General features: G+C 44.4%; 1 protein-coding gene across 2 annotated transcripts; it reads left to right on the forward strand.

The window, feature by feature from the left end:
- The first annotated feature begins 16,496 nt into the window (after nucleotides 1-16,496).
- On the forward strand, nucleotides 16,497-59,536 carry LOC144783827 (zinc finger BED domain-containing protein 6-like). Of its 2 annotated transcripts, none has more exons than XM_078662576.1 (2): nucleotides 16,497-16,597; nucleotides 54,165-59,536. In XM_078662576.1, exon 2 carries the CDS (start codon nucleotides 55,135-55,137, stop codon nucleotides 58,588-58,590), a length of 3,456 nt encoding a protein of 1,151 aa, XP_078518702.1. In that variant the 5' UTR covers nucleotides 16,497-16,597; nucleotides 54,165-55,134; the 3' UTR covers nucleotides 58,591-59,536. The 2 variants fall into 2 exon arrangements, with proteins under 2 accessions (XP_078518702.1, XP_078518703.1); XM_078662577.1 differs by having other exon boundaries at nucleotides 16,566-16,647.
- Nucleotides 59,537-72,089: the final 12,553 nt, after the last annotated feature.

The following is a 72,089-nucleotide window of genomic DNA, read 5'->3' on the forward strand; positions in this document are numbered from 1 at the left end:
GGTCGACGGTGCCACCGAGGCGGGCCACAGCGGGCCGATGGCGCTCGGGAGTGCTGGGCAGTGCGCAGCGTGCAGGCAAGCACGGCGATGTGCAGTGGAGCACGCCCGGGTCGCGGTGGTGTAGCAGGGCACGCGATGGGGTGGGCGGTTGACCACCCTCGTCGCCAGTGTAGTGTCCTCGAGTTAGGGCCTAGTAAACAGGCGAGAGGACACACGTGTACTGTTTGTGGTCAGTACTCAACTTGAAACCACGCCCAGAGCCCCGGGCTTTTTATTCAATTCCTTTACGTCACCAACGCACACGTTGGACTTAACCAAACCCTCTACGCTGGAGGGGCATAACAGAATAACAGTGGGAGGGGGCGTGTGCTACAATGGTACGCCCCACTGTCTGCAACACTACAGGCCCATCCTGCATAAGTAACGTGACATCACCAGCCTCCCTCAGGGTCCTAGGACTTCACTGTCGCTGTCCAGTATATGGAGCATTAAATATTAATATATGTTGACAGTTTCACTTCAGGTCCCCTTTATCATAGTTGGTTTTCAATGGAAGTTGGCTGACGAATTCAAACTATGTGTGTGTGTACTATCAAAACGAGTTAAATGCACGTATAAAGGTTACCTTAAATACATACATAAATGCTACCCTTTGTGTCTTGTGTACTGGTGTGGTTGTTGAAATGAAACTTATTTGTATACTGCCACAACCCACATTAAAAAAATAGTACAGTACTACTTGTTGATATTAGACATGTGACACCCTGCGTTGTTCAGTATCCGACATGTGATACAGTTGTTATACAGAAAGGCCTTGTGCCTTGGAGCTGCTTACCTCTGAAAGCTAAAACGTCTTTATGAAAGTTCCATCCACCTAGGCTATCTTATATCAGACACTTGACACCTTTCTATAAAGGCGGGATGCTCATGTGCTCTTTAATATCAGACAGACAACTATTAGAGATAGAAATGTGCTCCTCTGATGCTATTCACAGTCTGAAAGTTACTGAACATTATGGGATGGAGCCCAAATTCTGTTGACAGCCAGAAATGTAATATATCTATAGGCACAAATGCTGCTCCTAAGCTATTCAGCATGAAAAAAAACACTGGTTTTCAAATGCTCCTATATTTTATATTTAGAAGTGTAACAGATGCACATAAAAGCATTGTGCACCAGTGTTTTATTTTATTAGGTGTGGGTTTTTACAGTTCAGTATCAATCAGACCTGTTACTTACAATATACATAGAGTGGGCTGTGGTTCTACCCTTTTCGACCATTGACTTTATTAAACCAATCTCTTTCAGCTGTTGCCTTGAAACCTTATCAATCAAAGTCTGGCTTAAGCCAGTGAAATATTCAGGGTCAGTCTTTGCTCAGACAGCACCCTGTGTAAAGCTAAAGTGAGTGCCCTTTCTAACACCCTTACCCCCTCAAAGCTACCCGCCTTTACACTTTTGCCTTTTCTAAGCACTGTATATAATAGCTGTTACTATGACACCACTTAACATTGTTGTTTCTGTGCTATTCTTTTAGTGAGAATGAAAAAAGCCTGCTCTGCAGTCTGACACTATTGTTTATTGTCCTTATCACCAAGAGAGAACAAGCATTGGCATAGCCATTAGGTCTGGCTTTTGGGCCCTTATAAATATTTAGTTATGCAGAACATTATCCACACACAAGCGCACACATACCACCACACACACAGCCACACACACAACCACACACACACACACACACAACCCCACACACACACATACCCACACACAACCACATACACACAACCCCACACATAAACACACACAACCACACACATAAACACACACAACCACACACACAACCCCCAAAACAACACACACACAACCACACACACACACACACACACACACAAAACCACACACACACAACCACAGGCACACACACAACCACACATACAACCACACACACAACCACACAAACATACAACCACACACACAACCACACACGCACAACCATACACACACAACCACACACACACAAACACAACACACACAACCACACACCACACACACAACCAAACACACACAACCACACACAACCAAACACACACAGCCACACACACAACCGCACACAGAACCACACACTCACAACCACACACAACCACACACACACACAACCACACACACACACAACCACACAAAGCCACTACCACACACAAACACACACACAAGCACAACCACACATACAACCACACACACAAGCACAACCACATATACAACCACACACACAACCACACTGTCAGTGCACACTTTCACCAGGCACAGACACCATCAGTCGTCAGTGCACGCTTTCACCGGGCACAAACACCACCAGCTGTCAGTGCACACTTTCGCCGGGCACAAACACCACCAGCCGTCAGTGCACGCTTCCACCAGGCACACACCACCAGACGTCAGTGCACGCTTTCACCAGGCACACACACACCACCAGCCGTCAGTGCACGCTTTCACCAGCCACACACACACCACCAGCCGTCAGTGCACGCTTTCACAAGGCACACACCACCAGCCGTCTGTGCACGCTTCCATCAGGCACACACACCGGCAGTGCACACTTCCACCAGGCACACACACCACCAGCCATCAGTGCACAAATTCTAAGGGCACACACACCACCAGCCATCAGTGCACACATCAATTGTTAACGCATCCACAATTAACTATTGTAGCAATCGCAGTATGCCACACATTACTTTTAATAACAAAAATACAATGTCTCAACAGGAGTATCTTATAAACTGACAAATCAAGAATGAATTAATCACATAGCACCGGGAAAAAAAGAACAAGGGAAACCAAGGGAGAGTACAGAGTTATTATTTTGCATATAGAGAGCACACAAGCAAAATGAATTTCAGTAACCAAAAACAACCAAAAGTGTACTAGCTAGGTGAAAGTGAATAAACGGCGCAGTGACACAAGTGATTATATAACAACGTGGAGCGGCGCAGGATAGACAATTAGTGGTAAAAATACAGTATTTACATTTATATACAAAGATTATATTTATTATTTACAGGTTGACCAAAAAGAAAAATCTGCGACCCTGCAACGCCATTCGCGTTTTTTTCTTTTTGGTCAACCTGTAAATAATAAATATAATCTTCGTACATAAATGTAAATACTGTATTTTGACCACTAATTGTCTATCCTGCGCCGCTCCACGTTGTTATATAATCACTTGTGTCACTGCGCCGTTTATTCACTTTCACCTAGCCAGTACACTTTTGGTTGTTTTTGGTTACTGCAATTCATTTTGCTCGTGTGCTCTCTATATGCAAAATAATAACTCTGTACTATCCCTTGGTCTCCCTTGTTCGTTTTTTCCCGGTGCTATGTGATTAATTCATTCTTGATTTGTCCGTTTATAAGATACTCTTGTTGAGACATTGTATTATTGTTATTATTATTACCCGGTCTCAACTGGGTTAACGGGTTCACTCCTGTTGTATGTTTTTTTACACTTTACTTTTAAACATATTCATCTAAAGCGCAGCATGCCACCATTGCTACAAAAATAAAGAGTCTTTTTTTAGCCTACAATTTATAGACTTTTGTTGCAATTGGTGTTGCAAGATTTAGCAATGCCAATAGCTCAAACTTAATTAATGCGAGACCTATTGCATTGCAAATGTGTGTTGCGATGGTAAGTATGTGGTGTGATGAGAGAAGTGTGGTGTAAGTGTTGAGTAGGGTGTGGGGAATGTGCTATGTAAAGATAACTATAAGAGCCCAATAAACCTAACTTAATTGCTGGGTTCCTAAGTTATGATTAAAAAAGCTTCAATATCGCAAGAAATGGATATAATGGTCCTGTCTGGTGTTTGCTTTGTAAGGATGCGAGTCAATTATTGCCTTGCTGCAGAGAGTAACAGAAAGTGTTCTTGTGTTTCGAGGCAGCGTCAAAACCAAAGGAGAATCCTCTGGTAGAATTTTCATTATCATTCTGCACCTTTCACAAAGGAAATTCCACTGGTGTATTGTGCTCCACCTTTCACTCTACCTCATTGAATGCCAACAACCTCTAAACTAAGCCGTAGTCTGAGGGAAAGAGCTGGAATAGTGCATGTGAGGTGGTATCCATCATTTGTTGTCTTAGAACAGGATACCTATGATGCCCTCTTTTGCCTTGATAACCTCTCCATCATTTCTTTTGTGAATCCCTTTCCTGTCTCTATCCTCTCCACTTTCGTTTTCCAGCTTTTGTTCTCTCTATTTTTACCAGTTTCTTCCCTTCTCTCCGCTTTCTTTCCTCACTTCTTCTCTCTAATCTCTTCCCCCTCTCTCCCACTGTCTGCATTTATAGCATTATTATCATCCCTGTTCTACCTTTACTTTGTTTTCTCCTTTCATTTCCTTTTCCTCTTCCTCTCTTTTTGTCATTCTCCTCCACTATTTCTCACTTTTCATTTTGTCTCTCCACATTGCGCCCTTCACTCAGTCCATTTTGTTAGTCTCCCCTACATTTCTATTCTCCCCTCCCTTAGTCATTGTGTCCTTGGATTAATATATTTCACAGTAACGTTTTCAAAAACCAATTGAGTTATCAAAAAAAGTTTTCTTTTTGCAATCGGTTGTAATGAGTCATTTATTTTTGTTCAACAGAGAATGGGAGCCCCCTCGCAATGTTTAAGTTGACAGGGTGCTAAAAGGCACCCGGGCTCATCTGGCAGTTGTTGGAGGCCAAGGCAGAGCCTCTTAAAAGGCCACCACTGTTAATGATGCTCACTGCACAGCCCCTTCCCTCCTGACCCCTGTAATGTTAGTGCTGACTGTGAAACGATAGTGCTGGCTGTGATTCTCAAAAAAAACAGCACTACCGCTCCCCAAGGCCTCACTGTTGGGCTAAGCCACTCAGGATAGGAGGTGGCCCACTACATGCTGTGCCTCCTCAGTTTGGCCCATTGTCCGACTGCACATGACAAGGAGCCAGGTAGGCTTTGTACTTGGTATTACCTACCTCTGCTCTAAGGCTGCAGAAGCCTTTCGAGTTGAGCTTCAGTGGCCAGGCAAATGTGAGGTTATTTACAGCCGAAAAAAACTGCCCACTTGCTGGCCTTTGGCCCCTCGGTCGATTGCCCACCCTACCTTCGTGACACTGTCAATAGATAGATCACAGAGTGCATAAGAAGGCCTAACCTTATCACTGTTACCCTCGAGAAAAATGGGCTACTTGCCCTTGGTGTGTACTGCTATAAGATCACATCACTTCCCACATACCTGCCAACCACCCTGATTCAGGCTGGAGACTACCGATTTCCAGTTTAGTCTCCTGCCTCCCGATTCCTGAATGCAAAAACCTGATTCTTCTGCAGGCTTCAGATGGCAGGAGCTGGTCTTGCATGACCAGGATTATGCACTGCCAATAACCTGCTCTTGCAGGCAAGTGCACAACATTTTTGTCATGCTTTCTTTGCCTGCCATAGTGATTGCTCTGCAATCCTGAAGGGTATAGAATAAAACTGTTATTTGAATGTCTGATATCCGATTCTGCAACAGCTCACTTGCAGGTCCCATACATGCCAATAGACACGACGCAGGCCGTAAAAGAAGTCAATGGGAGAAATAGATTCTCCCCATTATTTTTAGGTCTTGCATAGCGTTGCAGTGCAAAGCACTGCACGCTTTGCGAGACATGCAGTATACACTATAGATAGGGGAAGCTCCGCCCACTTTCCGGCCATAATTTTGATGGGCTTCAATGATAAATTCTGCATTTTTATTGTTTTTTGGCTTGTTAATCCCACCTCCTGACGGCCATATTATCATTTTTGTTCTTCTGAGGCTATCAGCCCCTTTACTTGAAACCCGCTTTGTTTCCCTGTCTCTCAACATTCCTTCTCGCAGTCCGTAACTTCTTTGACCACAACCATCCCCACCCTCTCCCGTTCGTGCCTTCTTTCATGCCCACGCTTCCGTTTAAAATGCAATAGGTTTCGGATAAATACGAGTCCGATTGCATTTTCAGTGCTTGTTTGTCATGTGATTGGAGGGTAAATTCGCACTCTTTGTATCGGATGCGCGCAATGCCTTACATCATACACATGCGCGACAAAACAGTGGCATTTTCCCAATTCACGGCGGGAGGCAGAGACAGCACAAGCAGCGAAGCAGGATGAGGTGAAGCGCGGCCGGTTCCACTCCCTCCTCACCCGCAGATCAACCGCCTGACTACTCTTCTTCAGTCTGCAGGTAGGTGGCTTGGGTGCGGTCTGCAATCGCGCCCTGTGAGCCCCGTTTGTACAGAGTTGATACTTGTTTAGACTGTGGCGTGAAGCCCTGCGACTGGCAGTCAGACAACTAGCGTCTTCCAGTACGTGGTTGAGTTTCCCTTACTTTGCTACCAAGTTGATTGCGACTTTTGTTTTGGTTTAAAACTACCAACGCAAAAGTACACAGTGACCCAAAGCCGTAAAATCCTCACGCGTCCTGGTTTCCCTGAGTTCAATCCTCCCTACCTGGGCCGCCTGCCCGGACTGTTTTACCTGCAATCCTGCCTGCAGGATGTTAACTTTTGAGAGGAATGCTTCTGGCATAGACTCCTTTATAAAAAAAATCTCCTGAAAAAATGTAATTCAAAACATTTATCTGAAGACATGAAACTCCAGAAGAACGCTCATCTTATGAGTGCACATAAAACAAAATCCTTTTTATGTATACGCTAAGCAGTCAGATTAATCATTTCCTGAATGCAACTTACTTAACACGTATACGTTTCAGCTGCTCATCCTTGGACGAACTATTGGTTATAGGTTGGTAAATTTAGGCATGTTATTTTGCTTCTTTACACATGTAGCACTTTTTTGTAAGATGCCCTAAAGTCGCCGAAAATTTCTAAATCAGCAGTGTTGGATGGAAGGGCAAGTGGGAGTAAAGTACCTTGGGGTCAGTGTTTTCCCCTCTCGCCCGTTACACACGGAGATAGAGTAGGAGGAGCAGGCGCTCTCTCTTGTGCTCTGGTTCCGGCAGTTCTGATGAACTTGAAGCTCACTTACCAGCCGTGGCAGTTCACGCCCAGTCGTAGAGCAGAAACCACAGTGACAGCAGCATGTGGAAGGGGGGGGGGGGGCGACGCAGGCACCGAACAGTAGCAGAAACAGCAGTGCCAGCCGGGCTGTACTCGGTCAGAGCGGGCTGTCTGAGGCCTCTGTATGGGGTTCAGATCCCTTCCGTCCAACCTCAGTAGCAGTGAGTTCAACTTGACACCTGCTGAGAGGGTGCAGTGAGAACACGCACCAGAAAGTGTTCGAAGCTATTTAAGAATAGTACCTTCACCTCAGCTCCGAGTTCAGCTCGTCCCTGCTCAGCTCAGTCGGGACGTCTTTCGTTGATACTTGCAGACTGTGGCACTAGCAAAAGAAACATACGCCAGATGTATAGTAATTGTATTGTAATTGCATTTATATAGCGCTTACTACCCCTGACGAGGCGTCAAAGCGCTTTTTCGGCGGGTAGCACACTACTCCGGGACCCATAGAGGATTAGTGTTGAATTAGTAGAGTGAAACATGCAAGTACATTTTAAGTGGTGGATAGGTTAGTCAGTTATTTGGATTTGGAATGATAGCAGAAGGATAGAGGAGGACAAAGGTTTGTATGTATTTATCGCTTGTTGACGCACGCTATTCAGGAAGCCTATAAAGGATTAGTGGTGAATTAATATGGTGAAATATGAGGTAATTTCAGTGGTGGATATTAGTCTGTTACTTGGAGTAAGAAGGATAGCAGAGGGATAAAAGGGGAAGAAAGATTTGCATTCATATAGCACTTGTTACCCCTGATGGGTGTTGAAGCGCTTTTCTGGCGAGTAGCACGCCACTCCGGAACCCATAAAGGATTACTGTTGAAAATTAGTATAGTAAAAAATATGAAGTAATTTGAGTAGTGGATATGTTATTCAATTATTTGGGTAGTATATTAGTATAGTTTATTATGGAATTTGAGAAGTGAACATTTTAGTCTGTTAATTTCGATTGAAAAGGATAGTGGAGGGATAAAAGAGTGAAAGATTTTTATTTTTTATAGGTCTTAAAAATAGGAGGAGGCTTTTGGATGAGTAAAAAGGAGTTTTGGAGGGGAGGACTCAGAGGAAAGTGTGTAGAAAGGTTTGTTTTAGGGGATCGCTATATTAAAAGAGGTGTCAGATGTTGCAAGGAGGGGTAGAGTAGGAGATAAAAGGTGGTCTTTTAGGTGTAATTACAGCAGGGAGAGTGTGTCTGAATGGGATGTAGTTATGTATGGTGTTGATTGGCGTTGTGTTAGTGATGAGTGTATTGGTTAGTGGTATAGGATAGAGTTGTGTCTGTTTGTGGGTGATGGTGGATATGTGTGGTAGTTGGGATAGTAGGGTGTGTAGATGTGGGTTGGTGGTGCATGCTGGTACATTAATCTGTGCATAGTGGTGTGCCTGGTGTACAGTTGGTGTGAGTGTGTTGCTCAGTTTGTGGATGTGGATGGTGTGGGCTGGGTATTGCTAAATGAGAAAAAGGGCAGCCTTTCTGGCCCTGGTCAGTCTCGATCAGGCTCAAACAGGCAACTTTCCTTGTCCTCTCTGCCCTTAACAGACTCAAACAGGCAACTGCCCTTGTCCTCTCTGCCCTTAACAGGCTCAAACATGCAACTGCTCTTGTCCTCTCTGCCCTTAACAGACTCAAACAGGCAACTGCCCTTGTCCTCTCTGCCCTTAACAGGCTCAAACAGGCAACTACCCTTGTCCTCTCCACCCTTAGCCTCGACGCCTGGGCTGAGACGCCCTAAGCCTGGCCTTTTATAGCCCTAGTAATCAGGTGACCCCTTCAGCCAATTGGAACCCTAGCCCTAACACTATCCAATCACAACACTAGCCCTCAAATCTAGAACCAATAGGAGACCAGGACATTACAGCCAATCTTAGCCCTAGTCCAAGCACCCAATCAGTTAAAAAACCCTGATCTCAAGGGCCAATAAAGGCCTTAGCCCCGCCAGTAGTCCCAACCCAAGTCCAAGCAGCCAATGGTACAGGTGGCCCTAGTCCCTACTTCTAATAGAAAGCCTAACCCTACTCTTAGTCCCACAACTAGTCCAACAACCAATCACACCAGAATCCCTAAATAGCTACTTCCAATTAAAGGTCTAACCCTAGCCCTAGTCCCACCCTACTCCCAACAACCAATAACATAGGAAGTCCTAGTCCCTACTTCCAATATAAATCCTAACCCTAGCCCTAGTCCCAACCCTACAATGATTGAATCACAAACTCAGAAACCAATAATAACCCTCAAATACCCAACCAATGAGGACATTAACCCTAACCCAATAGAAACACCAGATACAACCACCATTCAGTGTACACATGTGCCAACCACTAGCAGACCATATAAGGTCCCAGCGACCTCAGACAAGGTTTGCTGGCCAGGGTGTTGGAAGCTGCTTCTCCTGTTCAGAATCTCCTAGGAGACAGACAGGCTCAATCCACACTTTGGACTTCTGCAGGTAAAGGCTTCACTAACTCGAAATCTAACAATACTATTTGAATAAAACTTTACTCCCACTGCTGGCCAAAAAACAAAGTGCACAGGCCCCAGTAAATACAGTTTAACCCCTTGGCCGCGGCAGTAATTCCGCCGCTGCACTAGGGGGGAGGGTGGGCCGCGTGGCGCCACCCTGCTTGTGACGGAACCACTCAACCACGAGCCGCGGCGGCGCCGCGCCTGCGACGGAATGGCTCCGTCATGGCCCGTCCGCTCAATAGAACGCGCCGCGAAGGCGCGGCGGCCGGGCTGCGACGGTCCCTATCAGTACTAGAGAAGCGTAAGCCTGTGCCCCTGCCCTTTGCTGCTGGAAAACATGGATGGCTGGTTGGGTCCCTCCTAGCTCAGCCTTGTCCCGGTCTATGGATGCCGTTGAACTCTCTGCCTGCTCCACACCCCCTCCCTCGGGAAGCCACAGTACACCATACTCCATACCTATATACCTAGAAAATGCACGTACCTGGCACCTCCATGGCTGACTCCCAGCGCCACCACTCCCTCAGCAAAGGGTCCTGCTGCCCTGTCTGGAAGCTTTGTCACAGCCCAAGAAACAGCATATGCAAGAACAGCGTGACCAAAGAACTAAAGTTAAGAGTGTCTACCAGCTAGAGTACCGGTGAGGTTATTTAGTATGCTAAGGGGCTGTCTACTGGCGGAGCAAGACAGGCACAGGGTCCCACACAGGTAGGTGACGGTGAGGGGAGTGGTGTGCTTGCCTGACCTCTTCTAACTTTTGCACATTATGAAGCACTTTGTTAAAATCATTGTGTTAATTTGCATGTTTAATGTATGTTGTCCAAATGATTATGTTTTATTTTCAGTTTCGTTTTACAGAAATTTGCTAAATGCTTTTTGCGTTGGAACATCATCATATGTATTTTTGTTGCTAACCTGTGTAAGTCCACCTACCTATCTCCTCCATGTCCTTCTGCCCAACAGATTGGTCAATAGAAATTGTCTTCCACGGGCACCCGTAAACAATATTTTTTTCAAATCTTGTATTTTGAGTGATATAACCACAAAGGCCCTGATTCTATATTAAAAACACAGGTTTGGACTATACCATTTCCCGCTAAACGGCAATATTTCTCTCTGTGTTCCCACACCTGGAGTGTCACACAGTTTGGTACTCACTTTCTGTTATGTTGTGTTTTATTCTTTAGTATAGCTTTAAGGCTCGTGCTGTTATATGCTTCTAGAATGTTTAAATGTACATGCATCGACTGTATTCTCTTTGGTGGTCAGTTACGTCCTGCATTACTTGGCTGTGAGATGTGTTACTGGCTCCACCTGTGCTCCTATATTCTGACTTCAATAAACTACTTGAAGAATCTCCACTTGGACTCCTTACTTAACAACTGGCGACGAGGGTGGGATCTGAACTTTAATCTCCTTATTATTTTTTTTTACGTAATTTTTTTTTTTTTCTCAAAAAAAAAAAAGAAGGAAAACATCTTGGCACACTTCAACCCATACCGAAGGATTCATCAACCTTTTCTACTCTCCCCGCGCCTATGGACCGCTACTTCGCTCTCTCTAGCACAACCACAGATGGACTTTGTAAGGCTGCTTAAGGTAGGCCAAGAAAAATCGTTACCACTTACGATCTTAGACGGCACCCGCTGGCGTCTTTTAATTGCCGAACAAAGTTCCACTCGCGCTCCATGCTGCGCGACCACTGCTACCTACGCGACTCTCCTACGTCATAACACTTGCAATAACGGAGTGACGGAGGCGCGTAAGGTCACGCTGCGTGAACCTGCGTAGCGGCCATTTTGGGGAATTATTTCAGCGATCGGCGTTTATCTATTTCACACGCTACTTCACGCTGCCTTTCCTTCACAGCGCCGACACGAAACAGGCATATTCATTATTACAAGCGGAGTTATTTATTGTCTATTCTTCACGAGGAGCACAGGTGAGACTGTCGGAACACTTATTTTTACATTTACGTGCAGTATCTTATTGTACTTGTACTACCTTTCTTTCATTTAATTTGTTTATGGATACTGGTGATCAAACCAAAGATACTGCAATGGCCCAACAAAATTTTGTTATTAGTCCCCCACAACCTTTTTGGGCTACAGGTTCTCAACCTGACATGAAGTGGGTGGAATGGAAGGAGTATTTTAATAACTATATTTGTGCCATTGATGAAAACGAAAAAATGAAGCCTGAGCAAAAAAAAAGGATACTATTACATTCCTTGGGACCTAAAGGTTTAAAGACTTTCTCACGAATGCAAAAAGTGGTGGATACTGACTTAAGTGAGTTTGATAATGCAATTGCTGATATGGACAGGTATTTTGCCCCCAAAGTATGCATAGGTGTTGTAAGACACAAATTTTTCCAAAGGAAACAGAAGAAAGAAGAATTGGTTGATGAGTGGTTAGATGATTTAAAAAAACTAGCTATTGACTGTAAGTTCGGCAACCTTCATGATGACCTCATTAGAGACCAATTGGTTATGCATAATAACAATTCACCAATTCAAGATCGACTTTGGGTCAATGGCGATGCACCTCTTGATGATGTACTTGCAATTATGAGGAAGTCGGAAATGTCAGGGAGGTGTGCTACTATTGTCAAAGACACAGTGAGAGAATTAGACAAAACGTCATCTGCAGTTTTCAAGATTCAAGATACAACAAAGAATCAGACCAAACAACTTCACAACAAGAACTTTAATCAACCATTCAGAAATCAAGCAAGAGACAACAAGCCAGAGGACAGGAAATGTTACCGTTGTGGTAGCAAGGATCATATGGCTTATTTCAAGTCGTGCCCTGCCTTACGGAAGAAGTGTAGTGTCTGTGGTCTAATAGGACATTTTAGCAAAATGTGCCGCAAACGCAGCAATGTCAAATGTATTTGGAATGATGATGGCAGTGCAAATGAGAGTGGTGAGGATGAGGATGTTTGCGTCAAAAATGTAAGTGGTAATTACATGTTAAATATCACTGATGAAGCAATGGAAGGTAAACCAATTTGCGAGGTGTCCTTGGGTGGCATTAAGGTAAATGTATATGCTGACTCCGGATCCCCATACACGATTATGAATGAGGAGGTATGGAGGAAAAAATTTATTCACAAATTAGGAGATAAGTTAAATCCTTCAGATGTCAATCCTGTGAGTTACACAGGTGATAGAATAGGTTTATTGGGTTTTAGGTGGCTCACTTTCCTATTTAAAGGTAGACTTTCTAGAGGTAAAGTGTACATAGCAAAAACGGGACCATCTGTCCTTGGTTGGTTCGACCAGAAAAACCTCCACATCATCCTAGACCCTAATAGTAAGGAGAAAGTTTTAGTTGTAGATGAGGGCAGTAAGATTGAAGACGCTTTGAAACGTAAGTTCACCAAAGTGGTGAGCGGTCAATTAGGCAAATTGAAGGGTTTTGAGCACAGGATCATGCTCAAGAGTGACGCTCTACCGAAAGTACATAAGGTCAGACCTATTCCCTTGTTGATAAGGGATGAAGTAAAAAAGGAAATTCAAGGTCTTCTTACCAAGGGTATTATAGAAGAGGTAGATTCCTCAGAATGGATTAGTCCAGTAGTTGTAGCTAGAAAATCCAATGGCAAGATTCGTTTGTGTATCGATTTACGCCACCTTAACAAGAACATAGTAATCGAACGTTTCCCTTTACCAAAAATTAACGAGATGGTTTCTTCCTTAAGAGGGGCAACATGGTTCTCCACAGTAGACCTTTCAGCTGCCTACCACCAGGTAGTTTTAAGTCCAGAATCTAGACACTTGACGGCTTTCATCACGCCGTTTGGCTGTTTTCAATTTATAAGGATGCCATTCGGCCTGGCATCAGCCGCAGCTGTTTTTCAGCGTCTAATGCACAAATTATTTGGCAATATGGAGGGCATTTGTTTCTTTCAAGATGACATTTTGATTGCAGGTAATGACAAGGAGGACCATGATACTAAACTCTGGAGAGTTTTTGAGACACTTAATTCTGCAGGGTTAACTGTTGAATTGTCCAAATGCAAGTTCGGTGAGAGAAGCGTTTCTTACCTGGGCCACATAATCAGTGAGGAGGGTGTCAGGCCGAAGGCATCTCTTATTGAAAGCATAGTTGCTTCGCCTGCACCTGAATCTAAGGAAGAAATCAAATCCTTTTTGGGAATAGCAGAATACTGCGCTAAGTTTGTTAAAAACTTCGCTTCTAAAGTATACCATATCAGGTCCTTGCTTAAAAAAAAAATGTGAAATTTGAATGGACCAGAGAGTGTGAACGTGAATTTGCTGAGATTAAGTGGGAACTACAGAAAGTGAATGCCTTATCTAGTTTCGATCCCAATTTAGATTGTTGTTTGACAACCGATGCTAGCGACAAAGGTTTGGGCGCTGTCTTATCACAAATTGGGGAAAATGGAAAGGAGAGAATCATTTTGTTTGCTTCCAGAGCCTTGTCACCAGCAGAGAGCAGATACCCTATCATAGAAAGGGAGGCTTTAGCTTGTGCATGGGCTTTAGAACACTTTCGTGCCTTTGTGTGGGGTAGGATGGTCAGTATCAGGACTGACCATAGACCGTTAGTCCACATTTTGTCCTCTGAGGGCACGGCAACTGCTTCGGCTAGATTAGCCAGAATCTCCATGCGCATGAAGGAATATATATATAACATCACTTATGTACCTGGGAAAGACAATGTGGTAGCCGATAGTTTATCAAGACTACCTTCCCCTCTAGAGGAGTGCGTAGATGAACCGTGGGGGAAATTCACTGTAGCGTTTGTACACGATTCTGGAGCTCCAGCCATCAGCAGGGAGGATTGGTCTAAAGAGCATGGGCTGGACAAGGATTTGGTACAAGTTTCTAAGTTTATCTGTCAAGGGTGGCCTAAGGAAAGGTATTTATCAGGCAGTTTGAAGGCTTTTTGGGAGATCCGTTCTGAATTATCATCAGAAGGAGACATGTTGTTGAGGGGCGATAGAATCGTCCCACCTGTAGGTTTGAAGAAAAGGGTTTTACAAATGTGCCATGAGGGGCATTTCGGCATAGTAAGAACTAAATTAGCGGTCAAAAAATTGTTTTGGTGGCCGAAAATTGACAAAGAAGTTGAGGCTTTTGTTAAAGCGTGTCCTGTTTGTAGTTCAGCCGACAAGTCTTTGAGGACTTTGAGACCAACAATGAGTGAAGGACTTATTCCCAGTCTTCCGTGGGAGACTATTGCGGTGGACATTTTTGGTCCAGTTGGGGATGAAAAAGTATACGGATTAGTTGCTATAGATCTTTTTACCAAATGGCCTATAGTTAAGTTCGTAGGGAATGTGGACACTAAAACTGTGTTAAAATTTTTAGACAAAATTTTTGTGGTGGAAGGACTACCAGTTAATATCCTAACGGATAATGGAGTTCAATTTTTATCAAAGGATGCTAAAGAATACTTTATTAAATGTGGCATCACACATAAAACCACCTCTTTGTATAATCCCAGCGGGAACGGGACAGTAGAACGCTTTAATAGAGTTATTAAAGGTATTTTACAAGCTGCTAACAACAAAAACTTGGATTGGAAGTTGGAGGTACAGAAGGCGGTGTGGTCCTACAAAGTCACTTTGAATAATTGCACGGGTGTCTCCCCCTTTGTTATGATGAGAGGTAGATTGCCCAGATGCAAGTTTAATCCAGGTTGGGTTTTCAAAGACAGTGTTCAAGAATGGTCCCCTGAGGAAGTTAAGAGAAGCCTGGTTTTGGCTCACGATAAAAGCAAGATTTACTATGATAAACGTCATGGTGCTAAGGAGGCGGTTATAAACACTGGCGACTGGGTAAGAGTTAGGAAACCTTATAGAGTAGCGAAGGGTGAGAATAAATTTGATTCACCTAAGATGGTTGTTGAGGTTCTCAGGAATTCTGTCAGACTTAACGATGGCAAGGTGTGGAATTTAAAGGATATTGCTTTTGATGGTTGCCAAGACCACGGGGTAAAGAACGTGGAGCTAGAGAAGACATCTTCTGGTAATTTTGGTTGGATTGAGGATTATTTTGAGAATACTGATTTACAGTCTCAGCTAGCCCCGGAATTGTCACTTCCTCATTTAGGAGAGGGGGAGGTGGTGATCAGTGATCCTAATGTATTGGATAAAAATGCATCTTCTTACCCTGCTCTCACTCATGCTGATCCTGTTCCAGCCTTACCTGTCTCTGACAACACTCTCACTCATGCTAACTCTGTTCCTGCTTTACCAGTCGCAGATAACTCTAAGAGGTTAAGAGTTTCGCCTGGTTGGCTTAAGGATTATGTTAGGTAGACCTTATTGGTAAACTCCTGTTTTTTTTATTGTCCTTGTATCCTCTCCCTTTTCCCGTCTACCTCTTTTCCCGGTTTTCCTTTTGTTCCTTGTAAAGGGGGGGGGTGTGTTATGTTGTGTTTTATTCTTTAGTATAGCTTTAAGGCTCGTGCTGTTATATGCTTCTAGAATGTTTAAATGTACATGCATCGACTGTATTCTCTTTGGTGGTCAGTTACGTCCTGCATTGCTTGGCTGTGAGATGTGTTACTGGCTCCGCCTGTGCTCCTATATTCTGACTTCAATAAACTACTTGAAGAATCTCCACTTGGACTCCTTACTTAACACTTTCCTTCCATAATAAAGAACAGTAGATGTTTCAGCACCCAGGTTAATATGCTGCATTGCTAAATACATATAAGGTCCCAAATGCGAAACCGATACATTGCAAATGCTTCTTTTTAGATCTCCCACTTTCGTTTTCCAAAATGTTGGCAAGTATGTTCCCCTCCGCTGCATGAAAAGGAGAACCTAACTCAAGTGCAGTGGGAGAGGAAGCAGGGGGATCGAGCTGCGCTGATTTTGACTTTCTTTAGGATGCAAAAAAAGCGAGTCTCCCTGTCGCGTGCTAGATAGAGATTGCGTCTCCAGGGTAATTTGCCCTGCGTGTATACAATGACTCGTGGAGAGTATCAACCAGCAGCGCCAGCCGGCTCACGTGCGGCTGTACCACGTTTTCCGGAGTAGCCGGACTATCTCTTCCGGTTTACAATTCAAGAGGCTTCTTCCGGGCATGGAAGGTTTGTTTGGGGATGCGTGGACTTTCTTATTCTGGAGCCGCTCTTTTTATGTTAAGTTTGATTCGAAATCAAATTACAGCAATAATATGTGGGATGTCTGTCGCCGCAAAGTGCGAGTTAAAGTTCACATTTGAGACAATGAACAGGGAGGTTTGTCATGATGGTGTTGGAGGGCTCGGTTTATTGTCTGTGTGCTTGGTGCAGAGTGCTGAAAATAAAAGTAAGTAGGATAGCCGCCCTTGTGTCGCTGCAGCAGGGTTGATGGTGGACAATGGTGCCTTTGCGGGCTTTGTGGTGATGAGGCGGCTGGGGTGTCATCATGTACCAATTAGTTTATGAACCTATTATAGACGAAGTACCGCTATGCACTATTTACATTGAATTGGTAACTATCTATGTGTAGAGTCATATTGTCGGTTGACCCCACGCCGCGAGGGTTCTTTGCAACCTGGTGTGATTTTTCAACCATTATCAGCAATGCTGGGAATTGTAGCCTCAATTGGTTTAGTATCGTCAGCAGGAACTAAACCTCTGAGTGATCACTTTCCCGTTTGCTCAGTAATGTGAGGTTGTTTCCTGTGTACGTTGCCACGTAATCTATGCAATATAGAGGTTGTTGGGGCAGGCACCCTAATCCGAATCCCAACACATTCCCTTACTCCAACCGTAACTTTATTCAAAGCCCCTCCCGTTGTTGTAAGTAATTTGACTTTTAACATTTTTTTTTTATAGTGATCCTATTCTTGAACCTGATTTTTACCTTATCCTTCCTGCAATACTGGCCCTACTCAATGCTTTATAACCCTAATGTTTTCTGGACTCTTTTCCAATGGAACTTTTAAAATCTTTTCATTGAAATGGTTTTATGTGAAATGTATGGATATAATCTAATAGGATCGTGTTTGACAAATAGTTCTTACCGAATGTTTAGACTGCACATACCAAGTACTTTCCACGCTTCATGACCAATTCTTAGTCCTTAAAAATATTCATTTTGGGAATAGAATACATGGTTGTTAAAGAGCCTGTGGGTGCTTTGATCATTAGGGTGGAGGAGAAAGATTGCGCAGGCATAGTTAATGTAAGCAATTGTAGAGTACAGACAGAGCTAGGCAAGAGACATACGTGTTCTTTGTAGTATCGTGGAAGCTGTGATCAGTAAGTTAATTGGATGCTGTTGCCCCATGCAACATTGTGAATAGTTGACTAGGAACATAGTTGTGTGCAGCAGAGGCGAGAACTGGACAAAGTAAAATGTTTCCCAGTGGGCAGCGTTGATCTAGATAGCAGAGTGAAGTTCTCGGTATCAGCAAAGTGTAGGACTGAACAAAGCTCATATGTTTTTCTTTAATTATATCTTACTTTTTTAGTATCCTGAAGTTGAGGGGTTAAAAACCAGATGAGAGAGAAGGAGAAGCATAACACATCCTGCAGCCATAAACGCACATTTCTGGGTTCCTTTAACTACCCCTACCTATTAGCACACATTACTCCAGTATCGACACCCTCTCCAGATCTGGTGCTTCTAAGTTAGGTCAAAGCCCTTTTACTGAAAGATGCCCTTGTACTACATCTACTAATAATTGCTACACTTATATCACACAATCCATCATTTGTCTGATCTCTAGGCACTGATAACGGGTGTTAAATATCATGCTCATTGGTATTCATCTTATCAATCTCAGAAGGATGAAAGGTTGTGTGACCCACCAGATTTCAAACATCTGTCCATCAGAATGCACCTACATCTCTATGATGTGTGTATTAGTTGAATTAGCTAGCATACTAGCTTGTAGATTTGCCTACACTGAAGACAGTTAAGGCTACTGGTTCCACCTGACCTATATTGATAGGAACCTCTGATGTGATCGCCTTTTATTATTTGGGTTGCCCATGCATGCCTTTTCTTGAGAGGTTCCACATTTAGAAACCTTGCTATATTTGTACCTTAACATAAGAAGGAGAGAGTATCGAACATGTTGCACTCCTTCCAATTTTCCGTTTTAGGATGTCTTGGGGAAGGAAAATATTTGGCCAGCTCTTCTGGACTAAACTGGTATATTGGTTGTCAATTAATTAGATGTTCGGTCATGCTTTCTAAGCCCATAGAACAAACTTTTAGGCTCCAAACGCTGATCATGTAGCATGTGCACCTGAAGAAGGGACCTTGTGTGTAGCTTTTCTCAATTAAGAGTGAAGTGGGTAGAGGCAAACTCCTTTCAGCAGTGCTCAGTTTTTAGCATTTATCTCTCTGTGGTCTGAATAGTTGCTACCTGTCCATACCAAAATTTGAAGTTTGATATGGACTGGACAGTGCAATGACAGGGGATATCCGCAGAATCATAGGTGCAAGGAGGAGCTGTCCTCGCGTACCGTCCGGTTTAATATATTTTTTGACAAATTGAGACCCAAACTGAAAGTACTTTGAAGGTACCTCTTTATTGGGCGGTTCCTTGAACCCTTCACTTTTCTATTCCAATGCTGCCTTTCTCTGTCTGTAACAAACACAGCTTATCATGTTTTTTTAATGGATTCAGTTATTGAGGAGTGTTTGTGATCAGTGGAGAGAAAGGTAATATTTTGATACAAGGGAATAGCGAACATCTAAGCAATAAACAATTTAGCTTGGACCTAAAACAATTAGATCAAGTTCTTTTTTTCTTCTTTAATTATTTTGTTGTTTTGTTTCTGCACTTGGCAATGATGAAGTGCTCTTAAAATCGAAAAATACTGTGGCCTTCTCCTCCATGAGTCTTGGCAGCTTCAGAAAGAACTTTGAGGACTGTGCACTCTAAGCTGGAATGTCTGTATATTGTCCCACACCTTATGACTGGGCCCTTTATAATGCTGATTTGGGGCGTTTGAGTAGCTTACAGCCCTAAATACCATAAAAAATGAGTACATTAATGTATTGCTGTTCCTTCCCAATTCAGCCCACAGTATACAACTTATTTAGGGTACGTACATAGAGCCAAGAGGAACCATTACTATATTGCATTAAATAATGGACAGGTCGTATGTGTACAGTGATGTGATAAGGGTTTTCATAGGAAGGAACAGAGCTGCTATTTTTCCCTTAGATGAGTTGTATCAAGAGTATTCCATTGTTAGGTAGATCCATTTTTTGACACTCTCCAGACAGTGCGGCAGAGTTGGATCAGAGGTTTGCTTTCCAATAGGTTTTGCAAGTTAGTTATGCTTGAGAATGTCATTACGTCCTTAGGATATATTATAAGCTAGTTGTACTACATATTTAAATATCCCTTGGGTGTGACCTATACTTGTTATATAACAACATGAAAAGGCAGTTCCTAATGATGCGCTGCTCCTCGGTGATGATGTCAGGGCCCTGGGTTCCCATTACATCACCCTCTGCAGCGTGAGAACCGATTGCTCAATTTAAACCCTCCCTGGAACTGGCGTCCCTCGGCACGCACGGTGTGCTCTGAGAACCACACGAGAACTGCATGGCAGCCGTGACGTGCACGGTCAGATGTGTGCGTCATGCTGAGCCCTGGGCCGCCGAAGGGCATGACTGAGGCGCTCTCAGAGCTACGCGAGTCCCCAGTGCTGGAGTAAGGGGCTGGTGAATGGCAGTCTCGTGGTGAAACAGCAGGAGGAGCTCCAGGGGAGGGTGGAGGTCCACTGGCAGAGCTGGGGGTCTGGAAGTGCGAATGGTAGGTGTGAGACCCATTGCCAGTCTCGGTGTATTTGTAGTGGGGACTGGTGAAGAGCAGAATGGGGTGCACCGACAGAGCTGTGCGAAAGAACTAGACTAGCGGCAGGACACCGAGGGCGATCTATGTTCCAGTGCGTGTGAGATTGGGGCACATCCTATATCCGAGGTGTCTCAGCTCAGGGCAGCTCAATAGAGCTCTCTTATGAGATACTCCGAGATAAACAGCTCTGGGCAACAGAAAACACCCCAGCCCACTTGAGCACAAGATGTCCCCGCAGGCTGCTCTCCCAGGCAGCACGCGTCCAGCTCAAGAGACCCTCACTGCAGGGGGACCTCTTCCTCTACGAGATGCCCACAGTGGGCGAGCTCCCTCCCCTGAGAAGATGCCCACAGCGGAGTCCTATTTCCTCCCTAAATTGTCACAGCGGGGTCCTGTTCCTCCCCTGAGATGCCCTCTGCGGGGAAGCACTTCCCTCATAAGATGCTCACACTGGGGGAGCTCTTCCTCCCCAAGATGCCCTAACTGGGGGACCTCTTACTCCCTGAGATGGCCAAAGTGTGTGTGTGGTGGGAGCGGGGGTGGTGTGTGTTTGTGTGGGGGGGGGGGGGTGTCTATTCCAGTCAGATATGGCCCCAGAGGAGCGTTCCGGCTGCTGAAAACATCTCTTCCCCCCGAAGAGTGCGCCTGCGACCTCAAGTACCACCTCTGGAGCCCTCTTCCTGCCCCAGATGTTCCCAGCGAGCGCTCTCTTTAAAACTAACCCCCCTCCAGATGCTGTACGCATCTCACCCAGATGCACCCACCGGGGCAGTATTCCAGCCTGAGGTACTCTGAAAGAGCGCTTTTCCTGCCCAAGCTTCCAGTGTAGGGGCTTCTCCGGTCCAAAGTCCTGCCAGTGTTGCGCTCTCCTAGCCTGCGATGGTCCGGTGGGGCTCCCTCTTTGAATGCCCCACAGCGGAATACTCCAGTCCGTGTAAACCTGCGACAACTTTGGTAGAGTGCTCTTCCAGTCCGAGTTCCCTCTGTGTGGGGCGCCTTTCAGTTCACCTACCCCAAGAAGACCCTGCTTCTAGTCCGGATACCCCGACCCCAGATGCTGCTGCTGGAGCGCTCTATCCCCCCGTTGGCTTGTCTTGCCTCTGCTCCCCCGATTGTGCCATTTTTCTTGCCTCTGCCCCCCTGATGGTGCTCGTTTTCTTGCCTTCTGCCCCCTAATTGCACTAGTTTTTCTTGCCTCTGCTCCCCTAATTGTGCCATTTTTCTTGCCTCTGCCCCCCTGATTGTGCTATTGGCAATGTAAATGACAATGCCATTTTTTTTTTGTAGGTGGCTCTATGTGTGGGTGGCTCTGTCTGTGTGAGGGTGGCTCTGTGTAGGGTGTAGCTATTGGCATTGTAAATGACAATGCCATTTATTTAACGATTAAGCTATTGGCAATGTAAATGACAATGCCATTTATTGATGATTTTAAAAAAAAGAAATTTCATGAGCAATGCCAATAGCTCTACCTTTAATGATGCCGAGACCTTTGCATTGTAAATGCTTGTTTACTCTTGAAATTGAAACCTTTGGTGTTTTTACCAGGGGATTGAACAGGCAATGGCAAATCCCGTAACTGGTTTTGGCTGATGAGCTATTGCCTTTGGGTGGGTTAAATATTTTACCCAGATTTGTGGACAGTGAATTGAAAGGAGAACCTGATTAAAAAAAACTAAAATGCAAATACAGTTTGGCAGTTGCTGTGTTGTAAGGAGTTGGTATACGGACTGATACGCACAAGTGTGACATTTTAGCAATGTTACGTTTGTGTCCTATTTGTACCATACCTTGGTTGCTGTGTGCTCGTGTGCCTTCTTCATTTGCTGCCACTTTGTAATGATATAGACACAAGTGTGACATGTGTGACATGTAGTGTGTTACGATAATGCGTGTTTTCGTATAATGATGTTCTATATATATATATATATATATATATATTCTATGTGATCAAGGCTACTGTGACGTAGCCGAAACGCGTCATGCTGGCGACAAGGGGTCAATAAACCACCTCTGAATACAATCTATGCGCTGTGGAGTGGTCTGTACCTGTCCTTCTTTGCTGAAAGTGTTGTCGGAGAGAGAAGTGAAGCAGGAGTGAGAATCGGATATATATATATATATATATATATATATATATTACAGCAAGGCGGCTCCCTTTTCCTCCGTTAGGCGCTACTTGATTCTGGTCGCGTTACTCCTGCGGTCGAGCCTGACCGCTATAAATTCAACAGGTTTCCCCAGCAAGGGGAAGATGGAGTCGCAGAAAGAAACAGGCTGTAGGCGTTCTAGAGTGTTGATTTTCTTTTAATCCATTAATCCATCGGGGGTTGTAAAACAATATAGAAACCAACGCGTTTCGACAGCGTCCGCTGTCTTGCTCACGGTCAGTGTACTGTATATATATATATATATATTCACTGAAAAAACCATAGGTTTCAGGAGTTATATAGTTAGGAATTAGCTTTTAAAAAACCTTTGAAATTCACTCAACTATAAGTTTTAGTGGTGTTATAGTTAGCTGGACATTTTACTCCTACAAAACCATTGAAATTGCTCCTATATAGTTAGTTGTACTAACTATATTTCGCGCACCAGCAATCCACTGCTGATGATGTCACATATTAGATCATTCATGACATGGTCAGTGACATCACTGATGACATCTCAAATGACATCATTGATGACATCATCCACGTGACAATCACATACACCTAACTATAACACCACTAAAACTTATAGTTTTTTGAGTGAATTTCAAAGGTTTTTTAAAAGCTAATTCCTAACTATATAACTCCTGAAACCTATGGTTTTTTCAGTGAATTTCAAAGGTTTTTGTAAATGCTAATTCCTAACTATATAAGGCCTGAAACCTATGGTTTTTTCAGTGAATTTCAAAGGTTTTTTAAATGCTAATTCCTAACTATATAAGGCCTGAAACCTATGGTTTTTTCAGTGAATTCGCAAGGTTTTTTAAATGCTAATTCCTAACTATATAAGGCCTGAAACCTATGGTTTTTTCAGTGAATTTCAAAGGTTTTTTAAATGCTAATTCTATTAGCGGATAACGTTTAAATATATTAATATCCTAGTGGGACCACCTGAGCAGCCCTAAGGGGTCAGGGTGTTTCTACCCTGCCCCCTTTTTGTGTTCTACACGTTTGTTTTTCTGCTTTCTTGTGCCTAATTCCTAACTATATAAGGCCTGAAACCTATGTTTTTTTCAGTGAATTTGCAAGGTTTTTTAAATGCTAATTCCTAACTATATAAGGCCTGAAACCTATGTTTTTTTCAGTGAATTTGCAAGGTTTTTTAAATGCTAATTCCTAACTATATAAGGCCTGAAACCTATGGTTTTTTCAGTGAATTTGCAAGGTTTTTTTAAATGCTAATTCCTAACTATATAAGGCCTGAAACCTATGTTTTTTTCAGTGAATTTCAAAGGTTTTTTAAATGCTAATTCCTAACTATATAAGGCCTGAAACCTATGGTTTTTTCAGTGAATTCGCAAGGTTTTTTAAATGCTAATTCCTAACTATATAAGGCCTGAAACCTATGGTTTTTTCAGTGAATTTCAAAGGTTTTTTAAATGCTAATTCCTAACTATAAAAGGCCTGAAACGTATGGTTTTTTCAGTGAATTTCAAAGGTTTTTTAAATGCTAATTCTATTAGCAGATAACGTTTAAATATATTAATATCCTAGTGGGACCACCTGAGCAGCCCTAAGGGGTCAGGGTGTTTCTACCCTGCCCCCTTTTTGTGTTCTACACGTTTGTTTTTCTGCTTTCTTGTGCCTCAGTCTACTAAGACCCAAGATGGATGCCAACACTTCCTGATTAGAAGTGTTGACAGCCAATGAGCATGCAGCTTTCTCGGGAAGGCATGCTGGTTGGCTGTCACTGTCAGTCAACACTAGCACAAGATGGATGCCAACACCTCCTGGTTAGAAGTGTTGACAGCCAATGACCATGCAGCTTTCTCGGGAAAGCATACTGATTGGCTGCCACTGTCTGTCAACACTCAAAACCAGGAAGTGTTGGCAGCTATCTTGTGCCTTGTTAGAACCAAGGCACAAGAAAGCAGTGAAACAAAGGTGTAAAACTCGCAAAGGGGCCAGAGTAGAAGCACCCTGACCCCCTAGGCCTGCTCAGGGGGTCCCACAAGGATCCCCAAGGCAAAAAAAAAAAAAAAAAAAAAAAAATTTTAAGTCGCGGGGTACGCGTACCGTGCGCGTACCCCGCAACTTTAAAAAAAATATATATATTTGCCTTGGGGGTCCTTGTGGGACCCCCTGAGCAGGTCTAGGGGGCCAGGGTGCTTCTACCCTGCCCCCTTTTTGAGTTCTACACATTTGTTTTTCTGCTTTCCTGTACCTCACTCTACCGAGGCACAAGATGGCTGCCCACAATTTCTGTTTTAGAGTGTTGACAGACAGTGGCAGCCAATCAGCATGCAGCTCGTGCACGTAGGGGTACGCGTACGGTACGCGTACGTGCGCGTATGGTAAGCGTACCGTAAGTGTACGGGTGAGCTCACGGGTGAGCTGCCATAGATATATATATATTTTTTTAGCCTAAATTACTCAAAATCCACTGGAGCACATATCTTGAGACATAGCAAAGGCACATCGGGCTACCAGTCCCTACAATTTTGCCAAGTTTAGTGGAAAACCATTCAGCCGTTCGGGCTAAAAGTGAGTCCAACCGCCCTATGGAAATTAACATGGGGAAAACACGTTTTGGGACCCCCCTTTTATCTCTACCCCCGCTTGACGAATCCCCCCAAACTTTCAGGGAAGGACCGGAGTGCCGCGAGGCAAAGTTAAGGAAAATTTCAGGAAGATTCCTCAACCGGCACCAAAGTTATTCCCAATAGAATGTTGCGATTTCCCTATGGAAAACAATCCTAACTATATATACCTCCTGGCTATCGCCAGTAGGTAATATATATATATATATATATATATTTTATGGTCCAGTGGAAGGCTAGTGAAGCCGAAATGCGTAGGCCGTCCGATTTTGCACGAAATTTTGCACATGGTGTGTAAAAACAAATAAAAGAACTGTGAAAAAGCTTACCTGCTGCTGTGCCGTGACTTCTGCCGGTGGGGAACCAGAGGGCAAGGAGATTCGAAGCTATATACATATATATATATATATATATATATTGCTTTCTTCGTCATGTGTGTTGGATGGTTTGTCGTGCATTTGGAGCGCTTGTGGTTGACCAAGAATAGCTGTTTTTTTCATGGCAATATCTAATATTTTTTCTGAATAGCCCCTGTCCAGGAACCTATTCTTGCTCTTCAATTGGGCTATCCTGCACTCATTGTCATCGCTGCATACTCTACGGATACGTAGCATCTCCCAATAGGGGATGCTATTAATCAAATGGGCAGGATGATGACTTGTAGCATGTAAAATTGTGTTTCCAGCCGTTACTTTTCTATGTAACTTTGTTTCCACCATATTTTCTGAGATGTAAACTTCTACATCTAAATAAAATTAATAGTTTCTCTGCTCATTTGTGCTGTAAACCCTAGATTAAAATTGTTACAGTTAATACTCTTCACAAATCTTTGAGCACTTTCTTCTGTTCCCCTCCAGATCAAAAAAATGTCATCAATAAATCTGTACCAACATAAAACCTGACTTTTGAAAATTTCCAAATATTCTGTTCTTAGGACCTGTTCCTCCCAGTATCCCATATGGAGGCACGCATAACTGGGAGAAAAACAGGCCCCCATGGCTACACACCTGATTTGATTAAAAATCTGGTTATTAAATAGAAAGAAATTATTTTCAAGACCGGTTAAAATCATGGTAGATAACATTTTGTTGTGCAGATGCATGACCTCAGATCTTGTGTTCAGATAATATTCCATACTGGTATACAGTGTTGTGACATCCAAAGTTATCAATAGTCAGCTTTCCACTTTACTCCACTCAATTTTCTCAAAAAGTCACTTGTGTCCTTTATGTGCGACGGGAGGCTTTTAACGTGGTTCTGTAGAAAGAAGTCTACATAGCGCGATGTGTTCTCCAGCAAACCACCGCAGGCCGATATGATGGGCCTACCAGGAGGCTTGGTAATGCATTTGTGAACTTTTGGGATAAAATAAATAGCTAGAATTTTCGGGTGGTAATTTTTCAAAAATTTAAATTCATCCTTGGAAAGTAAACCTGCTGACTTCTATGCTACAAGTTTTCCATAGAATTCATTGCGTGCTGTGTTAACTTGTTGTGGGTTACTTCGTTTATAGCAATCTCTGTTGTTCAGTTGGTTCAGTGCTTCCTCCATATACATTTCCTATGGCTACAGTACGATGTTACCCCCTTTATCAGACTGGCGAATAATAATCTTTTTTTGGGCTTGTAATTTCTTCACCAGTTTGTGATACTCATTATTTTGCTTGTTAAATTTCCTCGCTGAGTGTGTTGTTTTATAATAGAACAATTTTAATTCCCTTGTGACCTTTTCATTAAACAGGTCTAAATTGTCTCTCAGCATAATGGGGCAAAATGTTGATTTGGGCTTGAATGGGGTACGTACACTTTCTCTTGTTTCTAGTTCCACATGCTGGGATATTTGCATGCTCGTATTGCTTTCAGCATGCAGTTCCTCCAAATCACTAAGTAACATTCCATCCTGTGTTGATAGTTCATTGAGATTGTCCCTAGTTGGTATTTGTGCAGCCGCTTGAATTTCTATGTTGGCCCCTCGCATTGTGTGGTATTTGCACAGCTTAAGTTTACGCACAAACTTGTATACATCAATTCTTGTGTTAGCATAATCAAAATTCGCCTGTGGGCTGTACGATAATCCAAGTGACAAAGTTCTTGTTTCATCATTGCTAAGCTCTATATCTGTCAGATTAATTATTGTGCTTGAATCGGCATCACTCGCCGTTATCTGCGTTGCCACTTTTTAGGTTTTGCCTGGCGAAAAGATGCGCTCTGCGCATCTTTTTCGCGCAGGCGAAATCCTGATGAGAACTGTAGTGTGGCTTTGGGTCGGCCCTCGTCATTCATTGGCTGGCTCCATAAATGGAGCCTAGCCATTGGACGAGGGGCCTGTCCGTCAATGCCGGACCAGATTCGGGGGCGTTCCCGAGATTCTTTGGCTTTTGCCGACGTCACGCTACGTCAGCCGAAAGCCGATTATCGGGAACGCCCCTGAATCTGCAGGCGCAGTAAATCCCTCTAAATATCTGCAGCACTGTAAGATCTGGAAAGGACGCCCGGAGATAGACTTCAACCACGGAGAGTCTGCAGCGCACTGAGACGACCCGCGAGTTTCCCTTCTGACGGGGAATGCTGTGTTTTAACCCCGTGGTTGGGTTCGTCTCTTCGTGGGTCCTCTTCTGTGGTGGATGAACAGCGGCGCTCATGTCCTAATCGGTAAGTGCAGGTTCCCATAGAGCAGGGCTGCTGTATATGTTACCCACAGAGGTGTATCTGCTTTCAGTTTCATTGGCTGAAGCCCCCACACCTGAGATGCAGAAACAGAAGAAACCGACCCTTCTCTCTCTATTTATGGGATTAAAGTTCCCAGTCTATCCAGGACCTCCGTGGAGTGAGTAATTTGTTTCACATCCTAATTTAAACTAGATAACCAGTTCTTACATTGACATCGCATTTCCAGCCTTGGAATACAACTCTTTTAACAGCGCAGAGTATACAGGTCATGCGATTGTTTTTCGTGTTTCTAGCAGTAGATTGTAAGGTGTCACAAAGCACACTACGCGAAACTGCGGCTGTCTGCAAGGTTTAACCTGCTTCCGTTATGGGGGCAGTTAAAGTGTTGCAAGCGACAGCAAAACGCATCCAATAATGAAGTGTGTTTCCTGAAGACAGCCGTGGCAGCCATGATTTACTTCCTGAGTTAGGTACTGTGGGCGGTGTTATTCGTTTGCAGTTGTCTATGTGAAGAAACGATCTGCTTCTGCTGAGGATCACCGGTGAAAATCAACCTGCGTGGAGCCGGGACACTGAGCATCCTATCCTTGCCCCACTTCTTCCTCTACCGGTTTGCCACCAGCGGACCGGGCCTCCATCATTGATGGACGCCAAAGCTCCGCTTTGCAGATTTGCTGCCCTGTCTCCGGTGTCGATGAGAGACGGAACAAGCTGTGCGGGCCAAGAACCTGCGCCAGAAACACGAGCGAGTTCAAAGCGAATGAAACAAAGAGACACCTGATGTCTTCTAACCAGTGGCACAGGGGACCGGGCGAGCAGCGCACACCAAGGCTTGGCGACACAAGAGAAGGAACTCAGAGAAAGGATTCCTCATCCCAGCGCGACCTGTGGCAGCTGAGCCCTGCGGGTGGTGGCGCATGAGTACAAGAGTAGAGACGACTGACTGCATAGGTCACAAAGCGTCCCCCAGTGGGATATGGCTGGCGTACAATCCTGAGGTGTTCAGCAGCTGACGCGGTGTACGATCCAATCAAACACATTCATTTTCATTCCTGTGCTGAGCCCGGGTAGAAAATAACATTCTGGGGAACTTTACGGCTGTAGTAGCACTGATTTGCTCACACTTGCAACGTCTTAAAACTAACCTGCGACGGCTGAAGCGGCCTCCAATCAGAACAGCGGCCTCGTTTTTAATGTCACAGGAGTTCATTGAGAATAAGGGACCAGGTGACCCCTTGGCTCAGCACTGCTGAGGGGCGGTGAGGGGAGCCCCTGGGTATAATTCACCTAAGGAGCCGAGCCGGGCTTCACCGTTGAATCAGCAGCAACTCCTGAAAGATGGAGACCGGCCCTGTCCGCCTCCACCACAGGTCCCTAAACTCTGGGTACTAGGGCACAAGGCCACGCGCCTTTTATGCCCATTCAGGGCATACAATGAATCCATTTAACCTGAAAGTTCTCGGAGTTAGTGCATTATTTTGAGACAGAATGGCTTGAGACAGAAAGAGGCAAGCATTGCTCACGGTTTCAAAGCTGAACTGTCTGGAAACTGAGAGAAATATCGGGTTAAATCAATCCATTTTACTCTCTGCAGGTGCGTAAAACAAGCATATGCAAAGACCACTATGATACGATTCCTGCGCTTTATGCCAGCGGGACATCCCAGGCACCGGAGCGAGTCCTGTACATTAGATTGCGAGTGGAATCGGTGGCCCTCATGTCACTCTAAAGTCCACCAGTGACCAGGGGGGAGTGAACCGGTCTTGCTGCCGCCCACACTCTGCGTGTTAGCACTGGACGTTCACAGCAGAGCACTGGCCTCAGCAGATGATGCTACCTGTGGAGCAGGGGGCTGATGCGCGCGCGCGCCGCCCTCTGACGCAGAGTTGTGTTCATACCCGCCCTGGTAGTGTACTTGGGCTGGGTACATATGGCGCGTGCACCCGGGTTCACGGGTTCACTTGCACGGAGTCGTTTTGTTGAAGCATCTTTTTGTGACGCAATGTGTTCGCATACCTTTGAGATGTTTTTACAGTAAATATCTTTGATCTGATTTTTTTTTGTAAAAAGCTATCAATTGACCACTTCTGATGTGCCAAGAATGTTGAGGCTCACACTTCCCCGGAAGGGGGGTTAGGGGGGGGTGGGGGTGCTTTGTTCTCTCACTGATCTGACCCGGTTGCTAGGGTCATAGGACTGCACCTTATAAATTAGTCCAGTCGTCCCCACGGAGCTTTCCTTGTGAGCATGGAACACATCCTCTCTCTTTATCTCCTTCGGTTCTATTTCTCATTTCTATCCCTCCACTTCTCTATTTTATGACGTTTTCTTTCACCCCTTGTTTCACTCTCAGCCTTTTCTTTTCTTCCCTTCTTGTTCTTTTTTCACAGTCTCCTCCTTTGTCACGCCATAATTTCTCTGTTCCCCGTTTTCTCATTCTAGCCTTTTTTCTTCCTTCCTCTGTTCTCTTTGTTTTCTTTCCCTCCCTTTCCTTTCTTCCTGCCTCATTTCCTTGCTCCAATTTGCACCTCCTTCCTTCCCGTCCTTTGTTCTTCACTTGTTGTATCCGTTTCTTCGAGCCGCTGTAGGGTTGCCTCTCTTGTCCCTTCTTCTTTTCACTCTTCTTGTCTCTTTTTTTCTTTCCTTGCATTCTTTTCTGTGCACATTTTCTTTATTTCTCTTTCTATTTCCTCTCCTCTTCATCTGTTCTTTCTTCTCCACCTCCCGTAACCTTAAGTTCCAGCCTGCCTCTCGCTTCTCTTCCCCTCTCTTCACTGACTTATTTATGTCCTTATGTTCCTGTCTCTCAACTCTTTCTTTCTACCCTTTCTCCTTCTAACCTGTCTTCTGCGCTCTCACCCTCCCTGTATCTTTCTCTCACTCACCTTCCTTCCCTCCCTTTTCCCTCACTCGTCAGTCCAGCCTGCCCTCTGTCCCCCCTTCCTGACCTCTCCTCCTCTCTGTATCTCTCTCTCCTTCCCTCCCTGCCCCTCTCCGGTTTATCCCACCTTCCTTTCTATCCTGTCCTCGCTCGGCTCCCCCACCCCTTCCCCGCACACTCGGATGATGTCATCATTAAACTGTCTATCCACAGGCTCCCGGCTTCCTCTGAACCCCCCTGAGAAGCCTTCTGGCCCTGGGCATGCTCTCGGTGAAGGCTGCAAGTTGCCAGGGTTACTGCAGACCAAACCTCAGCTTTTATTGGGGGTGGAGGTGGGGGGGGGGGGGACCTGGGGGCGGAGTTAAGATATGCACTAAAGCGGAGGGCTGGAAATAGAGAGGTGAGAGAAGTGACTGGGGGGTATAGCTGATCATCAAAAGGTTAAAGTGAGACACTGGCCGCGTTCACAGACCGCAGCAACAGACCCACCACAGACCGTATCGCCAGTGAAGGCACAGACCGCATCGAACAACGCACACAGACCGCATTCCACATGGAACAAAGACCCCGCCTCGAAGAGGATACAGACCACCCCAGACGCGAGCCCAAAGGGCATATAAACACCCCCCCCTACACAGGGGCGGCTGGTGACATTTGAAAGTGGTGAGGCGTAAACTAATTTGCATATTGCAGCGAGCGCAGCGAGCGAGCCCGAACCACCTTGCATCCATCCATACATCCATCCACCCACCCACCCATCCATCCACCAATTCTGCATCCATCCTGCATCCATCATTCATTCATGCATCCATCCATCCACCCACCCACCCATCCACCATTCCTGCATCCATTCCTGCATCCATTCATGCATCCACCCATCCATCCATCCTGCATCCATCATTCATTCATGCACCCATCCATCCACCATGCATCCATCCTGCATCCATCATTCGTTCATCCACCCATCCTGCATCCATCATTCATTCATGCATCCACCCATCCATTCATCCACACATCATTCATCCTGCATCCATTCATGTGTCCACCCATCCACCCATCCTGCATCCATCATTCATTCATGCATCAACCCATCCATTCATCCACCCATCATTCATCCATCATCCATCCATCCATCCACCCATCCTGCATCCATCATTCATTCATGCACCCATCCATCCACCCTGCATCCATCCTGCATCCATCATTCATTCATCTACCCATCCACCCATCCTGCATCCATCATTCATTCATGCATCCACCCATCCATTCATCCACCCATCATTCATCCTGCATCCATTCATGCATCCACCCATCCTGCATCCATCATTCATGTATTTTTATGACCATATAACTTGCACACAGCTTGTCAGTGTTTAATACCAGTCTCGAACCTTGTACTCCAGCACCAATGATACATGATTAATATTAATTGTTTTTAAAAACATGTATTTGTTCGACACCAATTTCACACCTTAGTCGGAACATCATTTTTATTTGTTTTTTAAAGTATCTATTTATTTACCACCAAAGTAAGTCATGTATACATTTTTATGGTTTGATAAGATGCTCGAACCTGGTTTCCCAGCACCAAAGTCGGCCGTGCTATCCGTCAGGGGTTATGTAACCGGGCTATGTAGTGACCAGCCAATCCTGCACCAGGATTGGCTGGGGGGGCACCATGACTCGTCGCCCTGTGTAACCCCGGGGGCTGCGGCCCGCCCCCTGGTCCTCTCTCTAAGGGGGAATTCACAAGAAAACGATCAGCGCATGCGCGGGCATGTTTGTGCCCAAAAATACACTTGCGCAGCTGCAGCAGCCCGATCCTCCCCCCCCCCCCCCTTCCCTTGCGCACTCCGGGAAGGTCGGGTGTCTCCCGGTTTCCCGGCCGGCAGATAACGCGATTTTTTAAAATAATTGTGTTTTGCTTCTAGTAACGACGTAGTGGGTCCATGGGGCTTAGTGGGGCTTCGCCCCTACGCCCCAATGGACGCACCGCGCCTGCCCCTACACCGCTGGTACACAGACGGGTCCACCTTTAGACAACATACCACACCCACCTATCCTCTTCTGACCTCCATGCGGGCACAATGACCCCGAGTGGCTTCAGCAGAAGTAACCAACCGCATCTCTGGGCAGTACAGCTCAGACCAGATCCCTATCCATCCACACACCTGGCAGCCTTACTTCGGCCCATCCGTTAGGCAATGCTATACAGCCCAAGTCTTCAGCCCGGGTTGACATCTGAGAGAAGTCTTAGCAGTCCAGATGCAGTTCACCCAGGGCTCTGGGCCACCGGGAAATGATTCAATTTAAGTCAGAATACCTACAAAACTAAGAATTCAACAGCTGCCGTCGCAACTCTGTGCTTGATCACTGGAGGTGACGAGCGATACTGGGCACAAGTCAAAGGGTCTCCTACCTATACCAACTGACCAAGTTGCAAGCATACACCGCGATTCAGCCAACAACTGTCCAATTCAGTCTCTGGCCTGCACACACCTTTTGTGTTCCTCTGTACACCAGAACACCACCACCCAACCAAAACAAATCACACACGCTCTACCACATCACCACTATCTCAATTCACTTACCCAACGTAAGCCACACGACAGCCTCCTCGTTGAGCCACCACGTCACCCTCATCATGCTTGTGTATCCTCACAGCTCACCAACCTCACACATCATTCCTTCCACAATACCACTGACTCAGACTTATATGTGGCTATCACCCCCTCAGGAGTATCATTACACCTACAAACTCCAACGCTCAAGGTCTCTCAGTCCTGCATCTTTATATATCACATTACCAAGGTGCCTCTCATTCTGTCTAATGAACGCCAGATCTACATGCAGCACTATAATGGCCAAATTGATTCCTGCGCTTGCATTAGGATGCCCTGTTTCTGTGCGATGCCAGATTTTTTTTATTGTGCTTTAATCGTGGGGCTGAGAGTCAGCTGAGCACAAGCATGTGTTCGTGTCAACTCTAGATTTAGTCAGAGCATGAAGGTCCGTTACGATAAGGGGGCTCTCAGTGTGTGGGGGGGCTCTCAGTGTGTGGGGGAGGCTCGCAGTGTGTGGAGAAGGCTCGCAGTGTGTGGAGGGAGCTCGCAGTGTGTGTGGGGGGCTCGCAGTGTGTGGGGGGCTCGCAGTGTGTGGGGGGCTCTGTGTGGGTGTGTGTTGGGGGGCTCTCTGTAGGTGTTTGTGGGTGTCATTTGCGAAAGATAAAGCTAGTGGCATTGCAAATGACAATGCCATTTATTTATGTAAAAAAAAACATAAATAAAAATAATGTCAAGAGCATTGCCAATAGCTCAAACTTTAACAAAGGCAAAACCATTGCATTGTAAATGCTTGTTGTTCATCTTTTTCTTGTTGTTTGGCTTTGCGTTTGATGCAGCATGTTTTTGATTCCTGTTCTTGCTGTGTTTGCATTTCGCACATTTGACCCGAGGGTTTGACGCCTGTCCTGGCGCAGGTAGTAGACTTCCTGCGCCAGGGATCGTTTTGGAAAGCCCATTGCTCTTGATGATCTCGCTTGGTCGGTCTCAGACTCACTGTCAACAGCAGAACTAAGATCGGATGCAGAGGATTGCAGGGCGGGATTGCCGCTGGTAGTAGGTTGTTGGCCTCTCACCGGGATTGTAATGCTGGTTGTTTTCACATCATCAAACTTTCTGGCGAATGTGAACTCCCGTCCATGTTCAGAGTCGCATTTATCCCGGTAAAATTTGAAAGTTTTCCTCTCTTTTATTATTTCCTCTTCTTTTTTGTAATCTGACAAGCATTTCATTTCAATTTTTTGATATTATTTCCGTTTGTTCTAGTTTAGCAATTTCATCATTAGTTTCATCAATATTACTTTGTAGAGTTAATCGGTCACTTTCGGCATATTTAACCAAAATTTCTAACAGGCGTCATGAAGAATCTAGATTGGTTTCAGCCCACTCAGCTAGCATTCGGGGGTCCGGGTTTTCATAACTCGGGGCTAACATTTTTCGTAATCCCCTCGGGACTCTTCCGACTTCCAAATAGGGAGAAGTGATTTATGCTCCCACCATTTTGATTGCTCCAATCTCATGAGTTTCTTTAATTTCTTAAACATTTCCTTTACGCTTTGGTTGGCTGTGGGGGCTGGGTTCGAGTTCAATGCCATTATTGTTTCCCCACTGGGAAAGTCACTAAACATGTCGGTGGCCGCCGCTGACATGATGCAAATATGTCGGCAGATCTTTTTTAGAACTTAACTATTAAGCCACTTGTTAAATAACTGTGCTTAAATTAAGGCACTCTCCTTCTCCAAACATTTGGCGTTTCCCTACCTTGGTTGATAATTTCGGCACCACACGTATCCTCGGATACGGGTTTCGTCCTTTAATCCACCTGTAGGATTGGGGAATATTCAAACAGCGCTCAAAAGTAACATTTGGCAAGCTTTCGGCTGGCAAAAAAACTACGTTCCATAATTGTAATTTGCAAAATGAAGTACATGTCCAGTTTTATTAAGTTTGCTTACGATTGTCTGATTTGGCTGTGCTATGTTTTTTTTAATACCTACAGTTGCAACAACTGATCTATCTATTGTCTTTTTATACTGTCCTCCTTCGGTGAATGTTTGTTACCGTCTTTTTCAGTTCTTCTGTTTTGTATCCAAACATAATGTAATCAACATATCTCGTATAGCACACACGCTACTATTTTAAAAGTCAACACTGTTAAAATGGAAGCATTTAATTCTGGCTATTCATCTGGAGTCGGAGGGGATTGGTTTTGACGCAACAGCTGTTTTCTCGCGATTATTAATATTTTTGTTTACACTTTTCAGAGGTTAGTCACCAACAGATGCTTTATAAACTAGTCCGGTTCCAGCCACTTTGTCTAATTTACTTAACTGTTTTCCCGAATACCCTTTCCAAGCTGACTGTTGTTAATGTGTTTTACAGCAGCGGATTTTGCTTTTGTTTGAATAGCAGTACAGTGTTGTGTTTTGCACCGGGTGTTGACTTTCAGAGCTTTGGCTTGTTTTTCTTCCAGAGCAGACACAGCTTTTTTATACTTGTGTTTCTGTGCAATCTTGATATGTCAAAGTGCTATTTCCTTCTCATACTGTCCACCAAATCTAGCTTCTAACACTCCCTACAATGCTAGCTCCTCTATTCTACGCACCAGTGGCATAACAAAACTTGAGCCCCCCCCCAGCAAAATACATGCAGGGGGAGGGGACTCAATCCCGAAGCTCTGAGGCCAGGGGCCACTCAGTGATAGAGGGAGCCTACGTGGCTCTGCTCCACCTGTGTTGTGGGGCTTTCATATGCCACTGCTGTGCACTAGCTTTGATTCCTTACACTGCATCAGTGGCTACCTCCTACGTGGCCTGTCAATGTGTACGCCTCCTGGTGTGCACAAGCGATTGCTCTTCACAATCCACAGCAGGTCGAGCTTCCTACGATGATGGCTAATGTGAGCTTCTCAGACAGCATACCAATGCTTGCTCCTAGTGTGGTCCATCAATACCATCTTTTCTAACTGTCCATCCGTGCTACCTTGTCACACGGATCACAATTGCCTGCTTATTGTATTGCCTTCTATGCAGTCTCTTTACATGGTGCCTGTTACTTAGTTGTGACTACCAGTTCCTTCTTCTCCCACTTCTAGATGGTGCTCCCTTCTCACACTGATGAACTTTATTTCCTCCTTACACTGCCAGCCAGAGTTAACTCCTCACACTGTTTGTCACTGCCACCTCTCCACACTGCCAGCCAGTGCTGCCTTCACACACGTCTGAGTAGTTTTACCCCTCTGCTGCCTTCCCAACCTACTAGGGCGGTGCTAGCTTTCCATTCATTCTCTCTCCCTCTCCTGTAGCAACTGTTTTGACCCATCGCCTGTTTTGTGCCCACCATTCTCAGTGCTGCACTTACTACCATTCGCCAGGTAGAGCAATGGCAGGGAGGGGGGTATCAGATGAGTGGGCCTCAAAGGCCCTGGACAATTCACTGTGTCCCTCTTGTCAATGTGTCTAAGGAGGATAAACTTTCGTGTGAAGGAACTAGTGCGGAGCAGGCCAGACCTTCATTCATAGCTCTGTAGTGACCTGTAGAATTAGCCACAAATGATGAGAGGCGAAGGCGATGCATGAATGAGGAGAATTTATTAAAATTCAGTAAAACATCATGGACCCCAGCCACAGCTGACAGGCATAAACAAACCGCCACGCCGATCCGCCGGCACTCGCCTTGGAACACTGTCCATGGTGACATTCGGAATGATGTCACCACAGCGCTTTCCAAGGTGACAGCGGGGGCAGGGGTGACCCATGCGGTAGCCTTCCTGCAGTAATGGAAGATACCACACATCCCCCTTCTCTACAAAACTTCAAGAACATGTGATTGTGAAAACAAAAAAACAAGAATGGTAGAAATCTACATGGTGACATACTGCTCTGGGTGTTTAGGGCGACTAACCACCTGTTGGCTACTTCTGCGTGGAGCATGGGATACTCCACTGCGCACTCTCGCAGGCAGGTTGTCCCCCCTCTGTGTCGGCTCTTCCCTCCTGGCCTCATCACTTCTGTTCCCGGGGGGAAAGTGGTACCTTACAACTCTTCCCAGGTTCCATATCTTTCCCTCCTGGGTTTTTACAGCATTTCCTCCATTTGTCTCTAAAAAGTGTAACATAATGCAGGGAATACCTCAGGGCTCAGCGCTCAGCCCAACACTCTTTAATCTATATGTTCAACCACTAGCTGAGGTCGCCAAAAGGTGGGACCTTTCCATCGTGTCATACGCTGACGATACTCAGCTGGTGGTAACATTGAGTGATGACAACGGAGCAGGAGCACTGAATTTTAAACATGGCCTCACTGCAGTGTGGCTGACGGCCAATTACTTACAACTTAACGCCGACAAAACGGAGGTGTTAATAGTAGGAAAAAATACCAAAGCCTGGGGAAAGGACTGGTGGCCCGATACTCTTGGCTCCCCCCCTGACCCCAATACAGAGGTAAAAAACCTGGGGGTGTGGTTTGACTCAACCTTGAGTTTTGTTAGCCACACAAAAAAAGTAGCTGCCATAAGCTTTGGTATCCTGCGTAATTTACGACCTATATTAAAATTCTTCGACCCCTCCACACGTCAGGTAATCATCCAAGCCACAATCCTTTCCCGCTTAGACTATGCTAACTCCTTACTCCTGGGAGCCAATCAAGCGGAAAAAAAACGTTTGCAGCGCGTCCAAAACGCGGCAGCGCGGGCCCTAACAGGGCTTCCCCGGTTCGAGTCTGTAACCAAGACCTTGGCAAAACTGCACTGGTTACCGGTGGAAAAGAGAATCAATTTCAAGGCCCTGTGCTTGGCCTTTAACATTTTAAAAAAATCTCTACCTCCCATGCTATGTCATCTCATGACGCAGTACACTCCGAATAGAGCTCTCAGATCAGAAGGAAAAAATCTGGTCATAATTCCCCGTGTCAGACTCGCCCGCACTGGAGGACGTTCCTTTCAATACATGGCTGCCAAACTATGGAACGCACTACCTTTGTGGATCCGTAGTATAAATGACCTTCTTACCTTCAGAAAGGCATTAAAGACCCACCTGTTCTGCTAAGTTGACCTGATAGCCTGTCTGTATGTTGTGCACTCTCCTGTCTAGTCCAGCGCCGGGACGCCCCTTCGCTGGGGCAGCCGCCGCGCTATATAAGCAGATGTAACATAACGTAGCATAACAACATTTCTGAACAATTTTACAATCCTTGTAGGTTTGGAAAACTCAGACCAACTTGCCCTGCCTGTAGGTGCTCTGATTTTTATAGTGTCTCCTACTTTGAACCCTACCTCTTTCACAGAGTGTAGTCTGTCAAATCTGTCTTTTCTCTCTAACATGGCTTTGCGCTGCCTGTCCAACCCTTGTAATTCCCTAGCGTGCCCCGTCCACCCCTTCTGCCACCCCATCCTACCCGGTAAAAGTCTCGTGTTTGGCCTTCTAGCTCTGAGTAGTTCGAAAGGGGTGACTCCCGTAGTCTGGTGAAAGGTCAGGCGGTAAGCTTCTAGATGTTTTCCCATCTCCTCTTTCCAATTCAATACATTGGTTCTTGCAAGTTGGATGCTCTCCTTGAGAGTTTTATTGAATCGTTCGACCAGTCCATTGGTCTCGGGGTGGTACAATGCGCAGCGTTTGTGCTCAATCCCATTGCTTTCGAGGAAGTCCCCCATTTCTTTTGAGCATAGCTGTACCCCATTGTCCGTCAGGAGACTACTGGGCAGACCTTCCCTGAGGAATAGTTCTTGCAGGAACTCAATGACCACTTTGGTGGTGATCTCTGACACAATCTTCACCTCTGGCCACCTAGAATACAGGTCTACGAGCACTAAGATATAGGGAGTGCGAATCTCACCTGCCAGTGGCCCTATTATGTCCAATGCCACTTCTTCCCAAGGCCCTACTGGTGGTGGTCTGCATAGCATGGGAGGTGTGCGTTGTTTCAGGACCTTATCGCTTGCGGTGCATGGTATACAGTCCCTGACTTTTCTCTCTATCACATTGTGGTATTGGGTTTCAACAGACCTACATACTCTGCAAAAACTCTCGATACCTTAGAATGGAAGTTGGCACGGAAACTGAAAATGCAAAAGACAAGTTTATTAAGACCCCATGGGGTGGTGGTACAATCCTACAGCACCCTTCGGCAATGCAAGAAGTATCACACCGAACATCGGTGCGTGGCTTCTTTTATACAGTTTAACAAGATGTTGAAAAGTAGGCGGTATACACTTTACACAATTTAGGTACATATAAGGGCATTTTTGAAACACAGCCAACTTGTGGGAGGAGTTTAGCACCACTGGTCAGTTTGGAGAACATTCCTAAGCAGTGACCGATCATTAACCTTGAAGGCTCAAATACGCATGCGCAAGCTTGACCATTACTAAAAATAGCCAGTTGCTGGGCAGACTAAATGGTCATCGGGAGAGAGAAAGGACAAAAAGGCATGCTGACCACGAGGCTGCGCATTCACAGGAAATGGAAGCCAGGAATACAAAATGGCCTCCGGAATATAGTCATGTTAATAGAGAGGAAAGTTTGTGTAGCTGAAGCAAATGCTAACCCGATCGCTGCCAAATTACGACAGACGGCCCTTTTAGCATTTAGCTGAAGCTACCTCATATCTGAAATAATCAGGATATTCATCATCAATGTTAATTAGCATTATGTTCGTTATTTCTTTGCTAATCATTTGCTTATTTTTGGCAATAGCTCGTTCAGACGGAATGCAAGCAGTGATACATACAGAGCATAGTGTAGGGCCACATTGGATACATAAACATAGGAAGAAGAGTATTCCAATAAAAATACAGAGAATAGTCAATAGTTTCCAACCCCAGGTACTAAGCAAAGTCCAGAACCAATTTGAAAATGTCCATGTACCATTTTCAGGGTGGATTTCAGCAGCAATTTTATGTAATTTAGAAATAGCATCATATACAGAAGGCGAATTATCTGGGACGTATACACAGCAACTACTACCAATAATGCGACATGCACCCCCACGATCAGCTAATACTACATCTAGACCCATCCTGTTCTGGAGCGTTACAATTCTAGTAATCTGGAGTTCCTCAGTTAAGTTCCCTAAAGCAGAGGCAGTTTCGTTAGCAACAGCTTCCACAACACGCGTTAGCCGTCTTATTTTTCTACTGTTTAGGGCAGCACCTACAAATGAAAACAAGCCTAAATTGAAGTCAACATATTGCTGCAAAGAGGTGTCGGTTTGGTCGATGTCATCAATATCTAATGTCCTTTTTACTCTATTCAATATAAAATCATGATATAGCACAAAATCGTTATGATACATGGGCGGAGCGATAAATACAGGGGGCAATACAAAAGATATATAGCAGGTTCCTAGCCACCCAATGGGAAGATGGTGGTAGCCCTTTTTCCACAAATAAAATAAGTATTTCGTGATGCTACAAAGGCGATACCATTTGGTGTGTCGAATGTTAGAGTAGTAGTACACTCACTTTTCCCTACCGGAATAGTACCTTTATTTCTTACACAGAGGTCTGCTTTGGTATCAATAACCGTAATCACAGATAAACTAGACATATTTGCATTTCTTTGATTAGTAAAAATACGAGGTGAAGATACATTGTCCGGTCGATATTCTTCCCACTCAAATTTAGTTCCTTCTGCTTGTGGGTAACCATCCCTGTCATTGTAACAAACTTTATTAAGTCGGAAAAGTAGTCCCACCTTTTGTTGGCCATCACAGGGTAAAAAGAAGAGTGTACCAAGCATTACAAGAACCATTATGAGAGAACGGAAGAGGAATAAGTGGAGTTCCTCCTTTCTTTTGATGTCCAGGCAACATTCCACATACCCAACAGTTTGTGGCGTTTGTCATGTTATGGGTGTGATGTAGAATCTGAATGAAGCTGTTATTCAAATAAGTCTGTCTATGTCTCTCTTCATGATGAGGCAAAGTAAAATGAAAATGCTCAGATGGGACTGGAGTGGTAGGCAGCAAATATTCTTTCGCCGGGATCAGTCGTTCTACAATCCAAGCTATTACTGCTATTACCACTATTGTAGAAACAAAAATCACAGCACCAAGAATTCTCTTATTTCTCATTGTACCAGGTGTCATAGTCTCAAAACAAAATAATCAAAATAAAGCGAAATAAAAAAAAATGAGTGCTGAGCTCCGAGGTAGCCGCTGGTTTCTTCTCCGAGATTCAAGACGGGCGTCACTACACTGGACAGGACTGATTCCCCCCCCCCCCCCCTTGATATTCTCGGCTTCCGTTTTCACAAACCTCAGAGCGGTAACTCAACCAGTCTCGCACAAAACAGCTGCTTTTTTCGATCGTAGATTGTATTTCGCTGCACCAGAAACAGTGTGGTCCGGGAAGGCTCCTTCTGATTCGCTGGGCATAGTGGCTGGGCTCTTCTCTGCATCCAAAATATCTCGATATTCAGACAGCACAGCAGGATTCACCAGATCCGAAGAGACACGGCGACCATGAGTGGAATGCACCCACCGCTTCTTGTTCGTAACCCGCACAGCCGTTCGAGTCGCCAGCAACACTTGTTCAGGGCCACGCCACCTCCGCTCTAAACTGCTGGACCTCTCGAACGATCGGATCATCACGTGGTCCCCAGGACGGAGATCATGAGCCTCTCCAATAGAGTTATCTGGGAGCGCTTCTCGAACCTGTTGATGAATAGAAAGTAAATCATTTGTTAATCGTGCCAAATAATCGTTCATCATTATACAAGGCACATCATGTATCAAGCCCCCAAATATTCATTGGCCTTCCAAACACCACTTCATAAGGGGTGAGGCCAGATCGGGAATGTGGTACTGATCTAATAGACAGTAATGCTAAGGGCAAGGCATCCGGCCATTTCAAAGACGTGGATGCCACGATCTTTGCTTGCTTCAGCTTCAAAGTGGCGTTATATCTCTCCACCAAACCTGCTGACTGCGGGTGAAACACAGCATAGAATTTTTGCTTTATCCCCAATCCTTTCAGGACATACTCCACAATTTTCCCAACAAAGTGGGGACCATTGTCATTCCACAAAAATTTACAAACAATATATCTCGAGAAGTACTCCTTGAGTAACACTTTAGCTGTTGTCAGCGCTGTATTGTCCTTCGTGGGGTAGGCCTCTATCCATTTACTGAAGGCACACACCACCACTAAGACATACTTGAGATTGTTACAGCGCTCCACCTGGATGTAATCCATCTGTAGTACTTCGAATGGTGCAGTAGGTGGAACGAACCCTCCTTTAGGAGTTTAAGTCCCTTTGGCAGGATTGTACTGTAAGCATATCAGACAGGTCTGCACTACTCTCTTAGCCATGCTGGCAATCTCAGGATGCTCCCAAACTCGTGTAAGCAATTTAGTAATTGCAAGAGCTCCAACATGTGCCATCCCATGTGTCATTTGAACCATCGCTTGCAAATAAGCGGCAGGCAATTTCCATCTCTCCATATCTTTACTGAGCCAACAGCCCTCATCATCCAACACTCCCTCTGTTGCCCAGGTTGCAAGTTCTGCTTCAGAAGCTGATTTCTGTATATCTAATATTTCCTCTCTAGCATCATGCCATCGCTCAGTCTGTGATTTCACCACATACATAGGAGAGTCATTCTTTAACATTGCAGTATCTCTCGCTGTGCGATCTGCAAAGGCATTTCCTTGTCCTATTTTGTCTGACACCTTCTTGTGTGCACTACATTTGACTATCGCTACTTTCTTTGGACATAATAGTGCATTCAGGAGATCGTGTACTAGCCCTCCATGCATGATTTGCACTCCATGCGAAGTCATAAACCCTCGTTCCTTCCAGAGTAGGCGAAATTGTGCACTACTCCAAAAGCGTAACGACTATCAGTGTAAATATTCACACATAATCCAGCACTTAGCTCACATGCTTTCGTTGGAGCTATCAATTCAGCTGCTTGGGCCGATTTTTGCGGTATACGTGCTGTTTCTACCACTGTCTTGAGTGTCGTGATTGCATAGGCTGCGGAAGTTGTACCATCTGGCAACTTTAAACATGATCCATCAACCCACAGTTCCCCATCTACATCTGGTAGTGGCGTATCCTGTAGGTCGATACGACCCTTTGTTCTTCGGTCAGAAAAACACAATCATGTTGTTCTTCCTTTTGGGGATCAGAAACAGGATATGGCAATAAAGTAGCAGGGTTCAAAGTGGCGCACCTCTTCAGTGTAATATGTGGCGCCAACAGCGTTAACTCGTATCCTGTTAAACAAGCGCTAGTTAAATGCTGTGTTTTCGTTTGGTTCAATAAAGCATCTACCGCATGGGGCACTAATACCAACAATTTATGAGGCAAAACTATTCCCTCACTCTGTCGTATAGACACTGCTGTTGCTGCAACTGCTCGAAAGCACCCAGGTAATCCTCATGCTACAGGATCAAGTACTGCTGAAAAGTACGCACAAGGTCGTTGTTTATCTCCGTGTGTCTGCACTAAGACTGACAATGCGCACCCATCCTTCTCATGTACATACAATGTAAAAATCTTTGTATAATCTGGTGTACCTAACACTGGTGCAGAGCAAAGGGCCTGTCTCAATTGTTCAAAAGCATTCTGACATTCATCTGTCCATTCAAGAGGAGTCGGTGTAGTTTTGGACAACAACGCTAACAAAGGTTTTATAATGTGTGAAAATCCTAATATCCACTGCCTACAAAAGGACTTCAGACCTATGAAAGCACGAACATCTTTCTGAGTGCAAGGGACTGGTGTGTCTAAAATTGCTTGAATTCGATCTGATGTCAATGCACGTCCCTCCTCAGACAGAAGATGACCGAGGTAGGTCACCTTCGGTCTACAATATTGCAACTTCTTCCTCGAAACCTTGTGATTATTCATGGCAAGAAAAGAAAGCAGGGAAAGAGTACTCTCCTCACATTGTTCCGGCGTGTCTGCTGCTAACAAAATATCGTCAACATATTGAATAAGAGCCACTCCAGACTGTAGCTCAAAAGAATCTAGCTTTCTTTTCAAAGCCTGACTATAAATGCTAGGACTTTCTGTGTAGCCTTGAGGAACTCGACAAATTCTATATGATCTGTTATTTAAGGTAAAGCCGAAGAGATACCGGCTATCGGGATGAATGGGAATCGAAAAGAAAGCATTTTTTAAATCGATAACGGAGAAGGTGGTGGCTGTGGGTGGGACCAAAGTAAGTAAGGTAGTAATATCAGACACCACGGGATATTGGGGCACCACTATCTTATTGACTTCCCTCAAATCAATAATGAAACGGTAAATCTTAGTGTCTGTATCTTTCTTTAGAATCGGAAGAATAGGGCTGTTGCAAACATCATAGGGAACTTCCTCCACCACTCCTACAGTAACCAAGTCATTTATGATATGCGTAAAGCAACTTCACCTTCTCTAGGGATTTTGTACTGTGGTACGCGAGGCAAACACACTCCCTCCTTTACAGTAATGTGTACGGGAGGGATAATCATCTGTCCTACATCAGTATCAGAAGTGGCCCATGAGGTGCTTTGAAGGGAGGCTAACGCATCGTCTTCCTGAAGGAGGCATGATCTCTCAATTTCTGGGTAATTCTCATTTAAAATAACCCGCACCCCTTCAGGGGCGCAGCGTATGGTTGCTCGAAAATGTTTAAACATATCAAGTCCCACAATATTATCTGGTGTATTTGGAGACAATAAAAGTGGACATGGGGCAGTGGACATGGGGCAGTAAACTTATCAATGTGAAATGGAAGGGGCTGAGAAAATGGGCTAAGGGAAGGTGTTCCATCGAACCCTATTGATGTAATCGTTTCGCCAGACAGGGGAGCCCTTGGAACCAAGTGTTTGGACAGAGCGATACGAGTAGCTTCCGTATCAACCAGAAACTGATCAGTAGAACCCAAAACATGCGCTGAAATATATGGACCCCTTTGATCTACTGGTACTTCAACCGATTCCACACCCCATCCTACGCAATCCTATGTATACGTATTATCCTGAAGCTCAGAAGACTCACCCTCAGCTATCTGATACTGATTCCGTCGATCAAAAGTATTATGATCAGCCTGACCACGACCCCTAGCTTCAAACCTACCACGATCATTCGCTCCACCCCTCGAACCTGAATAACTATTCCGAAACCTTCCATTCCCTCGATCACGCTGATTACGCTGCTCTCGAAGCACCGGACAATCTGAAAGCCAGTGTCCAAACTGTTTACAGTATGCACACTGATCCTCAGAAATATCAGAGCGGGCAGAAGACTTGCCATACGACCCACATCTACCCCTATCATTTCCTCTCGACTGCGTAGCGTAAACCTGAGCCAACATCACCTTCGTCTTCAAATCCTTCGCTTTCTTATCACTACTTTCCTTAGCCTCCAATTCCTGTCGTTCATAATTCTGAGCCATAGTTAATAAAGAAGCAGGAGTTGCAGTGGTCCATGAACTTTCACGAGTCTTTAAACGCTTTGCAATCTCCGGTAGGAGATTAGCTACATACTTATCAACAAACAAATGCCTACCAGTGTCCTCTGTTAATGATTGACCACTGTAATCATGAAACGCTTCCTCGAAACGCGAAAAGAAATCAGAGACCGATTCGTCTAGTTTCTGTTTACAAGAAGCCAACATCGTCGAAGCAATCTTTTTAGGGGGGACAAGTGTTTTTAATTTATTCCAAATAGCCACCGGGAGATCTAAAATTAGTTGACATGGTTTACATGCGGGTTCTCTTTCCAAATCAGCTTGTGCTAATTCCTTCCAATCTGCACCTAAAGGTGGTCGATCATCAAACTTACGAATCGCCCTCCGCATATCAGGAGGCAATATTAACCCAAAGAAAAGTTCAATATCAACTAATGTCATGACACATGAAGAAATAGCTCCTTCCACTCCCTCATAGAAGGCTGCTGGATTTTGGCACGGGTCAGGCAAAGCATTTTTAAGCGCCATAACATCCGCTCTATTCCAAGGAGTATAAACCCAATTGTATATAAAATAACCCTTCGCATCCACAGACGACTTATCATCATCTGTACCTTGCCCTTTAGGAGGGACATACAAAGGTGCAGCTTCTCGCATGGGCATAATATGAACTGTAGCACTCTTATCTGCTCCAAAGAAAGGTATTCTTTGGACTCAGCCGTCGATCCAGACGTAGTGGAACCCGATGCCTTTTTCGCCGCCCGTAGTCGTAACGTCTCATCCCGTAGCAGAACCAAACGTCGGAAGAAACTATCCGCATCTGTAAGAACAAAAACACCTTTACGTAAATTATCACACCCAACTGATATATCCTTAGGTTCCAACTCAGGTGAATACTTTCTAAGCCGTTCAACAACTTCTTCTCCAAAATGTTCCAGAAAATACAATTGCTCTTTTTCAGACCACTTACGCATAAGACCATCAATCTCTGAAATAGTAATAACATTAACATTAAGTTTACGAGCCAACCCGCGTAATTCCGCAGATCGTTCAACACTAATCTTAGAACGAGTATCCCTCTGATTATCCTCATCGGAGTCCTCATCCGGGGCCGTAGGCAGAACATACGGAGGCGGGCAACGATCTAGCAATGAAAAATCATCAGATTCATTAGTAAGGTCAGGATAAAGAGGGCGCCGAATAGGAAACTGACCATTAATTTGCAAATTACGTTCTTGTATCTCCCTCTCTTTCTGTTCCTGCAATTCTTTTTCCTGCAGCTGTAAAGCTTTAACATAAGCAGCCTTTCGCTGTTCCTTGTCCGCCAAGGCTTGTTCACGCTTCATTCGTTCACGCACCGCTTTCTCCCACATACGCACACAATCAAACATATCCTGTCTAGACCTGCACTGAAACAAACACTGCTCCACATACTGAACCTTTCGTAAATCAAATGACCCATGTAGTGGCCATTGCAATTCATGATCAGTTTTTGTGTATTTGTGCCATAATGTACTATACATAATAGGGCGAAGGCCGAATTTTATGTACATTTCTCGATTAGGTGTCCCCTCTGGGGGAGCCGGCTGAGATTCATTTAATCGATAACTGGTACCTTTTCCAAAACAGCACATTCCTCGGAGTGTGCTGAAAACAGGCATGTCAAAAATATCACGAAAACGCGATATTACATAAAATGGCACTTAATATGTTTTACACATGGTGTGCCGTTCAAACAAATACAAAGTCAGAGAAATATCTCCGCATTACCTGCCTATGTGAGGTGCACTCCACATATAGTCCAAATCATAGATCCAAATGTTAGCTAACTCAAACAAATCCAAAAAAGCCACAGTAAGTGTCAGTAGACTACCTTACCAATCAAAAGCTTACCAAATATTCCAAATGTCCAGGTTCCAACTGCCAAGTTCTCTAATCGAATCGGCCAAACGGTCACTGCACGACAACCCAACGATCAGGATCTCAGTCGAGGACCGGCGCCACCTGGAAGGTCAGGTTGGAAGGAAAGGAAAAAACACCGTGGGTGCCAAGACTTCGGGTCACTCCGTGGCAGCGTACGCGTCCATGGCGAGTTTCCAATCCTTCGTCGCGACCACTCCTTTGGGCATCCGAGTCGCCGATGAGTACCTGTTCGGGCGCCAATTTGTGGTATTGGGTTTCAACAGACCTACATACTCTGCAAAAACTCTCGATACCTTAGAATGGAAGTTGGCACGGAAACTGAAAATGCAAAAGACAAGTTTATTAAGACCCCATGGGGTGGTGGTACAATCCTACAGCACCCTTCGGCAATGCAAGAAGTATCACACCGAACATCGGTGCGTGGCTTCTTTTATACAGTTTAACAAGATTTTGAAAAGTAGGCGGTATACACTTTACACAATTTAGGTGCATATAAGGGCATTTTTGGAACACAGCCAACTTGTGGGAGGAGTTTAGCACCACTGGTCAGTTTGAAGAACATTCCTAAGCAGTGACCGATCATTAACCTTGAAGGCTCAAATACGCATGCGCAAGCTTGACCATTACTAAAAATAGCCAGTTGCTGGGCAGACTAAATGGTCATCGGGAGAGAGAAAGGACAAAAGGGCATGCTGACCACGAGGCAGCGCATTCACAGGTAATGGAAGCCAGGAATACAAAATGGCCTCCGGAATATAGTCAAGTTAATCGAGAGGAAAGTTCGTGTAGCTGAAGCAAATGCTAACCCGATCGCTGCCAAATTACGACAACATTGTCCATGCTTGGCCACCAGTAGTCTTCCCGCATCCTCTGCTTCGTTTTGGTGATTCCCATGTGTCCTTTGTGGGCGAGGTCTACTAGATATTCCCTTAATGCACTGGGAGGGATCAGCCTTGTTCCACGGAACAGACAATCATCGGCGACAGATAGTTAATCCCTGATCATCCAGAACGGCCGTAGCGCATCGTCCTGTTTGTCTTGGTGGTTCTAATTTCCATTTACTTTCTCATACACCTTCATCAACAGGTCATCTGCTCTAAGAGCTTCTTTCCAGCTCTCTTCACCCACGGCCCCTGCCAGTGCCTCGTCCTTGTCTTCATCGTTCTCCTCGCCTGCTTCATCTTCTTTCGTTTCCCCCACAAGTCGCGAGAGGCAGTCTGCTGCAAAATTTCTTGTCCCAGGTACGTATTCTACATCGAATGTGTACTCCTGAAGGTTTACGACCCAACGTCTAATTCTACTTGAGATCGCGTCCAGCCCTTTTTTGTTGAAGACCTCAACCAGGGGTTTGTGATCAGTCCTCAGATTGAATTTGGCTCCCCAGAGGAAATCCCGGAATTTGTTCATTGCCCAATGTACAGCTAAGGCCTCCTTCTCTATTACCGAGTAGTTCACCTCTGATTTCTTAAGAGATCTTGATGCAAAGGCTATGGTCTCCTCTCCACACACTCCCACCTGAGTAAGGACCGCCCGAGTCCCTTTGAGCTCGCATCAGTTGTTACAACAGTCTTCCTATTTGGTATGAACGCTTTGAGGCTTGGGGCCTCTGCCAGTGCCTTCTTCACTTCTTCGAATTCCCTCTGGCACTCTTCATTCCACTTGAACACCACGTCTTTCTTGAGTAATTGGCGTATGGCGTAGGTCCTGCTTGCGAAATTCTGCACAAACTTGCTGTAAAATTCCAGCATACCCATAAATGACTTAATTTCTTCCTTGCTTTTCGGTGGGACCAATCCGATAATGGTGTTCTGGAGTTCAACTTTGGGCTGAATTCCGGCTGGTGTTATCTTGTGTCCCAAAAAATCTAGCTCTTTACACCCAATCTTGCATTTTTCTCTCTTCACTGTCAGGCCTTGTTCCCTGAACCTCGCCAGCACTTGTCTCAGTCTATTGTCGTGTTGTCTGTTGTCCTCGCCAAAGATAAGCACGTCGTCTTGGTAGCACAACACTTCAGGGATTCCGCTAAGAATGTTGCCCATAAGTCTTTGGAATACCGATGCGGCCGAGACTAGGCCGAACGGCCTTCTCTTGAATTTGAAGGCTTCCATAGGTGTTACAAATGCCGTGAGTTCTTGGGAATCTTCGTGGAGCTTGATTTGGAAATAGGCGGAGGTTAAATCCAATGTTGAGAATACCTTTGCTCCTTCCAACCTGCTCATCATTTGAGTTATGTTGGGCAGCGGGAACTTGTCGACAACAACCTCTTTATTCAGTGCGCTGAGGTCTATGCATAAGCGGACTGAGTTATCATTTTTCCTTCCTGCTACAATTGGCGCCAGCCACTCCGTTGCTTCCACGGGTTCAATCACTCCTAGGTTGCACAATTTCTCTAGTTCCGCTCTGACTGCATCTTGTATAGATATGGGTAGGTTTCTCACTTTCGCTACCACTGGCACTGCGTGCTCCTTCAACCTTACCTTGTGGGAGTAATTTTTGAGGCACCCTAGTTCCCCACTGAACACTTCTTGAACTCTTCTTCAATGCTACTACGCGTCTCTCCTATCTCCTGCACTAAGATCTGTGGGGTTTTGTTGGGGTTGAGGTACACACCTAGTTTCTTTTGTGCTTGCCATCCTAGTATGTTGTCCCCCTTTAGCGATACGTAGACCTTAGAGACTGTTAATCTGTCTTTGTAGCACACGGTGCCCCAGAAGTAGCCTTTCATATGAATAAGTAGACCACCACAACCCCCTGGTCTGACATCCATTTTGTTCAATTTGTGTTTACCTTTGGCCACCCTTTCAAATTCTTTTGCATTTATGATAGTGATCTTGGAACATGAGTCAAATATAGCCTCCAACTCAGTCTCGTCAATCTTGACGCTGTCTTTGGGATTGCTAACCTGTCCGCTCTGCACATGCAAGATGATCTCGTCACACACTTGTGTAGTATTCTCCTTCCCTTGCTTCTTGAATCCCGGACCACTCCTGCAGTACTGTCTAAAATGGCCCTTCCTGCCACACTTACTACATGTACATTTCAATGCAGGGCAATTTTTGTCGCCATGTGCCCTTGCTTACCACATCTATAGCAATTGCCCTTGAAGCTCCATCCCCCTATGCTCTCCGTCTGTTCTTTCTGCACATTCTTTTGCTCTTTGACTGCTAGTACACCTTCGCCTTCAGTCACTACTTCACTCACTTTAATCTTGTTCTCACTGACTTTACTTTCGCTGTCTTGCTTTATCTCGTTAACACAAAGCATCATGTGTTCTACCTGTTTGGCCACAATAAGCACCTCCCTTAGTGGTGGATCATCCTTTAACCACAATTCCTCACGCACCTGCTCCGTTCTGCATGTCAACACAAACTGGTCTCTAATCCTCTCCTCACACGCACCACCAAACTTGCATGTGGCAGCTAATTTACGAAGATCTGAGACAAAGTCTTCAATTGATTCCCCTTCCTTCTGCCCCCTTTTCCCAAAATGGTACCGTTCCATAATGGTGCTAGTTTTAGGAAAGTAATGTAGGTCTAGTTTTTTCAGGCTTACTTCAAATTCGTTCAATCCCCTCGCTTCCTGTGCACCCAGCTCTGGGAGATGTTCTAACACTTCCTCCCCCTCTGCCCCCATGTAGTACGACAACAGTGCAACTTTTCTTTCTAGACCCAAATTTTGCCCACATACAGTAGCATAGTTCAGGAAGATCTTCTTCCATTTGTTCCACTTAATAGCTGGTTCCCCAGGGCTGGCTAAGAAAAACGGTGGGGGCGTTAGATTTTGCATGCTTGCCTCTAGTACATTTTTTGCTTTATCTCAAACACTGTTATCCGTTTAAACACCCACAGTAAGAACACTCTCTTGTGAGATTTCAATAGCGATAGAGTCTGGTGTGGAGGGTCTCTCCACTTTCTTAAACAAAACAACAATTCTATGTGTAAAATCGAAAATTAGGCTTGCTTAGAATTGGAGTCCACTAGATGGCTCCCTTTAGTTCCACCTGAAAAGTCCTTTATTATCAAGAAAACAGTTCCTGTAGGATTTCCACAGTTCCTTTCTCTGTCAGGTGACAGGAATACTTGGGTATGATGAGCTCACTCCTCTAATCTCCTCGGGCTATAGTCCCCGATGTTTGTTTAAGTGTTCTTTCTCGCCTTAATCTTCAGCAGATATCCTTAGAGACTGCTGCACATCCCTGCATTCTCCTGTCTGGCACACTGTCACTCCAGGACCTCCCAACAGTTTTCACGAGACCCACCGCAGTCTCTCCTCGATTCAGGCGTTGACAATCATCGGCTGCTCTTTTCCCTCATCATCGCACCTCTGCTTCCTTTCTCCTCTATTTTGCGCCACACAGCGGCTCCACTGATTATCCCGGACTCTTCTGCCACAATCACCAAGCCACCGCTGACACTTCTAAGCGGCTTCCTATACTTCGTCCATGTCACTCCTCAGCTCTCCGCATGACAGTCACACCATGAGAGACTAATCGCCTCACTCATCGTGAAGTTCGAGCTTTGTCACCCTTCCGTGTTTTTTTCCGCTCATTAGACACGTTGCTCCCACGGCAGTATTTTTAACCGTCTGCAGTTCTTTTGAAGCGCTAATCTCTTTTCCGTAACTCTTTCCAGCCGGTATGACTACACCTTCTCTCCACCCACGGTGAGTGTCATTAATATCCTTCCATTTTATCCTGCGCTTAACCTTCCATCTTGTTAGGTTTCCCTTTTCCTTTTAGCGTGTTGGGGTCATACCAATGTCCGATTTCCACTTGTGTCCTCGTCGCCAGTGTAGAATTAGCCACAAATGATGAGAGGCGAAGGCGATGCATAAATGAGGAGAATTTATTAAAATTCAGTAAAACATCACAGACCCTAGCCACAGCTGACAGGCATAAACAAACCGCCTCGCCGATCCGCCGGCGCTCGCCTTGGAACGTTGTCCGTGGTGACATTCAGAATGATGTCACCACAGCGAGTTCCAAGCCAAGGTGACAGCGGGGGCAGGGGTGACACACGCAGTAGCCTTCCTGCAGTGATGGAAGATACCACATGACCCTTGTTGAGTCTCACCCCATTTTACCCACATGTATGTTTAGAGAAGTGACGATTCCTTACTAAATATCATCCAGCCAGGTCAAGCGTACTAATGAAATCTTTGAGTTGGACTTAATACATTGTCATTCACCTCTTAGATCAGCCCACATTTGATTGTTTCTCCTGATCCATTTTATAAGTTGTTTCTGCATCCTACACCCCTCCCCCTTTATAGAGTCCCTGTATTCCAGTGCAGGAAGGACTATTATATCTCTTGCCTTCCCCTCCTTTCCTCTTTACTTGGTTCTTGTGCCCGCTTATATATTAAATACAGAATAGTCATATACTGTTTCTCAATTAACGAAATTGAACTGACACACCTCCCTCTGCTCTTGCCTTTAAAAAAAAAAAGTTTTAGCTAGGAACTGGGGCCTGCTCTACCTGACGACTTGATTAGATTTATATGCGTTTACTCCCAAGCATACTTTGATTTATCATTCAAAAGTGGCTGTTAGCCATCTTCAAACTGTAAATTAATAATAAAGTATAACAAAAAAGATGCTTCCATGCATGCATGATGATTATCTATCAGTGTGTTTTTGGGTCTAGCCTAGACTGCGCTTGTGCTGTCAGGATGATCTGTTGTATGTACTTTGTGTGGGCTTTGGAGCATTACCCCAGGACTTGTCTGCTTCCACTTTTGCTTAGGGACTGCTACTTTTTTTCCAGCAACTGCCCCTGTTTAACTGTTTTGATAGAAAACACAGAAGTCAGTAAATACCCAGGCTAATGTGCTTCATAGCTAAAAACTTATACTGTCAAATGCTTGTGTCATACGTTAGCATGTTATACTCCAACATAGCTGATGTTTGTGCCCTCTTGCAGTGATTTTCGTTTATAAGTATAACGAAAAATATTAGAAGGTGGCACCCATGCCTGCAAGTATGCATATGTGCAGGTGACCATCATTCAGTGGTATTTGCCATAAATAATGGCAAAACAACTAAGCACCAGCAAACAAATAGCTCTGCTGCACAGTGTCACAGATCAGACATATTGACTTTGCCAGTCCTTATTAAATCCTAACTCCACAAAAAACCAACAGCCGAGTATGTTTAATATATGACCAGTGTATTGGTCGGCAGTAGGTCCGCACATCCTGCTGCGTCTCTTGTTTCTTCAGTCAGGTGTCTCGATATGACACTTCTGGATCTCCTTTAGTGCTTTATTTCTAAAATGGGTGACTATCTTCTGTTTTTAGGTCAGAAGCCAGTACTAGAATTCAGATTATGTTTCACAACTGAAATTTAGCTACAAGACCACATCTCCTCGAATCCAGAATCTCTGTATACCGTACAGATGAAAGTGAGTCACATAGTTGGAACTATTTGTAATCCATTCAAAGACTAACCCTCTCTTCTCGTCTATAGTAAAGGCAGTCTCTTGTTCTATTGCAGGTTGATGCAGACTAGGTTTAGTCAGAAAAGATGTTAGAATGAATGCAGCAATTGGTAGATGAGTCTGACATTTTATTTCTTCCCCCAGCTTACCTATTTCTTCCTTGTCACGTCTTTGTCAACGTACATCTTGAGTCCTGAGTCTAATCTTGTCTTCTCTTTTTACTTTACAGGTTGGTTTATACAGTCATACACCTCTACATAGGATCAAAGTAAGAAGCCAATTGATGCATAAAAGTGTGAAACTTGCCTGCCAGTGAAGAACATGTTAAAATAAAGACTGCCATCCATAAGCCTGAGTGAAGAGGGCTTCAAGCAAACCTAGCAGTAGAATTCATAAAACAGTCTTCAAAGCTGCATCAAGGATTATTTTAAACAGTCTGCAAATTAAACCCAATGATGCCCAACAACAGACGGGGCTGAATATACATTGATTGTGATTTACAGAACAAAGCTACTCATTTGCTCCTTCTTGAAACCGAAATAGACTTATTTCATGCATATGGCTCAACATAAAATGAAGCCACCTCTGTATTTTAAGATGGAGCTGTAGGACATTTGAACAAATGGTTTACTTAAAGGAAATACCACCCTCCTTACCAACTAAATACTCACCTGCCAGAGACTGAAAATGATACTGTACATTTATGATGTGCAACAAGATGATGTGGTCATCATACTTTAGACACTGCATTACAATAAGTATTTATCTTGACTCCTTTCACAGATTTTGGACGAAGTGAACAAGCCAGTTGTCTCAGCACCTTCCTTTTTCTCCATTCAAAAGCTGGGTTATGTTGTAACTGTTGCTTTCGGCAGGAGTGAGTGTCTGCAGTCTTGCTCTAATTAGCTGGAACAGAGCGAGGATGAGACAAATCTTAGTTTGCTGTTGCAGCAGTCAAGTTACTAAGCACTTACAAGTATTTTTTGCAGCCAAAGATTTCCTGGGAGCACTGGAACCTGCTTGCCAAAGCTAAAAGCATGTTGCAGTATGACTTTATTGCAAGCTATAGTGTGATTTGTGTCACCCGAACTATTGTAATAAGTAATTACATTTTTTACCCTTTCTGGAAAATCAGCAGTACTGGGAAGTGACACAATTTTGTACCAGTTGACCTGTCCCCTACCACTTTTGCAACCGTTATGCAAGCCTCAAAAGGTCGAAGGAAACGGAGGGGAGCCAGTTCAGGTCATCCTAACTCTGTACTGCATCCCCCTGCCCAAAAGGAAACCTCAGAAGTCAATGATTTTGAGCATGAAGAGCCAACTAGCACTGTGAGTGTGTCCAGCACCATTGAGACTCGCCTTCCAACAACCTCTGTAGCCACATGCCATACTAATTCTGTACCAGAGATTGAAATCAAGTTAGAGGCTAGTGACGAAGATGATGAAAAATGCAGGCGGGAGTCCAAAGGTCCACATGTGTTGCATGCTTTTGGGCAAGAAGAGACAGAGAAATCTAAAGTGAACACAGTTTCTCAACGGGGTAGCAGGTGGAGAGATAACTCGTATGTTGAAATAGACAAAAGTACTTCTGAAATGGACGGATCAGTTGGAGAACTAAAAGATCCTGCTGACTTCCATGTAGGTCCTCCAAGAAAGCCTGCTTGTACTAAAGGACGAAAGTCCATCTCAGATATGTGGCTGTTCTTTTACCCTGACACATCAGATTTAAGCATTGCCATTTGCAGCCTCTGTGGACTGAGTATCCACCGTGTGAAGCATGGAGCATACTTTGCCACAGCTCCCTTAAAGCGCCATTTAGAAGCTAAGCACCCAGTGGAATGGGGAGAGAGGGAAGAAATTAATCAGGATATGGTAGAAGGTGGTGAGGATGATGAGGAGGAAGAAGTGGAAGAAGTGGAAGAAGATGACCATGAACAGGAGTTGTTTCTGCCAGCCTATGCAGGGCAACATCAAATGCTTAACACTCCTTCAACTTCCTTGGCTTCCACTCATGAGAATGCTGTTCCCACCCATGAGTACAGCAGTGAATCTAGTGAGGAGATTGAGGAGGAAGAAGAAAAAGACAGTACCGAATCCCTTGGCACAGAAGTCCTCCCAGAATCACAATTGGAAAAGGGCAGTGAGAGAAGAGTTGGCAGGCCTGCTAAAGGTCGAGGTAGAGGTTCCAAAGGAAGTGCCAAATGCACCAGAAAAACTAGGGACTTGGGAAAAGCTTTCCTCGGCATGTCAGAAGTAGACAGCCCAGACACAGGGAGTTCTAATATTCCCAATCATCCACTTGTCCCACCTGGGACCAAGAGGAGAAAATCCACCTCTGCCGTCTGGCAGTTCTTCTACATAGATCGCACAAACATATGTCGAGCTATTTGCACTCTCTGTGAGATTAGCGTCAGTCGGGGAAAGCAGGGTGGCCATTTTGGTACTTCAGCATTAATGCGCCATTTGGAAGGCAAACACCCACAGGAGTGGGCAAAGGGAAGGTTAGTTAAATCTAAGACCACCAGTGAGGCTGAAGTTGAGGAAGAGGATGAACAGGAAGATGAGCAATTGGAAGAAATGTTTCCAGCATCACCAATAACATGTACTGCATTAGATCCTTTGTGTTATGATCCCCAGTCACAGTCCTCCACTATGTCTCCAAGTACGCCGCCCCCTCCTGCCGATGATCCTGTTGAAAGTGAGCTGTCTCTACGACGTAAAAGGAAGCACAATGACTCTGGTGCTACAACATTATCAACAAAAAGTAAGGTCATGGTACCAGAAAAGGCAGATGTCAATGGCAAGTATACCCCAAATCACCCTAGAGCTCAATCCTGGAACAGAAGCATTGCAGAGCTTATGTGTGGCATGGCGCTACCTTATTCCTTCATCTCCTCCAGGCCTTTCCACAAGTTCATGGCTAGGGCTGACCCAAGGTACCGAATGCCTTCTAGAACTTTCTTTTCAAAAAAGGCCGTCCCGCAGCTGTACGAAGCTGTGTGTGAAAGTGTCATCCATGAGCTGCAGTGTTCTGAAGGCCCCCGTGTGCATATCACAGCTCACATGTGGACCAATGATTCTTTGGTGGACTACATGGCAATCACTGCACACTGGGCTGTTTTTACAGCAGACCCAGAGCTACCCAACTCAAGAAAACATGCAGTGTTGTGTATTAAAGGATTTCAGAAAGACCCGACACAAGAATCCATTCAACAAGCTTTGACAGAGCAGATTGGCATCTGGCTTACCCCCAATTCTCTGAGCCATGGATTCCTCCTATCGCACAGTGATTTAAATGTTGCATGTGCCTGTCAAGGAGAAGATTACACATACATTCCATGCTTTGCACACTGCTTAAATACAGTGGTCACTGACTTCTTACAAGACAATCACCATATTGCAAATATGCTTGGTGTGGCCCGTAAAATCTGCAGCCACTTTTTCCACTCTGCAAAGGCACGGCAAACACTGACGGAGCTTCAGCAACAGAACAGCCTTCCAAGACATCCGCTGAAGCAAGAGACAGTGCCCCACTGGAACTCAACATATTACATGTTAGAGCGGCTCTTGGAGCAACAGAAAGCTGTCCATGAATACATTGGCAAGCAGCAGATTGGAACAACGGATGTTGTTCTGACATCCACCTACTGGAATCTGATCTCTACAGTTGTGGCCCTTCTGCAGCCTTTTGAGATGGCCACACGTGAAGTGAGTGCAAACAATGCCTCTTTGAGTCAGGTGTTGCCAGAGGTGCGATACCTTTATATTTTCCTGAAACAGATCCGGGGACATTTTGGAAACCTTGGTGATGGAAGTGCTGTTGCTCTTGTAGACAACTTAACACTCAAGTTGTCTTCGGACTGCAGAATAAAGGAAATGTTTAATCGGGAAGAATATGTGCTTGCTACATTACTTGACCCACGCTTTAAAGGAAAAATTGAGGCCATACTCCCCCTTGGTGCTGATATTGATCACTGGAAGCAAGTGACTGTAAAGAAAGTTAAAGAAATCATGTTAGCCAGCAGTGCACCCCCACCACCACCGTCTTTCCCATCCACATCTTTTGTGTTAAACAGGTCTACTAGTGGTGCCCAGACTGTGAAAGAATCATTTTCTGACTCTGAAATAGAGCCAGGTGTTGAAATGATGTGTGAGGGAGAAAAGGGGTTTGGGGATGCAGCATCAAGTTGGCAAAAGGGCAGGGTTGTTCCACCATTAATCCAGAAGGAGAAGACCTTGATTGAGCATCTGGAGAGCGTTGGTCTTTTAGCATCGAAGGGTAGTGGAGCCTCCCTATCAACAGAGAGTCACTCTGCTTGCATTATGGTAGAGAAATATCTCCATGATAACAAGACAATTGGAGCAAAAGAAGATCCACTGACCTACTGGGAAAAGAGACGTAGTATGTGGCCAGCACTGACCAAATTGGCCATTCAGTACTTGAGCTGCCCGCCATCCAGTGTTTTTTCAGAGAATGTCTTCAGCGCTGCGGAAGGGCTGGTAACCAAACAGAAATCCACCCTTGAGGTGGAGGGAGTGGAACATCTCCTGTTCCTCAAAGCAAATTTGGTGAGCTTCCCGGACTACACACCACCTCCCCTGATCTTCTGTTCGGAAAACGAATGGGAGCAGAATGGTAGTGAGGAGGAGTAACCACTAACAAACTGTTTTTTTTGTTTACTGCTACTAATCCGGCTTTTTTATTTTTTAATGTGTCACTTACCTGTGTTGCCAGAACAAATTCGATTTTGCATTTGACTCTTTTCCCTCTAGAGAGATGTGCATCTTCTCATGCAGCAGGGTACTGGATGTGCCGTCCTTCTTCTGTGTAAAGCTTGACTGTGACTAAACTGCACAACTGCCTGGTCCGCTTTTTAATTGTTTACATTATATATATTTTTTAAACCCAGGAAATGTATGCTACATTGTGTTTATGGGCTTACCCTTTTTAACATTGTATATAAATTTGTGATCTACAGTTACTATGGTTGAAAGAGGCCTGAGCAAAAGCCTTTCGACTTCAGCATATCGGAAAATGGTTAAGAGCCATCTAAATTACAGTTTGTGCTCAAAAAAGTGTCCATGTTTTTAAAAATGTGTATCTATCTTTTCTCCCTCTATTACTCTTTACACACCACTTGGCAAGGGTATTGATTTGGCGTTGAATGCCAATAGGTGCCTGATCTAAAATTGCCAAGTTATTGTCTTGAAGCAATGTTCCAGTGACTAACCGAGGTCGAAAATAGTTTACCAATGATCTGTCAAAAATAAGCCTTTCACTTCAAATATTACCTGGAGACCTCTGAAGGCCTTTTGCATGCCTTCAAATATGTTTTTTTCAATTCAGTTGAACTGTGGGTTTAGACATTGCTGATACTCTAGTTTCTGTTTCCTTTCTAAGGTGCATACGGATTTTGTTATTCCTACAAATTATTATGGCGTGTGGAGTAATTTGAAACTGCATATTCATATATCTTTAGATGCTAAAACTGCCCCTAGAAGCCCGCACACTTTGTCTTTGTACCCAGAAATGTGTTAAATCTGAGCCTTCCAAATATAGTCGATTCATAAAGACATATTTAAGCTTCTAGTTACCCAACCATTGGTCAATATTTTGTTTTTCCACTTCTGTACTATTGACAGTATCTTTTTTTGTATTTATTCACAATATATCCTGGATATGTTTCCAGGTGCAAGACCTCTCTTTTCTACGTTATTGTGCAGGTTTTGTGTGTTCATATAGTCACCCAAATTAGCATAGCACTGTGTAGTTTTGATTATGGGCTATTTATTTTGCTGATTGTTTTGGCATGTTCTCCGCTGTTTCAGAAAACAAAGGTCCTGAGCAAATTCAAGAATTTATAAGTAATTGCAGTATATGGAACACAATGGTAGCTATATAGTTCTCCTGTCCAGCCGGACCAGGGATTTATTGTTAATGAATAACACAATAAAGAGGAAATACAAAACAGTAATCATGGAAAGTAGGGCACAATCCTGTACCGTACTGGAAAATTAGGGACAGAGTGATAAGGGCAAGTAGAAAAGAGAAATTACACAGGCAAATAAAAAGAGCAGCCTGGACACTTGTTATATCAGTGCAATTAGTGTTCTCCAGAGTAGAACATACAAAGTATTTACACAATGGTTTACATGTATGTCTACTTGTAAAAGTAGACATACACTGACTACTGAAACCCCACCCGCGGAATTGCGATTTTAAACAATCCGTGCCTCCAAATCTGCAGTATTATTTTGACCGCCTAAATCGGCAGATGCCGTAATCAGCATTTAGCCTCCTCCAAAGCGAGGCTTAGTATCTAAGTGAGGCAAATTAATTTGATTTGTAGTCCTGAAGATGATCCTTATTGATTAGAGCAAATGGATCGAAACGTCGTCGACTTTTACAAGTAGACATACATGTAAACCATTGTGTAAATACTTAGTATGTTCTACTCTGGAGAACACTAATTGCACTGATATAACAAGTGTCCAGGCTGCTCTTTTTCTTTGCCTGTGTAATTTCTCTTTTCTACTTGCCCTTATCACTCTGTCCCTAATTTTCCAGTACGGTACAGGATTGTGCCCTACTTTCCATGATTACTGTTTGGTATTTCCTCTTTATTGTATTATTCATTAACAATAAATCCCTGGTCCGGCTGGACAGGAGAACTATATAGCTACCATTGTGTTCTATATACTGCAATTACTTATAAATTCTTGAATTTGCTCAGGACCTTTGTTTTCTGAAGTAGCATATACCCGTGGTCCTCTGCTACCCTATGGGTCCCCCTTGTTTTCCTAAAAAAAAATGTTCTCCGCTGTGGCATGGAAGAGCTAATGGAATGAATCTTTAACTAGTTCTCCCTTTTAAGGGAGCTGAAGTTTCTGGTTTGGAGAGTCAGAGACTTGGGAGCAGGAGCTAAGATGAGAAAAGTATACCACTGTACATTGTTGCTACATTCTGTGCTGCTGAGTGGTCACTCATTTGTAAGAAGAAACATTTGTGTACTGGGAGAAGAAAAACCTCTATACACAATATGCGTCTCTGAATGTTAAAATTTCCCCGCCTGGTAGTAATAAAAAAAGGGTATTCAAGGAGGATAGGAACATGAGAGTGAAAGAGAATAAGTGAGGATGCAGCAAACGTATGAGTATATTCTTGCTACTTGTAGTAGTTTGTTTTTGCTGTTGGAGCATCGCGTGGGGGCAGATACTCTGAGAAAATACTTTCCTGGAAGGACTTGCTCCCAGTACTGTTCTCTTTGATTAACCACATTCCTTTTCCAGTCATTGTTGGCCGAGTTGTCGGTGACTTAGGTAGTTAGGCTATCCTTGTATTGACTCTGTCTGTGGAAGTACAAGAACCAGACATTACTGGAAACTCACTGATTCACGAAGTAACTTTGCGTCAGGCTTTGACTTTAAGGGGGTAGTAAAAAATTACCTTTGGTAGTGTAGGGGAAGAGTATTTAGTTTAGGTAGCATATGTATCGTCCAAAATAAATGTAATGTCCAGGCCATGGCATTGTTTTGCGATAATGTATGTTTTTTTTACATTTCTACTAAGGTAATATGTTAAGTATCTTAAATAGTTTACAGACATTTGCATTTCTCTTTTGAATATATATTTACAGGTACTCTGGAACTAGTTGTTTGCTCATTTCTATTTGTGAAGGAGCTAATCCCCACTTAACAGCCAGGCACAGCTTCCACTTGAAAGGGTTCTTTAGTGCACAGTTCGAGACCTGTTTCAGTTTCTCGTAGTGCATCATCCTGCATCTTTGCAGGGGCAGTATATAGGGGACCGCAATGTACAGTAGTGGGCTAATAGTTCTTGAGTTGTGGGTTGGACATGAAGCAGTAGTCGGGCCAGATCGTAGCAAGGGCAGCGGCCCAGCCATTGGAGCTGGCTGTTTATCTGGAACGGAAAACTTCAGCAGCAGATGCAGCTCATCGACCCACAGTCCGAGATTAAATGCAGTAATGCATTGGGTAGATAATGATCAGTTGCAGTAATAGTACCACAGCACTGTGGAGTTCAGCACATAGGCCTCCTTGGGAGCAGACAATTATGAAACCATACCGGACACAGTACACTGGGTTACATAATGATGGTACACAGCAGGAGAATGGTGGGCATGTACTGCGCTGCACAAGGTTCACACAATCATCGGGAACAGTCAAAGTCCAGCAAATTTAGGGCCCAGGCAACATCACAGGATCATCAGCTACAGGGGCATTCTAAAAATAATGGCAAACACGCTGGCTTCAGGGACTGGTCACAGAGAATAAAGGTTGGGCTGGGCAGCAGTTTCAGGCTCCTGATGTAGGCAGACTTGGTGTCTCTGCACAGCATAATTCTGAATGTTGAGCTTGGTCTCTAACTAAACAAGAAAAGGCCCTCAATATTGCAGAGCAGCCCACTTCCTGTTTCCTTTTGCACCAACAGCAAAGTTTCTTTCTCTTACCCGGTCCTCGCATAGTCCTTACTCCATGAAGGGAGATGGCCACATTTTTAAATCTGACACACATTTCTCCTCACAGGTATATAGATCCTCAAGTCAACGGGCAACGTTGTATATGCTGCAGAGATTAATTTATAGCCGTTCCCAAGGCAGTATGCACAGGACCAACTGTCTAGTCAGTTTGACCTTAATGTATTATTTGTGCAGTTTTATGTAGCATGACCAGACCCCATGGGGCAGCTGAATGCTTACATAGATATTACAAGACAACATGAAAAGTATGGTGGTAATACATTATTGGATCATCTTACATAGGCAAAGAGACAGTAGCAACAGTATAGTCATCATGAAGACATGTCATTCCTACAGAATCAAAGGGAAATAAAGATAGGAAAATGTTGGTTTCCAGGCAAGAGTTTAAATATGCCAATCCATATGAGGTGAGATATATGAATATGATGCTGAATTAGAAGAATTTTAGGTCTCGTTTTGAAGAAGTCAGGAGAGGGCCTCATCTTAATGGCAGATGAAACGATAATCTGTATGTTGGTAGCATTTCCTGAGAAGGCTAGTTTCACAGTTTTGTTTTTGCTGAATGCAGGAGTTTCGAGTTAGACGTAGTCTGTATATTGAAGGGCACAAGCATCTTCTGAGAGGATTAGTTTGTATGCCAAGTATGAGGCAACATTTTCTTGTATTGCCTTGTGAATTATGCATGCTTGCTTAAAAATGCACCTGACCTCAATAGAAGCCTGTTAAGAATGGCCTGGATAGGAGTTATGTAATTGGATCTTCTAGCTCTGGTGACTGGAAGAGCTGTGGCGTTCAGGACTACCTTCAGTAGTGAGTTGTCATAGTCTAGTATAGAGAGAAAAATGGATTGAACTGCAGTCTTGAAGACGTCCTCTAGTAAAGGAGGCTCGAGCCCTTGAGGAGCCAATGTTGTGCATCCTTCGCTAACACGTTGATGAGGATGTTCAACTTTAGGCTATAGTCAAGAGTAAGCGCTAAGATTTGACATTCTCAACAGTGGCTGGATTGCAATCTAGCAGTATTGATGTCTCTCACCGGACTCGTTCCGATGTGGTGGATAGAGTAGAAGAAACTCTTTTATGGAATCAATCTGAGGTGGTGGAGTAACAAACAGGATTGAGGTCTCTGAAAGGCTTTGCCAGATTGGCTACGTCCTCCTCTGAGGAGATCTTTAGGTGCAGCTGTGTGCATGGACATCTTATTAATCAAAATTTAGGGGTATCAGAAGTGACATCACACGCCCTCTGACCTCAATGACATTAGGTAGTAACATCATATATCCTTTGACCCTGAAATTCCCCCGGAGGTCATGCCACATGACCGAAACCCTGATGATATCCCAATAAGTGACATTGCTGAAGTTCCATAATAACTGCATGATCATTATAAGGCCACAACACATACACGTGTTATTTTAGATGACGCCAATATTAAGGTACTGAAATGATCTTTGAAATGTCTAGGGTGTACTACTAGCTATGAAATGAAGAAAGCAAACCATACCTCTTCTAAATGTGTTCGGGGGGACCCTAACCAGCAAAAAGTTTTAAAAATTGTGTCAAATACGGCATTTTAAAGCACAACTTTCACATTTGTTTGAAAGCCATCAGCTCTGAAGTGACGCTCCTTAAATAGTCAAGTCGTTTCAGAGTGTGTTAAGCCAATGATACCACAAGCTCCCCAGGAGTTGACCCCATATGTCAAAAATGACCTCTATTGTGCCAGAGCACGAGTTTTGTCATGGGTGCCCTTTTTGGCCAAAAATTACAAACTATATACATAAGATAGGATTTGATCATGTATGCCATCCATAATGCATGCGTGATCTTTATGTCCAACCTGACCTCACAATATCAGGGCCAGCATTTTGTCATGGGCAACTATCCTCACATATGCAGCGGTTATCTTCCCCCATGACAATAATTGCCTCCAATGTCCTTGTACTAGGATTTTGCCATGGGTACAACATGCCAAGAAATTCCTCAAGTATGCCAGCCCTTGCACTTTTCCACGATTAACCTATATGCCTAGAATTACCTCCTGAATGCCAGCCAGCACCAATGTTTTATCCATGTGCCAAGGACTACATCTAATACCAATTACCTCCAGAATGCCAGTACAAATATTTTACCAGTAAATCAAGAATTTCCTCCAGTTGGTCAGTATTTTGTCATGGGTGTCTGTCATGCTAAGAATTCCCAGCACCAATTTTGCCAAGGATGCCTCCATAACACAAGAGTTACCTTTACTTTGCCAGGGAAAACAGCAGTATCACAACCATAATACCACATTCTCACTCAACCTCGCGTCCACTCATTCATTCTCACTCAGTCTTGCACTCACTCTTACACCCTAATTCTCACTCTCATTACTCACTACCTCACTGACTCTCACTTTTGCCTATGCACAAATGCTTACATATACAGATACATTCGCAGTTTCTCCTTCTCCCCCTTTCCCTCTCCCCCTTTCCCTCTCCCCCTTTCCCTCCCTCCCTTCCCTCCCCCCCCTTTCCCTCCCCCCCCCTTTCCCTCCCCCTCCCTTTCGCTCTCCCCCTCCCCCCATAAACACACTGTTACCCACCCACGCACACACACATTTGGTTAAAATAATTTTTACATACCTCTGCTGCCAGGGAAGGTAACATTCCAGCTAAATGTACTTAATTTTTTATTACGCATAGTGAAAAAATATTATATTTAATATTCACTATTAGTGTGATAAAATACTGGCAGAAAACACGGAAAGTGGAGCTCCAACCATGGCATAACGATGAGTTGCTCCTGTGTTCCTGGCACTAATATTGCCACCTCTGAGGCCAAAGATTGCAAAGGCCGCCTCAGAGGTTTCAAGGAGGAATCAAGGGGTCGCAGTTGTGACCTCTAAATGTTGGCCTTGGCTTTGTGGCATCCGCATAAAGGTGAACATAGATGTTGCATTCTTGCCAGCAGGGACAGAGGAGTGCCATTTATAAAAGGAATAGTTTTAGTGAGAAGATGGAGCCTTGGTTGACCCTTTGTAGAAGAGTGAGGCTTGAGAGTGAGTCAGACCATTTTATTTGTTGGGAGCAATTTGTTAGATGGGACTCAAACCAGCACTGTCTTTGATTCCCATCGGTTCCTCTAGAATTTTCAGTCCAGATGAGTGTCAGTAGTATGAGAAGACAGGAGTTTCCATTGTCCATGATGCATCGAGCATTATCTACTTTTTAGCATTTCTGTCTACGTGCTGCAGTCTGATCTAAATCTCAACTGGTGGTCATTAAGGATGTTAATTTTTGTTATGTATTTGTTTAATTGTATTGCAACACAACTTTCCAATACTGTTGCTAGTAAAGGTGCAAACGTTGTTGTGGACAGTGGGTTAAGTATTTTTTCAAGAAGAGGAGTGGGTGACCAGGCCATATTTGAAAAAAGAACAATTGATGGACAGAATGCAGAACAATGTCATACATTCACCCCAGTACAGGCCATGTTTGAGGCAGTCTGGTACTACATCTTTGCAGAGGACGGAGTTGATTACGTGACTGAGGGGATAAGAGATGACGATATGTTCTTGACAGGAAGGGTTATAATGGGGTCAGTGTAATTAGTGGAAGGTCTGACAGCACAAAGAGTTTCTCAGGGTATATTCAGTTATCTATTCAAATGAGATCCACTCAACTGTAAATTCGTGGGTTGAGGCCTCTTGTGGGAGAATAGTTTCAGCTCTCAGAAGAGATAGCTCAATGTTTTTCTTTAAACATGTTTTTATTTTATTCTCTAATAAAATAATCAGATAAATTACCAATATTCCCTGGCAATCTTTTTTCTTTTATCTGTGAAAATGTTGGAGAGTGTCACTGCTTTCTTTGGAGTTTGGGAGATTTGGAAAGGTTTCAGGGCTTGTGTGAGGACTTCTTGAACAGATCAAAACAATTCTTGGGTCTATTTTTAGAGATGTTTATTTCTCGTTTGAAAATGCCACATTAGTCTAGACAATATTGTATTTGTATTCTTTCAGTTTAAGTCAAAGCTTTTTAAATTTTCTTTGTGGGGTAATGTCATGTACATTCTATCGCTTTAAGGGTTTTCAGTTCTTCTAAAAGTTGTTTTGAAGAACCAGTGCAATGATTTTATTGGGGTGTGTTTTTTTGTTTGTTTGTTAAAATGGAGCAAGTTCATATTCAACATATGACCAGATTGAGTTGTAGTTCTCCACTAACCAAATAGTGTCCAACTAGCTTTTGAGTTCAATAGATTTGTTGCTAGTGTTGTATGTTTGGTACTTAGAAGGGACTGGTTGTCATTGTTGAAATCCCTAACCCAGACCCTAAGTTTCTTTGGTTGCCCGCAGGAGGACGATTTGGTGCACAGCAAGGAGAAAGGAACAAGGAAGCGGTCAGACCAGGCTACAGGAATCAATTCGTTTTTTTCCTGCATGTGGGAGGTCCAGAATTGGGCCTTTTTCATGTGAGGGTGTAGAACAGGATGGTTGTCGTTGAGCACAAAGAGCAAAAGTTGTGGTAAGGCTGTATCAGACTTTTAACTGCCGTGGAGATCGAAATCACCCAAGAAGATATTATAAGAGATGCTATTCGACCATTCTACTATAATTTTTATGAGCTGTTCGAAGAGAAGGTGGTATATTAAAAAGTTTGACACCCACCTCGTAATTAGAAATCCAAAAAGTGTACGTGTCACTGAAAGAGCACGCCAGGTGAATGCGATCTGGGAACCAAGAAATCCAAAGAGTGTGTTTGTCACTGAAATGGCACCTCCAGGCAATGACAAGCAGGGTCTGCAGTAAATCTTAAGAATATGCGTGTTACTGAAACAACACGCTCCAGTAATCAATATAAAGCCCCTCCCCTTGAAAACCTTTGGATAACCAATACTCAATGCCGGCACAACGTCCAATAAAAACCCGTGAGCCAACATGAAGACAAAATCGAAGGCTGCTCATTAACGGAAAACTATTTTTAAATTGTGTCCTCTTTGAACAACTTGGTTACGTGGATAGTTAATTCCTTGTGCAAGCAGCTGTTAGCCACACATGTTCCAATGCCATACAGATGGTTACACTTAGTAAAGGCTAAAACGACTCCGCTTGTGAAGAACGCTGCTCGTTCACTCACACATGGCTGTTCTTGATTGCTCGCACTCCACACGATTGCTCACGCTCTACTCTCCACAAGTGCCCAACAGCCAAACGATCTAGCGCACTCGTGAAATTAAATCGACCCACGCCAACAGCTATCCCTTCAAGGCTTCTTCACAATCATGCGAGTTACTTTAGTAGAATAAGTGGGACTGTTTATTCAGTCAAACAGCCCCTTGAAACTGTTTCCCCACATCAGTTAGGCACACTGCATGCCCGGTTTAAAGGACAGTTGAAACCATCCGTCTCCATGGTTTCAATTAAGTGCCACCAACATCCTGATTAATCATTCAACTACAACAACCTCCGTAAATGGTTATCTCTCACCAGAATGCTGCCTCCTTGCTGGGCTTGAGTGAAGTGCGGAACGCCACGTGTTGAGATCTTCCTGTAATGGCTTTGCACCTGCTGACTACACCAGTGTGATATTCTATAATAAGGATCCGACAAGGCAGAGTGCAGATGAAACATCCAAGTTTATTCTTACAGGAAAGAAGATCTCATCCATCAAAGACTGCAGCTGTGGCCCAACTGCCACAATACCCCTATGAATTTTACAAGGCTTATGAAATCTCTATATTCCATTGACATACACAGCCTTCCACTTGGCTGAGGAAGGGAGGTGACATCACCCTGGCACTGAGCACAGGCAGAGCCAGTCAGACACACATTTACTGCCTGTGCCACCGAAGATTATCCCTTGGAGGGTAGCAAATGATGTGAAATATTTTGTGGGCTCTTTGTTATTTGGTCTCTGTTTCAACTGCAAGAACTTTGTACATGGAAGACTGAGCTGTGTTTAGGTTTTTGCACAGTACAAAAGAGCTATGCATAATTGCAACCCCTCTACCTGTTTCACTTTCTGATCCTTTTATACGGATCGCATAACCTTGGGGAATTGGGAGGTCAAGTGGAAGTTGTGGGGAGTTGGAGGGACATGTTTCTGTCTGGAATGCTAATTCAAGGATATGGAAGTGGATCAAACCTTCAATTTTGATGCAGTATTTTAGTCACAGATCTGACGAGGAGGAGAAATCAATTGAAAGTCGATTGAACAGTTCTTCTGATGGGCGTATAGGCAGTCTGTGCTTCTATGAGGTTTTAGGTATGAGCATGAATTCTTCTGGAGTGATCAGTACATCTCACTCTGCACTCTCTGACTGAAATGTATGTGGTGAACGCAGGAGGCCCTTAGGAAGTAGGAATGATAAGTAAAAGAGAGTATTCTTTTATCCTCAGAGGACTAAATGAGTGGTATTTGGGTGGTAAGGAGAGTTAATGGGATACTGGAAAGTGGCAGTGTTTGAGACAATCAGATTATCCTCCAGGAGAAGAGTTTGTTGGGCTAATTTTTGACAAGTGTTTGATTGTGGATGAGCCTGGGATTTCTGTTGGAGGTCCAGGATGATGACTGAGAAAGCAGGTGAGAGGGTAGAATGAATATATATATATATATATATATATATATATATATATATATATATATATATCTCCATCCATCCATCCATCCATCCCTCCCTCCCTCCCTCCCTCCCTCCCTCCCTCCCTCCCTCCCTCCCTCCCTCCCTCCCTCCCTCCCCAGTAGGTAGTTATAGTTAGGACCTAGTTACCATAGGAAAATCGCAACATTCTATTCCCAATAACTTTGGCGCTGATTGACGAATTTTCGCGAAATTTTCAAAACTTATGGCCCGTCTCGGTCCACTCCTATCTTGAAAGTTTCGGGGTGATTTGGCAAGCGGGCCCGAGAAAAAAGGGGGGTCCCAAAACGTATTTTCTCCATGCAATTTTCCATAGGAAAGTTTAGACACGGCTACAGCCCGAACTGCTAAACGGAATTACACCAAATTTGGTAAAAAGGTAGCCCTTGGTTCAGAAAGAGCCATTTTTGTTAAATGATGTAAATCCGTTCATTAGTTTTTAAAATATGAATGGAAAAAGAAATATATATATATCTGTGCGGAGCCTAACCACACATCTCATCGTGAGATCTGATTGGCTGTTAGCATTTCATCCAAGAAGTGTTGGCAGCCATTTTGGGACCAATATACTTGATAGCACCTCATTAAAAAGCATTGCAGTTAATAGAAGGTTTTAAGACTTTAGTTACATTATAAATCATTTGTTGATGGTACCATACTCACTTTAGGAATTGTGGTGTGTTCTAAGGTTATTTTACCATGTGAAAAAGCCTTTTGCTGGGATATCATGAATCCTGTTGAGAGAAAACTATTTTCTCATGCTTTTCCCACAGAGGTTGGAAGGTGATCTATAAGCTAAACAGAGTGTTCTGACTCTGAAACCCTACCCTTCGCTACAGGAGTAGCCCAGAACTTTGTGTCAAGTTTGTTTGCCGCGTCATCGTGTGGAAAGGATCATCTGTTTGGCCGCAGCGGAGGTGAGAGGCGCCGCTCCGGGACTGCGAGGACCAGCATTCCCCAACAACAGCTGGTCCTCTTCCCGTGTGAGCCGCGCCCCCTCCCAGTGCCACACCCCCACCAGCGCGAAGAAAACCTCTCGCGGCCCCCGCTTCGCGGGAGCCGCTCGTCCTGAGAGTGTTCTGACTCTGAAACCCTACCCTTCGCTACAGGAGTAGCCCAGAACTTTGTGTCAAGTCTGTTTGCCGCGTCATCGTGTGGAAAGGATCATCTGTTTGGCCGCAGCGGAGGTGAGAGGCGCCGCTCCGGGACTGCGAGGACCAGCATTCCCCAACAACAGCTGGTCCTCTTCCCGTGTGAGCCGCGCCCCCTCCCAGTGCCACACCCCCACCAGCGCGAAGAAAACCTCTTGCGGCCCCCGCTTCGCGGGAGCCGCTCGTCCTGAGAGTGTTCTGACTCTGAAACCCTACCCTTCGCTACAGGAGTAGCCCAGAACTTTGTGTCAAGTCTGTTTGCCGCGTCATCGTGTGGAAAGGATCATCTGTTTGGCCGCAGCGGAGGTGAGAGGCGCCGCTCCGGGACTGCGAGGACCAGCATTCCCCAACAACAGCTGGTCCTCTTCCCGTGTGAGCCACGCCCCCTCCGAGTGCCACGCCCCCTCTCTGCCAAAGAGTATACTAGTAAGATCAGCGATGCGCACAGCGGGACGCGTGCGGGACGCAACCGGGACGAAGACCGGGCAAAGAGCGGGCCGTTCGAGACCGTGAGGAGACCGGGCCGGGCTCCCCCCTTAAGCCTCATCATTCATTTACCCCCATATCATTTTCTCGCATATCAACGAAATCCATCTGTCTATAAATGAATACCAGGAGTAACAAACAGAAGAAATTAAAAAAGGGAGGGATTGGAGAACAGCTCCTAGGTCCAATGGATGATTTTTTGACCAAGGCTAATACTTTTATTGACCAAAGTATTAGTCTGATAGAGGGAAGAGTATCTACAGAGCTCGCGATTGCGAGGCGATCCTCTATGGGATCACTGGCCATAGCAAGAACTCCAGAGCTGGAAAACGCCCTAGCCGATTCACAACAAGGCAACAAGAGGCGTAGTCTCCCGAATAACGTAGATCTCTCAGCCTCTCCTCTCTCCCTTACCAACTCAGATTTAGAAAAAACACCTGAACTCCCACGCGAGCAAACGCCAGAAGAAGTCAGACAAGCAAGAGGGAGGAGGGAGGGGGCTGTCAAGAAAAGGAAGGAAAAGGGAAAAGCCGATATAGTCAATGGAATCGAAATAGCTGAGACAACTGATTTAACTACCCCCCTAAACCTGACTTGCTCACCACTAAGAGTAGTAGATCCTACTAACCATCAGGTTCTAGCACCTCATTCCTCACCTAATAACAACATAAATACCTCTGTTATAGGTTCACCCGTCATCATTCCTCACAGTACTGAATCAGGTTCTCCTGCTATGGTAAACAAAATTACCTCAGCACTAAAGTCTTTATTTCAACCACTTGAAACGAGACTAATAAATATTGAAACCCAATTGCTAATAATTACCAAATCTCTGCAATCTAACTTAACTAGAGAACCCCCCAAAAAAGGAACAAATAATCAACTTGCTCCTTCCCTGCAAAGTAAAAAAAGTTATGCAAACTATGTCCTGTAACAAAACCACAACCAGCCCCAAAAGATCCTGTAGTGGGCAAATCACTCCCGGCAAAAAATATACCAACTCCTAACCCCAACATACTACCAAAACCCTCTGACATAAAAACAACAAAAATTACCACTCCAGCCCCTAAAACACCAGCTGTCACAAATATTCCTCAGAATAAACCAAACCCTACGGTAAATAAAGGTACCACGAGAGGAGCTTCCGAGGGCAGATCTTATATGCATCTACCACCTGAAGCATCGCCATTCGTGGTGGTTATGACGGGTGTACCAGAACTAGCAGGGGAGATGACAGAGCCTAATTGGTCCTTAAAGAATACGGTCCAATATTGGTTAAACACAAATCGCCCCTCTCCCCCTAATTGGACAACCAGGATAGCAACAGTCAGTAGGACCCCTTGGGTGGGACATACAAAAAAAGTAATACAGGGTGATTGCATTGTAATCACTTT

Source organism: Lissotriton helveticus, chromosome 10 (assembly GCF_964261635.1).
Source record: "Lissotriton helveticus chromosome 10, aLisHel1.1, whole genome shotgun sequence".
NCBI classification, from domain to species: Eukaryota; Metazoa; Chordata; class Amphibia; order Caudata; family Salamandridae; genus Lissotriton; species Lissotriton helveticus.

Bases quoted from the DNA above. Each gene is read 5' to 3' on its own strand.
- LOC144783827 (XM_078662576.1), top strand. From the start codon at position 55,135: ATGCAAGCCTCAAAAGGTCGAAGGAAACGGAGGGGAGCCAGTTCAGGT.